The sequence below is a fragment of the Syzygium oleosum genome, unplaced genomic scaffold (genome assembly GCF_021117445.2).
Source record: "Syzygium oleosum isolate NSW1041296 unplaced genomic scaffold, Sole_v2.1 Sole_v2.01, whole genome shotgun sequence".
Classification (NCBI taxonomy): Eukaryota; Viridiplantae; Streptophyta; class Magnoliopsida; order Myrtales; family Myrtaceae; genus Syzygium; species Syzygium oleosum.
Genome location: NW_026607485.1, coordinates 36,695,272 through 36,767,360, shown reverse-complemented (window position 1 = coordinate 36,767,360; position 72,089 = coordinate 36,695,272). Strand labels below are relative to the sequence as shown.

At 39.4% G+C, this 72,089-nt stretch overlaps 3 protein-coding genes across 6 annotated transcripts in view; 2 read left to right on the top strand and 1 right to left on the bottom strand.

Annotated features, from left to right (window-relative positions):
* Positions 1-1,115, top strand: part of LOC115683084 (protein NO VEIN-like) — a 23,892-nt gene extending 22,777 nt beyond the window's left edge. For 3 of the 4 annotated variants that reach the window (XM_056319788.1, XM_056319793.1, XM_056319791.1), the window contains one exon: positions 1-1,115. This exon is cut by the window's left edge and continues 125 nt beyond it. In XM_056319788.1, the coding sequence (XP_056175763.1) occupies positions 1-943 (943 nt within the window). In that variant the 3' untranslated portion in view covers positions 944-1,115. The other variant, XM_056319795.1, reaches the window with a different exon arrangement.
* Positions 1,116-34,987: 33,872 nt separating this feature from the next.
* On the top strand, positions 34,988-64,339 carry LOC115683063 (protein NO VEIN-like). Its single transcript, XM_030607474.2, has 13 exons — positions 34,988-35,439; positions 37,051-37,406; positions 39,251-39,674; positions 42,363-42,467; positions 50,851-51,013; positions 52,737-54,490; positions 55,573-55,782; positions 56,141-58,399; positions 59,431-59,543; positions 60,648-61,050; positions 61,130-61,447; positions 62,212-62,469; positions 62,903-64,339. The coding sequence occupies exons 1-13, from the start codon at positions 35,041-35,043 to the stop codon at positions 63,968-63,970; spliced, it is 7,830 nt and encodes a 2,609-aa protein (XP_030463334.1). The 5' UTR covers positions 34,988-35,040; the 3' UTR covers positions 63,971-64,339.
* A 599-nt stretch (positions 64,340-64,938) lies between these two features.
* On the bottom strand, positions 64,939-66,871 carry LOC130140723 (uncharacterized). Its single transcript, XM_056320937.1, has 3 exons — positions 66,106-66,871; positions 65,505-65,621; positions 64,939-65,382 (listed from the first exon to the last, which is right to left on the bottom strand). Exons 1-3 carry the CDS (start codon positions 66,844-66,846, stop codon positions 65,215-65,217), a joined length of 1,026 nt encoding a protein of 341 aa, XP_056176912.1. The 5' UTR covers positions 66,847-66,871; the 3' UTR covers positions 64,939-65,214.
* Between the last annotated feature and the right edge of the window lie 5,218 nt (positions 66,872-72,089).

The following is a 72,089-nucleotide window of genomic DNA, read 5'->3' as shown; positions in this document are numbered from 1 at the left end:
GACAGAATCAGGTTATCGAGAGGAGCAGGTAGAGTCTTTCATCATGAATAACCAGAAGGTACCAATCCTACCGGGTGATGAACCCATGTGGGCCATTTCATCAGGATATTGGTGTGAGGATGATGGATTATTAGAGAACAGCAGCTTTTCAGCAAGAAGAAAAGTGCCAAAATCCTTTCAGGCCAAGAGAAGGGCAGGATTTACCTCAACTTGGCCTCCTTTAGACTGGAAAAGTGCACCAGGGTCAGCTTATTCTCCTTATTGCCAAGTTAAGACACGAGCAGTGACTGCAACCACAAGTACTTGCTCGCAAGTGATAAAGGAGGATGGTCATGAATTAACTAGAGAAAGTGGTGGCGGCCATGAGATGATTATTGATTTTACCACTGAAGATGTAGCAACAGTTTCTCCGATCGAACCTTCAGTTTCCGATAGAGCAACAGATGTCAGCAATTTGTATTCTTGCACAGATGTCTCAGCTCATCATACTGATATGACTCCAGTGTCTGATCTGCCTGACTTCAATCCACCTCAGTTGATTGGGAGAACAATGCTCAATATCGGCACGCCTGATCCAGAACAAGCAATGTTAGTGGGTAAACGAGGAGAACTCGTCGCTTTCAAACATCTTGCCAAGAAATTCAGTCGGAGTTCTGTCAAGTGGGTCAATGAAGATGGCGAAACTGGTCTACCCTATGACATCACCGTAGAGGATGGAGAAGGAATGCGATACGTAGAAGTCAAAGCAACTCAATCAGAGGAGAAAGATTGGTTCTCCCTGTCAGCAAATGAGTGGCAATTTGCAGATCAGAATGGTCGCAATTTCAGCATAGCACATGTCATTTTGGTAGGCCACAGCAGAAGCAAAATCAAAATATTTTCAAATCCAGTTGAACTCTGTCGCTCCGGGAAGTTGCAATTGGCCATCATGATGCCAAGCTAGCCTTTATGCCCTTAGTGGCTCGGCTTGTGTCGAGTCTCTCATGCCTTAATTAAGCGGTGTATGTAGTGACACCGAACAGCCACTTTTAATATCGGATATTAGATGCTCTAAGCAAACTTTACTTGATTTTCTTAAATTAGTATATCGTCATCTTTCTTTTTGTTTGCTTTCACTTAAGGTATGATTTGGTATGTATGTATGTACTTATGTATACACGTATGTAATTTTTGATTGGATGGTGGAATGGTTGGCTATAAATAAACACTAGTGTTGGCACGCGCGTTGTCTTACGTGCCAAGAAGAAGAAATCTTTTATTTTTATTTTTTATTTTTTTTGCAGAATTTAGTGATTATTTAATTGAAAGTGTAGTAGAGAGTAAGATATGTGAATCGCGTGGTTATGAGATGATGAGAACGTAATGGGTAATTTTAACTTTTCATGCAAGGGCAATTTTGAAAAATGAAAAATGAGATGGAAGGAAGTTATGGCCGTTAAAGCATTTTGTGAGTCTAAATAATACTAGACTCTAAGTTTGCATTCAAATAAGTTCTAAACATATTGTAAGGATACCAATTTAATCTTAAATTTTTTAATTTTATCAATTTAGTCCCAAATGTTTGCGCAAAATTCCAATAACTTCATTCCTGCCAATTTTCATAAAAAATCACCGATGATTTGCCACATACAACGGCCGGTGAAGACTGGACTACCACGTTAGCAATATTTGATAAAAATTAATCAAAGTGACTACATTTGAATTTCATGCAAATGTTTAAGATTGAATTTATAAAGTTGATTAGTTTAGGACCAAAGTGGCATCCGTACAATAGGTTTATGACTGATTGAGTAATTCTTCTGATAAGTCACATGAATTATGTATTGGTGTGAGTCTTCTGAACCAAAGTTCCATTTAATCATTTTTCTAGACATGTCTTCATTTAGGTGAATCGACTCTTTCTTCAAGTCCACTACAATAAATATAGGGAAAATTCCAAAAAAAGGCCCGAAGTAGAATCATTTTCTCAAATAAAGGTCTGAAGTAGACATTATCTCAAATAAGGGCCACAAGTGACTAAATCGTTGCAAATAAGAACTTGAAGTGGCTAGATCGTCTCAAATAAGGACCTTTGGCCGGCCAATGACTATTATGTGGCCGGAAAAGGGGTATTTTAGTCAAAAAAAATTATAAGTATATTTTTTTGATTTTTTTTAACTTTCCTTTTCTTTTCCTTTTCTTTTCCTTTTTTTCTTTTTTCTTTTTCCTTTTTTCTTCTTCCCTCCCTAGCCATCACTATGCCTGGCCGGCGACCTCCACCGGCCTCATGCGAGGGTCGCCCTCGTCGACGTCTAGCGAGAGCCACCCAGCCCGCGTCGGGCAAAGGTGGCTCTCGCCTAAGCTAGGAGGGCAAGGGCAACCCTCGCCCGCCCAGGCGAGGGCGGCCCCCGCCTGAGGCCAGCGGAGGGAAGAGAGGAAAAAAAAAGAAAAGGAAAAGAAAAAACAAAAAAAGGAAAAAAAATTCAAAAAAATAAAAGACGAAAATACCCTTTAACCGGTGAGGTCAAGTCCTTATTTGAAACTGATATAGCCATTTCAGGCCCTTATTTGAGACAAGATTCACTTAAGGCCTTTATTTAAGACAAGATTAACTTCAGGCCCTTATTTGAGAAAATGATGGCACTTCATGCCCTTATTTGAGACAAGGTCTACTTCGGGCCCTTATTTGATAAAATGACTCCACTTCGAGCCCCTTTTTGGAATTTTCCCATAAATATATATCATACAATCATCTTATTGATAGTCTATAATTCATTCAGAAGGCTATAAAATTCAGTAGTCATTTTTCCCCCAAAAAATTGAAATCCAAGTAATTTATATCAAAGATCGATAGTACATTTAAAAAGATCATGTTTAACATGTTTGACAAAATATGGGTTGTGCAGTATACAGTTTTGAGCTTTCCACGTAGATGTCCAAAACAACTTCATTATTACCATATGGAAAGCTTTCCTTTTCAAATTTGGTTTGGCGCAATTAAGGAAAAAATTGTCCAAAAAGTTCTAAACCTATTGTACAACCTTTTAATTGCGTCAATTGAGTCCCAAACATTTTTGCATTTTGTAAATTGAGTTCATCCTGCCAATTTTGGCTAGAAATTACTGACGTGGACGCCAGTTGTCCTACGTGGCATAATTGGCGTAAACGTGGACAATTATTAATTATATTATAATTTTTCCAATTTTTTATTAATTTTTAAAATTTTACTTTTTTTCTTTTATTCTCTTTTCCTTCTTTATTATTATTTTCCTTTCTCTTCTTTTTTTTTTCCCCTTTTCCCTCTGTTGGCCATCACTATCCATAGGCGAGGGTTTGCCCACGCCAGGCCAACGACCTCCTCCGGCCATCAACAAGGCTCGTCGATGGCCAATGGAGCGAAAAGGGGAAAAGAAAAAAGAAAAAAGAAAAAAAAAGAAGCGAAAAGAAAAGGAGGAAATAAGAAGAAAAGAAAAAAAGGAAAATAAAAAATTTGAAAAAATATCAAAATATTATAAAAAATTGTTCACGTGAGCGCCGCCCGTGCACGTAGGATAACCAACGTCAACGTCAGCAATTTCGAACCAAAATAGCCAAATGGACTCAATTGGCAAAACGTGAAAAGTTATATTACTCAACTGGCACAATTAAAATGTTAAGGATTGAATTGGCAAAAGTATAATAGATTTAGGATATTTTGGACAATTTTCCATGCAATTAAGCTTATAATCACCATGATCAATTTGCCAAGTATCCTAGTAAAATTTATGAACTTTCATCTACACAACATCAATAATAAGACATTAAAAATTGACAATTTGTGAAACTTAATGGAAAGGGCAATGATATCACAATTCGCAAGAACCTTAATTCTTACTCATTATTCAATCAGCTAAGTGAACTTATTTTCAATCAAATACCTTAACTAGTCGAAGTTTGGCTCAATGTGAGACTCCCACAGCAGTATAAGTTTGGATAATAGTAATCCTGCCCTCCGTTATAATGTTTACGGCACTGTTAATAATCTTTTCGCCCAGAAAACTTTAGGAATTCAAGTAAAAAAGAGCTGCAATTTCCTCTGTTCCTGATTAAAGGAAATTTCGTTCGACCAACTATTTAATTGGTTATTACAAACAGCGGACGTCAATCTCATTTATTTTTAGTTTGCATGTAGTTGATGTTCATACTTGCAACCTATCAATCAAAAACTTGGATGCCCAAACTGGCTGCAAGAACCAACGGTGGAGGAAAACATGGCATAAAATTATTTTATTTGCCCATTCATAATTATGTTTCTTGCTTGTCTTACTTATATGAAATATTTAATCACCTGAGATATTATTACTATTGAAAACAAAAGATTCCAAAGAAATTAGACTTGGCCATACAAGTGATTTAGCTTTAGCATGATAAGAACTTTCATTAGTGAGTTTCATAAGTGTTTTACTTGATGCGATGATGGTCAATAGATTATGGAGAAAATATTGGGCATTTGAGACATGCCATGTTGGATTTACTTGAAGGCACTCCTCGCTTGCCACGTGTACACTACCGGTCCACATCTGACTTGATCTCTCACCCTACGCTCCTCTGATCTGTTACCGTAGTCTCTCTCTCTGTCTTCTCTCAATTTCTTTTCTTCTACTTCCTCTCTTTATCCCTAGATCTGTCATTGGCAAGCAACATGCTCGATGCCCTTGCTTGGCTTCGGCGACTTTGACAAGTGGGCCTCTGTACACGGGGCAATCGATGAGTGAGTTCAAGTAGATCCAACATGGCATGTATGAAGTAATATATATTTTCCCGTAGGTTATGTAGATCTAATTTATCTCAATCTTTAAACGTATGAACTCATGGTTTGACATATATAATCAATAGTTGAGATGACATAGGTCCTACTTAAACTTACAGGCATGGCCCATTATCGTACAAGGCTCAGTCCAAAACCACAACGGAAATTGATTCGGCGTGGGTAGAGCTTGACTTAGCAAAATTCGACCCCGCGACGCTCAACCTACTTTTCTTCACTTGGTGAGAAATCAAGAGCTTCCTCGGCCAAGGGAGAAGTCATGGTGCATGTGTTCAACTAAGAAAAACGTGAAAGTCGTGGCAAGCATGCTGTAGAAGATCCAAAGAACGACGAGCAAGCGGTACGGTCAAACAAAGACTTCTGGGAAGTAATTTTGGGGCTCGATGCGGGGAGTTGTTTCCCGAGAAATAGATGGAAGTGGATCATTCACGAGGGGAGTTATTGCACGCTGAAGATGCGACACAAGCAGCAACTACGGGACCTACAAAGGGATGGAAATCAGTTGTCCCCTGTAATACATACATCTATTGTCCCCATCATGGGATCACGGTACCAATCTATACAGTCATAGACCACTTAATTAGGGATGAGTTCCGACCAAAAAAAAAATTAGGGATGAGCAAAACGATCGAGAGCCCTAAAGCCCGGATTTGCCAAATCGGACCAGCCTGAATTTCGGGCCCGAATAGGCCGGGCAGGATTTCGGGCTCCCTCTTTTTTGGGGCTGGTCCGGGCCATTTCGAGCCTAAGCATCTCAGGAAAAAGCAAGAACCTGCCCAAAATGTATATTTTTAAAGTATATTCGAAATGTAAAGTATGAAAGAATAAATTATAGAGTCATTTCCTTACCAAAAAAAAAAGAATAAATTATAGATATGCACAATTTACACTCGAAACAAAATGTGACGGTGGTGGGGCAAAAAGAGCTAGCATTCAAGTGGCGTCACCTCCTGCTTGGAGACAGCAAATGAGACTAATGTGGGAGTCCGCGAATTTGCGTCTACTATAGAGAGAGTTTTTGGTAATAGAACAGACTTGTGCGATCAAACACTCCCCCGAGAGTCTACCATTTCCTTTCATTGCATTTATAATTTCCATGCTTTTTATGTAATTCCCTTTCCAAGTAACTCAAATTGGATGTACTTCTCTTTCGGAGAATTATCAAAAAGATCTAAACTTATTACAGTTGTGCAAATTCAGTTCAAAACCTTTTTTTTAGCCAATTGAGTCATAAAACTTTTGTATTTGTACTAATTCAGTCAATCCGATCAATTCTGGCCAAAAATAGTAGATATGGACGCTAGCCATCCTACGTAGCGTGACCGACGCTGATATGAATAATTTTTATTTATATTTTTATATTTTTTTCGAATTTTTATATTTCTTTCCTTTTTTCACTTTCTCTATTTTTTTTCTTCCCTTATTCCTCTGGTCGGCGAGGAACTCGTAGACCCTTGCCTCTGGTCGATCGCCGAGGTCCGGTGACCAGCCCGAGGAAGAAGGGAAGAAAAAAGAAAGAAAAAGAAAGAAATAAAAAAAAGGAAAAATAAAAATTTGAAAAAGTATTAAAATATTATTAAGAATTATCCACGTCGACACCAGCCACACCACGTAGGACGGTCAAAGTCGATGTTAGCGATTTCCAGCCAAAATTGATTAGATAGACGAAATTGACATAAATGCAAAATGTTTAGGATTCAATTGGCAAAAAAAAATTATGACTGAATTGATACAATTACAATAAATTTAGGGTTTTTTGGTAATTTTCCCTCTCTTTCACTATAGTTTCCTTTCTTACACATTTACATTTCTTAGTACTTAAATTAACATAGATTTATCACTCCATCCAAGTCTCATTCGTGCACTTTGTGCTCAAATGTGGATTCGCGAAGTGATATGGATCGCTCTCCTGTTGCTTGAAGTTCGGTTCACCTCAGCGCATTTATGAGTTTCATCAATGGCTCCACATGATTTATAGACCATGCCATAACTTCACATACATGATAATCCTTTTGAAGGAAACTCTCCTCTTCTCATCTCATCGTTTTCATACTTATTGCATTAGCTAATCACCTCAAATTTTTCTTTGACCTTGTCAATGCGTGCCAAACTCGTGCGACAAAAAGAATGAAATGTGCTTTTTACATTTTCTTTCTTTGAAAGCCATTTTATTTGGAGTCGCCACTAATCTATTTTAAAATTATTGGTGACCATTCTTGGTCACTCGTCCGAGTTTGGTTTCGGAAGTCGGGTATGCACGGGGAAGGTGTTAGCACCCTGAAAACGCCCATTAATAATACGGTACTAAGAAAGTATTAAAACGATTACTCTTTCTATATGCATCACAGAAAATCCAACTTACAAGAGAATGATGAAAATGTTAGTTTGAGAACATTAAAGAATGAAAGAAAAATAACAAACGCCCTGCATTCAAAGATTTTTACAAATGGATCCACATGACTAGCTTTTAGTTCATACAGGGCAAAAGGACACTATAAGTGCCATAACTTTTTTTTGGATCACTTTGGTGTCAACTTTTTTGAAAAACGAACCCACCCATGGGTAGCTCAGTTGGTTAAGGCGTACTTGGGATTGTGTGGTTAGGCGCACTGGTCCCAGGTTCGATTCCCCAGCTGAGCACTTGTGATTTAAGTGGGGGGCCATGGTGGTGGATTGCTGTGCTAGTCTCCCCCGAGGAATAGTCGAGGTGCACGCAAGCTGGCCCGGACACCTTGGTTACCAAAAAAAAAAAAAATTTTTTGAAAAACGATCACTTTAGTGCCAATGCTGACATGGTCGCTGGAAATCTGACGTGGCTCTTTTTTTATTAATTTCTGATGCTGACATGGCTCGCCGGAAATCTGACATGGCTCGTCGGAAATCTGACGTGGCTCTTTTTTTGGCCGGAATTTTGGCCGGAATCACTAAAGTGATTTCTTTTCCTCCGACTTGACACCAAAGCGATCTCCGTACACAACTTATGACACTTATAGTGTCCTTTTGCCGTTCATACAGATTGAAGAAAGAAAGAAAAAAAGAGAAAAGAAGAGACCACTTGACTACAAGATTCCCCCACGTTCAAACGTAAAATGAAAAGGGCTTATAGATGAGAAAGTGCTCGTCATACTCTTGATGGCAATTATTGTATCTGGGTACACACAAAAGGTGGAAGAACATTGATCATATTTAAATTATGGATTTAACAGGAAAAGGGCTTATGTATCTGAATTCGACAATCAATTTTTAACCCTTCTAGATCAATTACCCGTTTTTCGCAATGTCAGAAAGTTCGTGATTTCATAATTTAGATTGCATATATCGTAACGCAAGCATCTCCGCGCAACACAATTTAGATCGAGCGAATGTTGGACAAGGGAGTAAACGTGGTCAAACTTCGGCCAAACATTCTGATACCCAAAAAGGCGATAACCAAAGGCCAAAATCATATCTAGAGTTCTCGAAATTGGACAAAACTTTCCAAATCTTTAAGTTATGTTAAATAATGTTTTTTTTAAATGATAAGCACTGAAATGGCACTCGAGTCGTAGACACAAGCATTATGCTCCAATATGAGTTGGAATCTCGGTGCCATCATTTCGCGACTTAACCTGAAAATATTGGGCTTGTTGGAAATCTCTTGATAGGAACGGTGAAAAAATCACACGAATCAAAGGTCATACAAAGGACATACAGGCTCGGAAAGAACGAGCCTAGAGATGAGGCGCCAAATCCGTATAAATACCCTTTCATTTATGCATTTTAGAGGGTGGTGAGTCGCTTCCTTGATTTCTTGCTCTTCCAGTTCTCACGTTTCTCTTGTTTTCGCGTGTTTTTCTGGCCGCATAGGCACCAAAACTCTTGCATTGTCAAAATGAGTCTGAACTCCCTCGTTTTCAAATTTCATACAAAAATGCATGAAGCTAGTATGTTGTAATGTCTGCTTAGAATCATAGTATCTAGAATATGTCCTTGTGCTGCTCGACTAAATGGTAAAAAAATGCATGTTTTTAGTTCATCCTAGTGTTGAAATGAAAACTCGAAAGCTTAGGAAATGTCATTACGCTGCCTGTTTGAATAGTCGAAAATGTATGTTCTTAGGTCCTCACAATGCCGAAATTAGATCTCGAGTTATATGACGTCGTTGTGCCGAAATATCTCTAGAAATTATAAATATCAGTAGGCCATCATAATGTCTATTTAGATCTAAAATTAGGTATGATACTGTCTATCACAGAAATACAATAGAATGCATGTTGTTATTGTTGTTGATATAAAATGTGTAGTCTGAAGGTGATATAATTAGGTGGGGAAAATTATCAAAAAAGTCCTAAATCTTTTGCAATTGTGCAAATTCAGTCCTAAACCTGTTTTTTTGGTCATTCAGTCCTAAACCTTTTACAATTGTGCCAATTCAGTCCATCCGGCCACTTTTGGCGGGCCGGCATCGACGTGGACGCCGGCCGGTGACGTGGCATTATTTTAATATTTTTTTCCTTTTTTTTCCTTCTTCCCCCTGGCCGGTCCGGCCAGGGGGAGGCTCGCCGGCGAGGTGACCTCGCCGGCCATGGCGAGGCCGACCTCGCCGGTCATGGGCGAGGTCGACCTAGCCCGGCCATGGTGAGGTCGAGCTCGCCGGCCATGGGCGACGGCAAGGCCTCGCCCAGATCGGGCGAGGTCGAGCTCACCGGCCATGGGCGAGGCCGAGCTCGCCCGGCGACGGCGAGGCCTCGCCGGCGAGCCTCCCCCTGGCCGGTCCGGCCAGGGGGAAGGAGGAAAAAAAAAAGGAAAAAAAATATTAAAATAATGCCACGTCAGCCCCGGCCGGCCAAAAGTGGCCGGATGGACTGAATTGGCACAATTGTAAAAGGTTTAGGACTGAAATGACAAAAAAAAAAAAGGTTTAGGACTGAATTGGCACAATTTCAAAAGGTTTATGACTTTTTTGGTAATTTTTCCTAAGTAGGTGAATATATCTCACATAGAGATGTTGCCTCTGTTACAACACAAACATAAAGAAAGTTAGATTCATGGTTAATCCACCTACTCCGGCTCACGCAAGAAGGCTAGAACAAAGGAAGCTAAAGTTTTTCCCATTAATACTCTTAACACACTAAAGTAAGCATCTTCTTATCAAATTGAATAAATTTGCCTTGTGAGATGAGAAAGCTAAATAGAGGGGGGCCATGCCAAGAAAAGAAGTTATATTACAATGCTATATTGCTTTTCAGACTTTCTTTGATTATCTTTCCTCAGTCAAGCTTAGAGGAATAAATTAAAGCATGACATTAGCACACCTCTTTATCTGTGAACTACTAGAGGTGGCAATATGGGTCAAAAACTCATTTATTAACTCATTTTTAGTGGATTCAGGTTGTATATGGGTCGCTTGAAATTTAAAAAACAGGTCAAAATGGGTTTGCAATATTAAAGCCCAAGTTTATATGGGTCGAATATGGATTGAATATGGGTTTTCAACCTATTTAAGTTATTAACTTGTAGCCTTGTAGGCTAAATAGCATAAGTGTCGTTTAAAAAAAATAGTTTTTATTTATCATATTTTAAAAATCGAATTTTTAATTTTTTAAAAAAAATTGAATTTTAATTACTTTTATTTTTAAATTTTCTTTTTTTTCCTTTTTTTTCTTTTTCTATTTCCTTCTTCTTTGGCTGGTCGCCAGCCATGACGACAACCGGCGACCAACCATAGGCAAGCTCAAGCTCGCCCAGATCGCGAGCTTGAGCTCACTAGAGGTTGGCAAGCTCAAGCTCATCCAGATCGGCGAACCAAGGCTCGTCCAGATCGCGAGCTCAAACTCGCCTGCGGCCGGCCGAAAAAGAAGGAAAAATAAAAATAAAAGAAAATTAATTAAAATTTTCATTTTTAAAAAAGAAAAAAAGAAAATAAAGATATATAAAATATTTAAAAATTATTTTTTAAATTATGAAATTTTTTCACTTATTTTATATGCCATTGAAGCATTTTAGCAATATAAATATTTTAAGAAACAATTTTTTTTCTAAATTGGATTTTATATTAAAGTCTTTTAGAATACGGGTCGGGTCGGGTCAAGTATAGATCGTTAAATTTGCACTACATGAATATGGAACAAAATGGGTTAAATGGATCAATATGGGTCAGATCATTTTCGACCCGATCCAAACCCGACCCGACCCACCCGTTTGACATTCCTAGAACTAACCCACAGTTCATGTACTGAAGCGATTGGGTTCAAGTGTAGGATAGGCTTGATAATGCAGTTGGAGATGAAAAAAATAGACATCGCAATTTGAACGCATGAACAGAGCCCCAAAGCATGTGACCACTTATTTCGTGATTTTGATTTGAAAAATTATTTTGAAATCAAATAAAGATTTTATTTTGACCTGGCCGAAAAGAAAATGATGCATTTCTACAAAAAAAAAAACGTCACTGTGTCCGAGTAAAATTAGTATCCCTGACCAAAAACAAAAGAGAGACAAAAAACGCAAGGACGATCCGCATTTTTAAGAGTAGCGCAAAGGCCATTGGTGTCGGTGTCGTTATCTCTCTCTCTCCTCTTACATTATTATGATGGGGGTGTTTATAAAGAGAAAAAGAAGATAAAATTTTGTTTGCATCGCGAAAAATAAATAATTTGAAAAATAGTTTTTTAAAATCGCTTGTATCACTTGAAATAACTAGTTGGTACAAAATATTTTCATTACCGATAACAATTTATATCTAAGCATTCTTGTGGACGATAAAAATATTTTTCGTTCATTCATTTTTGTAAGCGATACAAGCGATTATTTTTAGGAAAATATTTTTCAAATTATTCGTTTTTCACGAAACAAATGGAACTTAAATGAGTTGTAGGGATTGAATTCCAATGTAAAAATAGCCGAATGCATTACGAGATGATCGTTATGTATATAGAACTAGAAACAAACAAGGGTGTACATGAAAAAGAAGAAGAAAATTGCTTATTAATACACAAATCTCTCTGATGAATTGCGACGGATTCAATTATCTACATAATACTAGCTTAGCTAAGCCAATCTCTTTTCAGTATTTTTTTTTTATTCTCTCTCCATCTCTTTCCCTCCATCTAAAGCTCTGTTTGTTTCGTAGAAAATGAACGATTTAGGCAACATTTTTTAAAAACATGATCGAATTGTATCTCTTGAAATAATTAGTTAATGGAAAATTTTACATCATCGACAACAATTTTGTGTTTAAATATTTTCGTGCGCGATGTAAATATCTTTCGTTCATTCATTTTTATAAATGATACAAAGCGATCGTTTTAAAGAAATTTTTTTTTAAATTTATTTATTTTTTGAGAAATAAACAGAGAATGAATAAGAATTTATGGTTAATACCACGAAAAAACTCCAAACTGGTACACTTATGATAAATTTACTCCAAACTAATATTTTGATTACCAAAAACCCTAAACCGGTATATCCGTGACAAATTTACCCTCTGTTAGTTTTCGTTAAATTTTACTGTCAAATTTTTTAGTTGGATTACACGTGGCAGTTGACAGGTGTACCAGTTTGGGGTTTTACACTCCATTTGTCATAGGTGTAATAGTTTGTGGTTTTTCGTGGTATTAATTTAACGAAGGAAAATTTGTCATAAATGTAACAATTTGGGATTTTTTGTAGTCAAACAATTAATTTTGGGTAAATTTGTCATAAGTATACCAATTCTGAGTTTTTTGTGATCAAAAAATTAATTTAAGGTAAATTTATCATAAATATATCAGTTTGACATCTTTCGCGATATTAACCAAGAATTTATTACGAGTTTCTTCTCTCTTTATCTCCTAATCATCCGACTCAAGTGAGTTTTGGCGTCGCACCTAATGGCAAAGGCCGGAGATAGGAGGCCGCGCCTTGTGGTGCTAGCGCCTGGTCCTTACCAAGGTCACCTGAATCCAATGCTCCAGCTCGGAGCGGCTCGGCTCTTTTTCCGTTACAATAGCTCACACCGAGTTCCACTTCCCTAACCAATCTAACCACCCTCAGTTCGATTTTCTTCCCATAGCAGACGGCTTATCTGATGCCGGCACGACCTCTAAAGATTTATTTACTCCCATCTTGAAGCTCAATGTCAACGGCAAGACCTCGTTCCAGCAATCCTTGACGAGATTAAGAGAACGACCAGATCGCCAAGATGAGATTACCTGCATAATCTATGATCCACTCATGTATTTCGCAGAAGAAGTAGCTCGAGAGCTGAAAATCCCATGTTATGGAACGTTGCTTCTTCTGATGTTGAGTTATGTGTGTAGCTTTGGGCTCCTCACTAAGTAAAATCTGCCCATCACTCGAGTCATTTTCTTTCAGATATTGAGTTTAAGTAAAATCCCACGTTTGGGCTCGCCGCAGAAAGAGAGAGAGAGAGGAGACGACTACAATAAATTTCTTTATTTTCTTTAATTTTAACATTATTTGGTTGGCATTGGTTTGGTCTAGTTGAAAACCGATGAACATTAATTTCATAAGACATCATTAAGTTTGTTTGATATTCAGCAGTTTTCAACTAATTTGCAGTGCAAAAGAACATGGCTGATAATGTCAGAGTTTTGGTCACGAATATTCTTCGGATTCATTACATTTTAGTATTGTGATATTGAGGGATTCATTCGGATTTTTATTTTTATTTTTTTGGAGTAGGAAACTGAACTTGGAGAATCTTATTTACTTGATGAAGGTCCAATTGGGCATGCCCTGGGAGTTACGGAGATGATGGTAGAGCCATTTCTAAACGCACACATAGCGGGCATTGTAGCTTCGACTGACATTGATGTATCATGCCAAGACGTAGATTATGTGATTCTCATAGGAAAATTCACATCTTCAACAAATTATTCAATCATTTTAAATATGAAGAAGAACTTCAGCATCTACAGGAGGATGGTTGAATCGTTCGCTGAACATGCTGATCCATGGGCCACTGGTGGATCAGCAATTTATGCCACACCTTCCTCAGGAAAATATCACAAGTTTGATTGCTGGAGTGATAAATGTAAATATAGATGATATTCATAATTTGATTGCCTGGGAATTAATTCCTCAATACAGTATGTTGATATTAATACAGCATGTTGATAATACGCACAACACTGTTGCGCCCGATAATGAAGCTTTGCGAGGTTACAAGTCTGAGTTAATTATTGACCGAATTTTTTGGTATTAAAGAAATAAAAATATTTACTTGCCGAAGGATCATGGGATCATTTGCCGAGCTTATAAGAGACCGTGCATATGACTATCAGGGAATCGGAAGACACGATAGGCATCTTTTACCACATGGATTTGTACTTCTATATGTCATCACAGGTTCATGGAACCCCAGAGGTACCTTTTACCTCGATCTTGTTCAGGTTAATTATTCCGGCCTGTTTTTATTCGAAATCTTTTGTCTGCACTTTCTCAGGGTCGTTGGTCATGCGTTGGGATGTTTTCCACCAGTGTCTACAATGTGCCCGCGGACATTTTTGCTGCGTATCCTGCAACATGTCAACCGAGGGGACCATGGCCCGTTCACGAAGGAACAAATAACCTTATTTTCATTAGTATTGTTTTCTGAAAACTCATCTTGGCTTTACCTCGTCGGCTACTCAGCCGTGACTGTTTTCTTGTGTGTGGCCTTGATGCAGGTCTCATCTTTAGCGGAACTGGTGATCTCATGGATATCATCCTCCACAAGAGAGAGAGGTGAGCAAGAGATGGTGGGCGGTGGAAATGAGAGGTGGGGTTTCTATTTATAGACTTACTCTCATTTAATGATCCTAACAAGTGGCCCAATCGGTTTTCTTCAACACTTGTGCCAACGAGTCATCATGTAATCATGGCCAAAATCCTTTTGTAATCATGGCCATATCTTCTTCTTGCCTCCTAGGGTGATTTGCCTAAGATTTGGTCATCATTGGCTTTGGATTATGTCACTTATTTCTTGCCACCTAAGATGATAATTCACCATCTTCATTTATTGGTTAACATTCAGGGAACATTAGGTAAGCATGAGAGAGAAGGCGATGTAAGCGCCGACATCATCGGGCCAGAGTTTCTCGCGTTCATTCACGGTCGACTACACAATTCGGATCAAGGTTCGTGGCTGGGCTCACGATCGGGCATGGCCGAGCGTAGCCGGGCACGACCGGCGTGGTCGGGTCCATGGCCAGGCACCTTGCTCGGGCGGTAAAATCGAATGGATCGAGCAGCTGGATCGTGTGGGTCGGTCCGCGACCGATCCATGATTGGTCTGTGATCCATCGCAAATGATCCATCGCCGATTCGTGACTGATGCATGGTCAAGCATAACTGATCTGTGGCCAACCTTCGGTCGTCATACGGTCTCATGGGATCGATTGATCCGCGGCCGACGCATGGTTGCACAGGATCGATCCATGGTCGTCCGCGGCTGATGCATGACCAAGCAGAATCACTCGCGGCCGGTGCATGACCGCGCGGGATTGATCCATGACCGTTCCTTAATCAATCCATGATGGTACATGATCGTCCCACGGCCAATCCTCATGGCCGAGCGGCCGATCCATGGCTGAATAGCCATAGTCGACTTGTGTGATCAACAGATCGATTTGCTGTTGATCCCTCAGTTGCCCTTTCCAATCAAGTTGATCGGTCCATGACCGATCCTTGGATTGGTTCATGGCCGATCCCCACTATCGGCGCACCGTTCCCATAGCCATTTCTCATTATCGATATAATGGCAAGAACCGTGGATGTCACACCTTTCTTTCATATTTTCATTAGCCGGCACCAAGAAAATGTAGAGATGCAAAAATATGTACAAGAGCAGCTCCCCAGGACAGGAGGGCCTCCGCTAAATTTTGAAGAGCTATAATATTTACTCAACTAGAGCCTCTCCAGTCAGGAAAATGTTTCCCAGCACACCAAACTATAAATTTATAAAATTATGCCCCAAAAAATTCAACCCTGAGATATATTTTCCTGTTCCTCAACCTCCTTACTAACTGAAAAGATGGAGAAGACTAACATGCTGATAATTTTTCCTCCCTAGACAACCATACACATCTCAGCTTCAAGAAAAGTTTTCCACCATCAGTAGGAATAGTTATCTGATCCATCGTCATCCACAAAACTATATGACCGACCAGATTTCCAGGTTCTATGAATCTGCTTCTTTTTCTTGTCCTTGCGGCCGCCGTCCCCTCGTGAAGGGTCTCTACGTCTGGCTGTAATTTTATCTCATCCAACCCGTTATAAGATTTACCCCAACTTACTGGTATAAAGCTTATTTAATTTTGCTGTCATAGTATCCTTCCAAAAGATTTAGTACCGGAAAGGATTTACATAAAGTCACGCCTCTGAATAGAGTTTTGTCTTAATCAATTTCATCATAATAAAGTACAGGTGAAGGTACAGCTGTATGTGTTGCGGAAGCCGAGCAATCGAATAATAAATTTGACAGAACAAGAAAATAAATCGGACACCAGATTTACGTAGTTCGGTCGTAGTAACCTACGTTCACGGGGAGAGCAGCACGGAATTCCACTATAGATCACGCGATACAACGGAGATTACAACCACACTCGAGTCACTTAAACACTCTAAGTGTTTCCCAAGCCTCAATTACACCCGATAACTCACGTAGTGTTTAGCTCCACAATTCCTCACGAAATAATCTCTCAATCTCGCGGAGAAATTACATACAAATCTTAATACAAGATTTTTACTTGAACATTAACTCTTCTTGGATGTAATTGCACGAACAAAATCACGAACCCAACACCAAGCACCCATGATCAGAAGAGAAACGGCGCTTCAATAGGACTTATCTGTTCCAAGCCTCCCCTGACCATGAATATATAATATATATGTTCAACAAAAGAAGTCCACGTGGATTATGATCAGGAAACAAAATCCAGCCACACTTTTCTTTTCCTTTTATTTTATTTCTTCCTTCACTTGGGCACAATATCTTTTCCTTTCTTTCTTTGTTGACCGACTTCAACGTGGAAGCTCCAGGTTCGACTTTCCTGTTTCAGTGGGCAAAGACTCCGATGCACATTCCAAATTTAATTCGGAATTTGATTTCGTATATTTTCCTTTGTTAACTTTCGGACATCCGTAAAATATCCAACTCCAAAATATTCAAACTTCCATAAAATAATATTTAATCTCGGATCGGATTTCGTCTATCGGGCTCAAACTTGAGACATATTTTAACAATATTTACTTTGGCTCGACGTTTGAGTCAAGTCACAATCACTTTGATAGAATCCGAATTTCGCTACTACTCTCTCACAGCCCCAATGGGCTCAACCGCCACAGGCGTCTTTCAAGTCCAAGCCGCGCTTGAACTTTGCCATAATCGTGGACCTCATCAAGATACCAACTCCACATGCACCTTTAACCGTTCCACGAGGATTTTCCGACACAACCTCCTCAATCGCAGATAAAGCAAAACCATCGTTGCATCCATATTTGTTTAGAAATCGAATACGCACCTTGTCAATATCAGCAGTTATAGCAACTGTTGGCTCAATATGCTCCACCTCGCTATAAGCACCATCTGTGTCGATTACTCTGCTAGTACTCGCTACCTCAGGAGTTTCTGGTTGCAACTCCACCTCAAACTGAACACCGTTCAGATCTGTATAAACACTGCTATTAACACTCCTAGCCAGAAGTACTGGAGACTCGTCAAATGTAACTTCTCTGCTAATAACATGTGAATTTAATTCCGAGCACCACAACCGATAACTCCGCTCACCTTGTGCATAATCTAGGAACATGCATTTCATTGCCCTTCCATCGAGCTTACCATCACTAACTCGAACATAACATGGGCAACCAAATATTCTAATAATAGAATAATCAGCAACGTTACCTAACCACACTTATTCGGGAGTCTGACATCCAATCGCAGTCGATGGGGATCTATTTTTCAGGTAGCTCCCGTACTAAGCGCATCCGCTAGGAATCTCCTAGCCATACCAGCATTAGAGAGCATTTTATGGGCCGTCTCTAGTAATGTTATGCTCATCAACTCTACAACCTGTTGTGGTTCATTTGCATTAGTGCGGTGTTTTACTATGCCTTCTTTCATACAGAATTCATTTAACAGCTCCGAGCAAAACTCCATACTATTGTCAGTCCGCACATGCTTGATCGTCTTACCAGTCTCCTTTTCGATCAAAGCTCTTAACTTCATGATCCTGACAACAATATCAAATTTGTGCCTAAGCACAAACACCCACGTCTTCCTTGAGTAGTCATCAACAACTGTTAGCATAAATCTGGCACTCTTTCTCGAAGGAAATCGCGACAACCTGCGAACATCTAAGTGAATTAATTCTGCAATTTCCGTGGTTTCTCTAACAGTCTCACCGAACTGCACTTTCCGCCGTTGATCTAAATCACAGCACCTACATACATTCAGTTTATTAACCACATAACAAATTTCTTTCGCTTAGAACCTTCAGGCTTCCCTCTCTAATGTGCCCCAAACGCATATGCCACAATTCAGACATTCGAATCGATGCATCCGACGTATCCGCAGCGAATTCCATCACTGTCTCACCTTCAAGCTCATACAGGCCACTATGCTTGATTCCTTTCATTATCACCAAGGCACCTCGAACAACCTTCAAAATTTCACATTCTGAAGAATACCAACACCAAGCTGAATCCAGGGTACTCAAGAAAATCAAGTTTTTCTTCAACTCTAGAACATGCCTCACTCCAGTCAATGTCCTCACAACACCATCATGCATTCTGATTTTGACATCACCAATACCTACAACATCGCATTCAGCATTGTTCCCCAACTCCACTTTACTACTATCCGTGCACTGATAAGTAGTAAATCAGTTCTTGTTTGGTGTTGCATGAAAAGAACAACCAGAATCCGAGGGAAGAACGGCCTAAGTGCCAAAAGTTGTGTACGGAGCTCATTTTGGTGCCAAAAGTTCCATTTGGATCACTTTAGTGCCAAAAAATTTGAAAAACGATTTTTTAAGTGCCAACTCCTATCTAATTGGTCGGAAATCTGACGTGGTAATTTTTTATTAGTATTTGAAGCCGACGTGGCTCGCTGAAGAGTACAGTCAGCGTGCAAACAATAGTACAGTCAGCGTGCAAACAATAAAACAACGTCGTTTTATTCACGATACCTACACGGTGCTGTTTTTTTTAGCTTCTTCTCCCAAAATAAGAACCCTAATCCCCAAATTGAAAGATGGAGGGCGGAAGCTCAGCAGCGGCTCACATTCGGGATACCTAACCCGCGAAAATCAGAACCTTAAATCCCCAATTATCAGCTCGCGCTTGCAGATGGAGGGCGGAAGCTTCAGCAGCGGCTCACATTCAATTAAAAAAAGCGAATTAGATGGTGAGTGTTACTGTTTTTGTGGGTTACCGAGTCCGAGAAGAACATCTTGGACTCAGTTAAATCCCGGGAGAAGATTCCATGGATACGACAAGTATAGAGAAGGCTCAAAGTGCAACTATTTCAAATGGGTTAATGTCAAATTCTTCGATCGAGCCACAGAAGTGATCTTGCAGCTACTTGAAGGACGACATCAACCTCCACCTACATTAATGGACGAGTTAGATGATGTCGACTCAATGCAAGCTCAAATGAAGGGTTTAACTTCTTTAGTCGACCATTTGAAGAGGGAAGTTTCAAGGCTGAAAATTGAAAGAAACTTTTATCGAGCATTGATTGTGTTGTTGTTCTCTTGTGTAGTATATTCAAATTTGAAGTGAGCAATGAGAAGAAGTTTGTATGTCTACCATAATCGAAGATTTGGAATATTTACTTGTATTGGGTCATTTGTAAGTAAAGTGTGTTATTGGTTTGCTGCAAATTGTATGGAACAAAAGGTTTTGTTCCAATCTATGGTGGAAATGGAAGGTTGGAGTTGGAATTCATTGGTTATGAGCACTTCAAATTGTTTTTGCTTGGTTTTATATTGTATATATTGGTTTGCTTGGTTTTTGCATTAGATGTAATGGTTTGCTGCAACCATTACTGCAAACCATGAAGAAATTAAGGGGTGGTAACAATTCACGAGTGACTATTTCAGTGTCATAAGTTGTAAATAGTGATCGTTTCAGTGCCAAGTTTTTCTGAAAGCGATCATTTTAGTGTCAATCGCGATGAAAAAGTGATCACTTGTGTTGCACGAGTTTAAAAATAAGAACAAGTCAGTTTCAACTATGTTTCCATTGTCTTGCACCAGTCGTGGTGCATGTTGTTGCACCAGTTGAGTTGCTGGTGCATCTTGTTCTTGCACCAGCTCATACAAGTGTTGGTGCAAAAAGACGCACCAACACCCAGAGTTGCATCGAGAGCTGTGTTGGTGCAACAGGATGCACCAACAGCCACAATTGCACTAGTGCTGTGCTAGTGCATCTTGTTCTTACACCAGTACTTGTATTTACTAGTGCAGGAAGATGCAGCACCCACAACTTCAACCAGCACGTACATCCAGCACCCACAACTTCAACCAGCAACAATAATCAACCAACCACTTCCAAAAACAACATCAGCCTCATAACAAGGTGCAAGACAAGAAAATAACAAAAACATTGTTGCCATTGACATTGATTGGTTCTTTACAAAAATAAACATGTCCATAAAAAACATCAGTCCCCCAATCAATCAACGATCCCCTCCCACCTAATATGTCAGAGCGAACACATAAAAACAATGGCAACAATCCCCATCAGTGAAGATACCATGTCCAGCACCCTCCCATTAGTCAATATGCACAATACCTCCGGCTCCTTTTCCTTTTGCACTTTTGAATTGATTCATAATTCGGGCACTCTTTCGAACTTGACACTGGCATTTCTGTCACATTCTTCTTAGCATCAACATTTTTTTTTGTAGCACGTGTCATGTGTGGGGACCTCTCCATAGGAACATTGGTCTCATGATCAGTCGATTGAGATGGAACTAGTATTGGTTTTGTTGGTTGAGATGGAACTAGTGCAACTTTATTTGTTGGTGACTGTTTTGAAGCTGTACTCGCTGTCTTCTTCTTCTTCTTTGTGCTTTTCTTTGGCTGCGCCCTTGACTCTTGAGTTGGCCCACCTTGAGAGATAAGCACCTCAGAACTTCTTCCAGGCTACAAGAACATAATTATATTGTTAACCAAATGAATTGAAATACCATAAATTAAATACATGAGTCCTACAAATCTTACATTGAAAATAGTCATTCCAGTACGTTCATCCGTGTAAATCCCATAACCATATTGCCTTATTCTTTTTTCAAGAACTCATCCTGTTCGCTGTGGTGCATCACTTTGAACAACTTGTGGGGAAGTAATTTGTGCAACTTGTGGGGGAGCAACCTGTGGGGTTCCCTGTCCATGTGCAACTTATGCAGTTGGTCGTCTTCTCACCTGAGAAATAAATAACAAAATTAAACTCAGCCCATAAAAGACAAACACAACAATGTATAGCTTATTGGATATTTTTTCCTCGTTTGTTCAACAGTGGACTCAGTTATTGTTATTGCTGTCCTGCCTGTACTTGTCCCTGCACTTGGGCCTAGAATAGGGCCTTTTGTTGGCCATTCAATAGGCCCAACAGCAACCTCTTCAGTAGGTGTTGTTCCTAGCCCACGATCAGCTCTTGCAACAACTTCTTGTTCACGTTGCCTTTTCAACTGACAACCTTTCTTATTGTGCCCTTCATTGTGGCAATATGAGCATTTCATCTTCACCCTGATCTTACTCATCCTTTGACTTGATGCCTCTCCCTCCTGTATTCTTCGTTTTTTCTTTGGCCTTCCTATTTGCTTCTTTAGGGGCAAAGGTAGAGGGCCTTCACGATTTGTTGGCTCCCAAAATTCGCTACTTCGGATAGGCTGCATCATAAATTGGTACTAATTAAAGTATGAGCTTTTTTTGTACCAATCATGTAGGTAATCCTCTGGCCTTTCTTGCTTCATCAAAATGGCACAAATAGCATGGGGACAAGGAATTCCACTTAGTTCTCAGGCTCGGCATGAACACTTTCTTCTATCTAGGTTGACCACATACTTATCATTATTGTGAATGATCTCATATCCATTTTCTCCATTCCAAACTGGATGGCAGAACCTACTAGCAGCAACGTTCGCATCCAATTTCTTTACAATTCTAGGACCGCATTCTCTGCTCCACTTGGTAGCCTCATCTCTTTGCATGTGCAATATGGTCATGACCATAATGCGAATATCATCAAGCATGCTGATGATTGGCTTGCACCTGGCCTCTAAAATTCTGCCATTGAAAGTTTCACTGAGGTTGTTGTCAATTATATCACATTTAAATTCTTCGCTGAAGAAGGCCCGACACCAGTGCTTAGCTTCTGTCTGGAATAGTGCATGAAAGCCTTCCTTTGTCAGCTGCAACAACCCCTGTTTGGCTAATCTGAAGTCAGCCATGTTGGTACTCTTTGCTATTTGCTAAAACTGCTTCTGCAGCATATCTCGTTTGTAGTTCTTTGCCCAATTTGCATATATGTGCCGTGCGCACATTCTATGCTTAGCATATGGCATCAACTCAGCCAATGCAGGAACAAGTCCCTACAAAAATTCAAATCAACAAATACAAGTCAGAAAATACTCAAGTAATTAATATTAAAAGGGAATTAATTGACAATGGTATTACCTTCTGTTAGTCGCTCATGAATGCACATCCTCCCCCATCGTTTATGTCAAGGTCAACCATTAAATTCTTGAGAAACCAGGACCAAGTATCCTTGTTCTCAATCTTGACAACTGTCCAAGCTATCGGAAACATTTGATTGTTGGCATCTCTCCCTACAGCAGCCAACAACTCCTCTTTGCATAAACCCTTAAGGAAACATCCATCCAATCCTACAACTTTTCTACAACCAGCCAAAAAGCCCCGTTTGCATGCATCAAAACAAACATAAAATCTATCAAACCTAGGCCCACAATCAAGCAGTGGCCTCTCTACAACCTCAGCATATACCCTACTAGATAGGTTTTGAACCACGCATTCGCGGGCATAATCCCATACCTGCACATATTCTTCCTTGTACCGACCCATCAAAATTTGCATCACCCTCTGCTTAGCTCTCTTGCACTGATTCCTCGACACATTATTCACTAACTGCTTAAACTGAGGGCATTTGATCTCGGGCATTGCTTTGATTGTATTGAAAAAATGTTTCGACAACCACACACTTGTTACCCTTTTGTTATCAAAATGAATTGAACAAGTATGTTCCTCTGGAAGGACCTAATCTGGAATGACCCCTTCCTACTCACGGTAGCCGTCTGACTTCCAAGGACAATTGGGTTGTGAGCACTTAGCTCTCACAAATTCCTTCGTATTTCTAATGAATTCTACGCTCCTCTGTTCAACAATAGAACTCTCCACAATAGCTTCTTTTAATTGTTTTGCATCATCAAATTTCATGCCGACACACAAAATAGGTTTATCGACATTTAGATCATAGCAAGGGTACTTACTTTTCTTTCGACGAACAGGTTCTTCATTATCATTCTCCGAACCAGCAGTTTCATTGCCGCAACTTTATGTATCTTCACTTCCATTATCTTCAGCTGGAACTCCATCCAACTCAAGCCTTTCTCCTAAAGCTGAGAATTTTTTTCTGAAAAATTCCCTTTGGTTTTGTCTTGACTGTTGGAGTTCATCATCGTCTTCATCGCTTAGGAAATTGACAATTGGCAAAGCTTCATCTTCTGACACACTATATTGAGCAACTTCCCATTCTAATCCAACTAAGTCTTCATCAGCCACATCTTCAACTGAGACTTCACCCACATTTCTATCAAAATCTGTCTTCCTCTCCTCCCTCACTTGGCTCTCATGTTGCCCTCCATCTAACGTAGACTCATCCCCAACCTGATTACTCGCTTGAATATGATCATAATTTCCATCATCCTCATCAGCCTCATCATCACTATAATATTCAACATAGACCTTAGCTTCATCGCCGTGAAGATAATGGTAAATGATATCCTTAATACCATTATCGTCACTAAAAAATCTCAAACCATCCTTCAATTCCTTCCCAGGAACACAATAGTACAATTTTTGCACTTTGCATCGACAAAAATACACCAAATCCCTCACAAAATCAATATATGATGGCTTCCCAACATTGACGTAAATAGTACCTTCGTTTCCACCACAATATTCCCAGTCGTCAGCGGCAATAACAAACTCTCCACCATAGCAAACAATGACGCCTATATGATTCCTCTCCATTTCGATACTGCACCCAAAGAATAAAAATAAAAAGTCATTCATTATGACCACATAGCAGAATCACCAACAACTTTACATTTAATTGATTAAACAATTATCGAAAGAAACAAAGGAAGCCGATTTATTCAATTGATTAAACAACGTGAGGTCCCCAACACCCATTTTTCAATTCGACCCCATTCGGTCCCCACAGAAACACTAACTAACTAAATAAAGTCGGGTCCCCACCACTGTCCCCAGCACTCCAACCAGTTTTCCTCTGCGCTGAGCCCTCATTTTCCCCTCCACGCCCTATTTTTCAATTCAGTCACATTCGGTCCCCACAATTTTGCCCTCCCCACAAAAGTGATTAAACAAAAGTGATTAAACAAAAGTGAGGTCCCCACCATTTTTCCCTCCCCATAAAAGCAATCCAAGCTGAGCCCTCATTTTGCCCTCCGTGCCCTAATTGCCTGTCGGAACCCTAAATTCTCCACCCAATTGACCCACGGCAAGAACATGACAAACCTGAGTGAAGCGGTTGAGCGACGGTGGGCCAGCAAACAATGGCGCAGCTACGACGATGGCCGAGCGACGGCGGGTGAGCGACGGTGGGCGAGCGATGGAAGGCGATCGAGGGAGCTACGGCGAGCGAGGGAGTGACGTGAGAACTCAAGATCCAAGTCCTAATTTTAGTCCCCCTTCTTCTCGTTTTTTAAACGCAGTCCACGTAGGAAAATGAAGCGACATCGTTTCTTGTGGAGGATGGAAAACGACGTCGTTTATGCCATTCCACGTGGACTGCGATTTAAAATATTTGCCACGTCAACTTATTTTTCTTTAATATAAATGCCACGTATTAATTTAGCCAGAATCTCTCGCCGTTGGCACCAAAGTGATCATTTTTCCTCCGATTTGGCACTTAAGTGATCCAAATGGAACTTTTGGCACCAAAGTAAGCTCCGTACACAACTTTTGGCACTTCTGCTGTTCTTCCCCCACCAGAATCCATAATCCATCCGTCAAACGACGAATAATCAGTGACGGACAAAACAAAATCAGTATTATCCGAATTACCATCAGCTATAGCTACAACATCATCCGCAGGATCAGCTTTAATTCCCTTACCCTTGTCGTTTTTCAGCTTAAGGCAATCCCTTCTATGATGCCCCCTCTTGCCACAACTCCAACAGACGATACCACTAGTCCTAGACTGACTTCGTCTATTCATGTTTATACTACTTCTGCTAACATGTGTACTAGTTCTTCCTCTATTTTCACCTACTAAAGCAGCAGATACATGTTCACCAGATTCTCTTCTACGGATGTCCTCACTCAGAATTAAATCTCGAACACCATTAAACGTTAAACTTGTTGACCCAGAGGAATTACTTACAACAGTAACAGTAGTATTCCAACTATCAGGCAATGAGGATAATAGAATCAAAGCACGTACCTCATCTTCAAAGTCAATATCAACTGAACTCAATTTACTATCGATCACATTGAATTTATTAATATGATTAGCAACTGACGCACCTTCGCTCATCTTCAAGTTAAACAGACATCGCATCAAATAGACTTTGTTGATCGCAGAGGGCTTCTCATACATGTCCGACAGGGCTTTCATCAAACCCGCGGTGGTCTTCTCATTCACGATGTTGAACGCGACATTACGAGCCAACATCAGCCAAATAACACCCAAAGCTTGTCTATCCAGCAATTCCCAATCAACTTGCTTCATCGTCTCTGACTTCTTCCCAAACAAGGGCAAGTGCAATTTCATCTGATATAGATGATTCTCAATTTGCATATTCCAGAAACCAAAATCCTTCCCACCAAATCTGTCGATTTTCACTTTTCCTTCTTCTGTCGCCATCGATTCGCTTCAACTCAGCCAAGCCTAGCTCTGATAACAATTGTTGCGGAAGCCAAGCGATCGAACAATAAATTTGACAGAACAAGAAAATAAATCGGACATCAGATTTACGTGATTCGGTCGTAGTGACCTATGTCCACGGGGAGAGCAGCACAGAATTCCACTATAGATCAAGCGATACAACGGAGATTACAACCACACTCGAGTCACTCAAACACTCTAAATGTTTCTCGAGCCTCAATTACACCCGATAACTCACGTAGTGTTTAGCTCCATAATTCCTCACGAAATAATCTCTCAATCTCGCGGAGGAATTATACACAAATCTTAATACAAGATTTTCGCTTGAACGCTAACTCTTCTTGGATGTAATTGCACGAACAAAATCATGAACCCAATACTAAGCACCCAGCACCTATGGATGACTCACGGCACTCGGAAGAGAAACGGCGCTTCAATAGGGCTTCTCTGTTCCAAGCCTCCCCTGACCATGAATATATAATATATATGGTCAACAAAAGAAGTCCACGTGGATTATGATCAGGAAACAAAATCCAGCCACACTTTTCTTTTCCTTTTATTTGATTCTTCCTTCACTTGGGCACAATATCTTTTCCTTTCTTTCTTTGTTGACCGACTTCAACGTGGAAGCTCCAGGTTCAACTTTCCTGTTTCAGTGGGCAAAGGCTCCGATGCACATTCCAAATTTAATTCGGAATCTGATTTCGTATATTTTCCTTTGCTAACTTTCGGACATCCGTAAAATATCCAACTCCAAAATATTCAAACTCCTATAAATAATATTTAATCTCGGATCGAATTTCGTCTGTCGGGCTCAAATTCGAGACATATTTTAGCAGTATGCCCATGTATTGCAGGCAGACATGCATGTGCATCAAATGACATACTAGATGAAGAACCAATCTTAATATGCCGGCAGCAACAGAATAGTGAAGGAACTAATTATTTGGCTCCAATCCATCCATTACAAATCATCCAAGTGGATCACAAACCGGTCTACTGAGTCGAAGCCGGGTGATCATCAGTCAGAAAGACAGAAAAAGCACAAAACCAGAAGTCCAAGAAATACCTGCACAAGTTCCTATTCACAAGCAAATTATCTTACAGCCTTATCCGCAGTAAATCAAGTTTGTCTCAATCTTTGAGCATATGTTCTCACGGTTTGATCTATGACTGTTGACACCTATTTTAATTTGTCCAAAATTAATTGCACAAAATTTAGGAGGTCGGTCGCGACAATGACATTGGTCCTACTTAAAGTTACAAGCATGGCCTGTTATCATACGAGGCCCAGTCCAAAACGGCAAGGGAAATCGATTTGGTTTGGGTAGAGCTGACTTGGCAGAATTTGACCCCGCTAGCCGGGGTCGCGCTTGTGACGGTGGCGGGGCATCCAACAAGTTTGACGAGCGGCCGCTGGCGGCATGGCAATTGAGTGGCAGCGAGTAAGAGGCTGAGGAGGGTGGGACAGAGAGAGGGGAAAGAAGAGGGGAAAGGTTTCAACGATTGATTGAAGGGAGCCATTCGGAGTTTGGGTGAGTACAAATAAAGCATTAATGTGGCATCATCTACTGCTTGGAGACAGTAAATGAGACATCAAACCCTTCACCGAGAGTCTACCATTTCCTCTCGTTGCATTTTTTATTTCCATGCATTGACTTTTTATGTAATTCCCTTTCCATGTAACTCAAATTGGATGTACTTTTCTTTCACTAGGGTTTCCTTTCTAACGCATTTGCATTTCAGAGTACTTACATTAGCATAGATTTATCACTCCATCCAAGTCTCATTCGTGTACTTTGTGCTCCAGTGTGGAACCACAGAGTAATCTAAATCGCTCTCCAATTGCTTGAAGTTCAGTTCACCTCGGCGCATATCTGAGTTTCGTCAATAGGTCTACATAATTTATAGATCATGCCATAACTTCTCATACATGATAATCCTTTAGGCTGCGTTTGGTCGACCGGATAAAAGCCAGGATAGGACATGTTTTATCCTATCCTGTGTTTGGTGGTGGTCCAGGATAGGATAAGGTCGGATATAGACCGGATATAGCCCGGATAAAAAAATCCGGTGGGGGGTGGGATAAACCCGGATAGGATTTCTAATGCCTATTTTTCCAGAAACCCTACGCTCCACTCGCCGTCATCTTCATCCCCACACCTTGTGCGCTTTCACCAAAAAAATTTCTCGACTTTTTTTCCTTCATTGACTCCTCCGGACCCGTCAAATAGCAAAAAAAAAAAAAATTTATCCTATCCAACTTTAAATCCGTAGTCCACCAAACAATGGACAAGATATGAAGAAATCCCAGGATTTCTTATCCTATCCTATCCAGTCCTATCCTGTTTAGAAATCCGGACGACCAAACGCAGCTTTAGAAGGAAACTCTCCTCTTCTCATCACACCGTCTTTCTACTTATTGCATTAGCTAATCACCTCAAATTTCTCGTTATGCGTGCCCACCTCAGCCGACAAAAAGAATAAAATGCCCCTTTTGCATTTTCTTTCTTTGAAAGCAATTTTATTTGGTGTCGCCACCAATTTATTTTAAGATATGCTTGGCCACCGTTCTTGGTCACTAGTCTGAGTTCGGGTTCGGAAGTTGGTTATATGCACGGGAAAGGTGTTAGCACGCCGAAAAATGTCCATTAATAAAACGGTATGACCAACATATTAAAACGATTATTTTTTCTATAAGCATCGAAGAAAACCCAACTTACAAGAGAATAATGGAAATGTTAGCTTGAGAACATTAAAGAATAAAAAGAACAGCAAACACCCTGTATTCAATGATTTTTACAAGTGGATCCACATGACTAGCTTTTTAGTTCATACAGATTAAAGAAAGAAAGAGAAAAGAGAAAAGAAGACACCACGTCACTGCAAGATTCCCAACGTTCAAACGTAAAATGAAAAGGGCTTATAGGTGAGAAAGTGCTCATCGTACACTTGATGGCAATTATTGTATCCGGGTACACACAAAAGGTGGAAGAACATTGATCATATTTTACAAGAGAGGCCGTAAATTGGGATGGTAATTTACAACGCGACAATTCACAAGAGAGGAATAAATATATACTAGATGAGATATAGAAAGGAGGAAAAGAGTAAACAATGAAAGCATTTTTCATTCGTTCATTTTTGTAAGTAATAAAATCAATCATTTTTAAAAAAAAATATTTTTCAAATTATTTATTTTTCGCGAAACAAGCGTAGCTTAAAAGCGAGGTGACGATATAAACCCTAAATCCAAATCTTTGGTGTTGCGATAATGATTAGGTCCAAACTCACGTGAGAGATTATTTTTAAGGATTATTCAAAAGGGCTTAAGTTAATTTTCCAAATAAGTTATTCGGCAACTAGCTCAAATGCTTTGCCTTCTATCTACTTCTTTTCCATTTTTAACATTGGCTGTCTTTGCCTCAGCTCTCGTTCACGCGTGACTCGTCCTTTACTCTCTTGTCTCCTTTTGCTTGTTTGTTTGCTTCCCCTCCTCACATCAGAGCCCCCACTCTCCTTCTCTGTGCTTTTATAGAACTCTCCCTCTCCTCTTCCCCCAATGATCAGCCCCTCTCTCTCTTTATTTAAGAGCAAGCTTTCTAGCACTACTCTTTATAATAATAATAAAAGGAAAGTGGAAGAACGAAGGGGAAATTTTTTATAAAAGTAAGGACAAAAAAAAAAGGGCAAAAGAAGAGGTCAGGGATTGCGAGAATGTGTGATCCTCAAATGGATCAGTTGGGCGTGACTAAATCAACGGTCACGATCACAGGTCGCCACAGCTTCTCAAGGGATTGCACTAGCCGAAAATGGAACCCGGGTCTATACCCAGGCAGGGTACTATTCTACCACTGGACCACTAGTGCTTTGTTGAATGTCATCCGAAGGTAACGTTATTTCAATGAAAAAACGTCAACCTAGTATCATTCAACAACACTATTCCTAATAGGAAAAATGACACAAATAATCTCTAAACTTTGACCCAATATGTAATGTGATCCCTAAACTTTTAATTTATTTAATGTCGTCCTTGAACTTTCGGTATGTGTTCAATTTAATCCATGAACTATATGAAAATGTTCAATGTAGTCCTTGAACTTAAATCAATGAAAGGACTACAATGAATAATTTCATATAATTCAGGGACTACATTGTCCAGAAATCACATTAAACAAATTAAAAATTTAGGGTCCAAAGTGAACATTAAGCTAAAATTTCAGGGACTACATAGCACTTGTGCCAATTCAGTAATAAACCTTTCGACTTTGTCAATTGAGTTATAAACCATTTCACTTCTTATCAATTGAGTCCATCTGGCCAATTTTTTTACCAGAATTTGCAGACGTGGACGATGTCTATTTAACGTGGCACGACCGGTGCTTCTGTGGAATTTTTTAATAATTTTTTGAATTTGTATGATTTTTTTCTCTCTTTTTTTCCTTTTCTTTGTTTTTTTGGGGGTTTTAAAATATTATTAAAAATGTACATGTCAGCGTCGGCGGTGTCATATAAGCAATTTCCAATTGAAATTGACGGGATTGTTTCAATTAGCAAATTGTCAAAACTCAATTTGTTCTATTGAAAAGTTTAGGACTGAATTGGCGAAAATTCAATAGATTTAAGATTTTTTGGATAATTTTTCTCAATTATTTATTACAACAAATCTAAGGAGCATCATGAATATCTTGACTTCAACGTAGTCACTTCCTTAACTTCAGGAATATGAAAAGAACACTTACATTATTGGTACGCGGCACGGATCCGAAAGGACACATCGGGCTGATTTCCTTTTCGTTAATAGAAAATTAGAAATCAAATATTACTTCTCTACTTTATGAAGGAAACCCATCCCCCTCTTTCAACCTCCCGTTTGGCCAAAACATTCTAATTTTCTCCATTCTGGGCATCTATATAAAATATTATAACAAAGTCTCGTCTAAGTAACGTCACCAATTGGGTCACTTAGAATTATATATTCCGACAGTGGCCCTCTCCATGAAAGTAGCCGCCACCTAAATGCCTCCTCAGCAAAAAATTAATAATCTACTTAATTGCTATCTTGAATAGTGACTCTATTTTTTTTTCTCTCCTGTAAAATCCATAATGTAAATTGTCTATTGTCAATTAATATTTCACCCCCGTTTTCCTAAATCATTAAGTTCGACTAGGTTTGATTAAAGGTTGACTGGTGAGTTGCAAGGAACACAGTTTTAAACATTAAAATCTTTAACACTCATATTGCCACGTGAATTCGACAGTCAATTTTCAACCCTTCCGAACTGATTATCCGTTGTTCATAATGTCGGGAAGTTCGAGATTCCTTGATTTAGATTGCGTATTCCGCAACTCAAGCATCCCTTCACAACACAAATCGAGTCAAACGAATATTGGACACGGGAGTAAAGGTGGTCAAACTTCGATCAAACGTTCCGATACCCAAAAAACAAAGGTCCCAAAGCTCAAAACCATACCTGGAGTTCTTGAAATCATACAAAACTTTACAAACCTCTAAGTTATGGTAAATAATATTCTTTTTGAAAATGATAAGCACTGAAATGGCACTTGAGTCATAGACACGAGCCTTATGCTCCAATATGAGTTGGAATCTTGGTTCTGTAATTTAACTTGAAAATATTGGGCTTGTTGGAAATGTCTTGATAGGAGCGGTGCAAAAATCACGCGAATCAAATGTTAGACAGAGGACTTAGGATGCGCATGGCAACGATTATGTGCCTAGAAACTGATTCCGCTCAGAAATGATTTTTTTTTTATTCTGTGCCCGGGAATAATTTTTAAGCATTTGAAAAGCGTTTGGTAACTGTCCAAAATTTCTATTCTTAGAATAGAATAAGAATAGAAATGCGTTTGGTAACTACACAAAATTTCTTTTTATTAATAATATTTTGAATTTTTTAATATTTCTTTCTCTTTTTTTTCTTTCTTTCCCTTCCCTTCCTTGGCCATGGCCGATCGCCGACGTCAACGACCTGCCACAGGCCAGGGTCGGCGACGCCGACGACCGTCCACAGGCCAGGGTCGGCGAGGGCATCGCGGCCCTCGCCGCCACCCTCACCAGTCGCGACGGCGAGGTCAGCCTCACCTTGGCTGGGCGAGGCTTGACCTCACCCAGATCTAGCGAGGCTGACCTCGCCATTGCATCTCCCTCACCTAGGTCGCGATGGCGAGGTCGGCCTCGCCAAATCTGGGCGAGGTCGAGCCTTGCCCAGCCAAGGCGAGGCCCATCTCCCTCGCCTGGGTTGCGACGGCGAGGTCGGCCTCGCCATGGCTGGGCGAGGCCTCGCCGTCGTGGCCGTGAGCCGCCCTTGCCGGCCCTGGCCTGTGGTTGGTGGCCGGCGGCAGGCCAGGAAGAAGGAAGAAGAACAAACCAAGAAAGAAGAAGAAAACCAAGAAGAATCAGAAATGGAAAAATTGTTCCCAGAATCAAGAAACTACTTTTTTTTTGCTTCTTGATTCTGTTCCAAAACTGATTCTAGGAACAATCTTTTGCAAATTTGTGTTCGGGAACAAAAAATTAAACAAACGGATTTCTGTTCTCAAGCTGATTCTGAGAACAAAAGAACAGAAATTTTTACTGTTTGACAACTTGCCAAACTGGCCCTTAAGGCCCCGAAAAGAACAAGTCTAGAGACGAGGTGCTAAATCCATGTAATTACCCTTTCGTTTCTGCATTTTGGAGGGTGGAGAGTCTATTCCTTGATTTCGTGCTCTTCCAATTCTCACGTTTCTCTTGTTTTCGCGTGAGTTTTGGATGCATAGGCACCAAAACTCTTGCATTGTCAAAATAAGTATGAACTCCCTCATTTTCAAATTTCATACAGAAATGCACGATGCTAGTATGTCGTAACGTCTGTTTATAATCATAGTATCTAGAAAATGTCGTTGTGTTGCTCGACTAAATGGTCAAAAAATGCATGTTTTAGTTCATCCCGGTGTCGAAATGAAAACTCGAAAGCTTAGGAAATGTCTTTATGCTGCCTGTTTGAACAGCTGAAAATGTATGTTCTTAGGCCCTCGTAATGCCGAAATTAGATCTTGAGTTATATGACGTTGTTGTGTTGTCGAAATGTCACTAGAAATTATACATGTTAGTAGGCCATCATAATGACTGTTTAAATCTAAAATAAGACTATTACGATATTGGCTATCACAGAAATATGAGAGAATGCATGTTGTTATTGTTGCTGATATAAACAGTGTAGTATGGAGGTGATATAAGTTATTGAATATATCTCACATAAAGATGCTGCCTCTGTCACTACATAAACATAAAGAGAGTTAGATTCATGGTTAATCCACCTACTATGGGTCACGCGTGAAGGGTAGAACAAAGGAAGTTAAAGGCTTTCTTATCACAACTCTTTTACACAGCAAAGTAAGCATCTTCTTACCAAATTGAACAAATTTGCCTTTTCGACCAAAAAAAAAAAAGAATAAATTTGCCTTGTGAGATGGGAAAGCTAAATGAGGGGCCAGGCCAAGAAAAGAAGTTATCTCACAATGCCACGTTGCTTTTCACACTTCTTCGATTATCTTTCCTTGGTCAAGTTCAAAGGAATAAATTAAAGCGTGACACTAGAACACTTCTTTATCTGTGAACTAACCCGAGTTTATGTACTGAAGGGATTGGGTTCAAGTGTAGGATAGGCTTAATAATGCAGTTAGAGGTAAAAAAAAAACAGCCATCACAAATTCGAACACATGAATAGAACCCCAAAGCATGCAACCACTCATTTCATGATTTTGATTTGAAAAATGATTTTGAAATCAAATGAAGATTTCTTTTTGACCTGGCCAAAAAGAAAATGATGCATTTCTCGGACCTGAGTAGGTCCTTAAAAGGCTCAATAGGAAACGGGGAAATGAACTCCCCAGTATAGTGGAGGGATCTCCCCATAAGTTCTCTTCGTATTCTTTCTCTCCCAGGAAGAAAAAGATAGGGAGGGAACTGCGGGGCATTTTGGGTGGAGAAGCTAGACTCCACGTCAGCTTCAGCTAGTTACCGCTGGTTAGACAGTTATAGTAGCCTCCCACGCCTAAAGTGACAAGAGGGGAGCTTCGGCTCCTACTGGGTTGGTCTGTGCTTCGTACAGTGCTTTGTAACCGGCTTGCCGGCCTAGTACCCCCAGTTACACAGTGCATTTCTACATAAACATTACCATGTGCGAGTAAAGCCGCAAATTGAATGAACGACTCCTTACATAGTATAATTACATTTCACATCATTGTTATATTTTGCATCTAATTTGCTATGTTATGCTATATGTGATTATTGTCATATCATGTCATCGTTATATCCTGCATCTAATTTACCATGTCAATTTGCGTGCGATTATTGCTATGTCATGCTATCTCGTCATTATGTTTTGGATCTAATTTGCCATGTTATGCTGCATGCAGTTATTGCCATGTCATGTCATCTTGTCGTTATGTTTTGATTTGCCATGTTATGCCGCATATAATTATTACCATGCCATGCCATCATTATGTCATGCATCTGATTTGCCATGTCATGCTGCATGCATTGCCATGTCATGTCATTTCATCGTTATGCTTTGCATCCGATTGGCCATATCATACTGTATGTAATTATTTCCGCGTCTTGTTATCTTGTCGTTATACCTTATATCTGACTTGCCATATCATGTTGGATGTGATTATTGATATATTGTATCATTTCATTATTATGCATTGCATCCAATTTGTCACGTCAACTGTACGTGCTTAGTGCCATGTCATGTTATTTCATTGTTATGTCTTGCATCGGACGACTATTGGAAAATATTTTCCAAATCATCCATCCATTTTCCATTAAAGCTTCCGCTCACCCGATTTTCATCCATTTCCTAAAACATGGATAGCGGAAGGGGTTTAATTGAAAAAGGAAAAGGATTGAAGGGGGAAATAGAAAAGAATCCAAAAGCTTGGTGCTATTTTAGCAAATAGTACAAAGATTAGGCCAAACTTAACAAAGAAGCTACCCCCGCCTTTTCGGTTTCCTCTTCTCTTCTTTAAAATTGACCACTGTCCGTCGTCGACTATCCTTCACGTAGTCTCTCTCTCTCTCTCTCTGGCGCTTCACAGTGCTTCTCCGACTGCTTCCGGCGAAGAAGATGGACCGGCCACCGCCACTCCGCCCTCGCCCTCCCAGCCGCAGCGGCGGGCGCGGCGGCGGGCCCCCGCCTCCCCTGCAGCAACACCAGAATCCTTACCGTCCTCATGCCGGAGCCTGGGCTTCTCCGACTCTTCTCGTGAGACCACAAGAACATCATCACCATCATCCGCACCAGCATCAGCAACATTCCGGTCCGAGCAACGTAGAGCGGCTGGAGAGGATCGACCGGGCCGTCGCGAAGGCTCGGCGCGATCTCCTCGCCGCCGGAGAGAGCGTCTCGTCCTGGAAGGTCTCGCAGGCCGCGGTCTTGGCTCTGCAGGTCGATTCGTGGAGCTCCTTAGGGTTCAGCATGCAGCAAGTGCCCTCTCTTAAGAGCTTAATGGCTGTTGAAGGAAAGGTAAAGCTCATCTCATCGGTGTTGAAGTTTCGTCTCTCCTCTGTTTTTAGACTGCTTGAAACTGTGTGTCCACTGAGTAATGGCTTAGGAAAGATTCTCTCCCTCTCATGTGTTACTTAACGCTCAAGTAAGAGGCTAGAGAATTTGGCCTTTTATGGTTGAGTTGCATTTACTTGGATGATCTGTGAGTGCCTTCTCTCTCTGCAATCTGGATTGGCAGTTTTTTTTCCTGGGTTTTCCATTTTGGTAGAGGAAACGTAGGAAATGAAGATGCTTGGTAGGACTTAGGACAACGACTAAGGACTTTTAAGTCAACTGAAAATTTGACAGACTTCTTCGTCAAGGTCTTTCTTTAAGGTCGGGTTACCGTGATGGTTAGGTGAGGCCATGAACTCGTCGGTTCTTTTTCCTTTTGCTTTTCTTTTTGCCTTTTACCGATGTGCTTATGTTCTTATGGGATTCCATCATCAAATTCACGGAACGTAATGCCACTGGACTCCATCCACTGTTTATGAGTTGCTTACATTTGTGGGTCAATTTAGTGGACCCTCTGCAAAGACAAGTAAGAGATGAATTCAGAGTGGATTTCCCATAATCGTTTTATGTAATTGAGTGAGATACCCATTGGGTTAAGGAGTAAAATTTGTTTGTCTTCCCATTGCATTACCATTCTTCCCCAAGCAAGTTTTTTCCAAATAAGATATTCAAATAGTCTATGAGGACCTCGATTCATCATCATTCTTCTTCAAAAAGGTCTTAAGGGTAAGCTACATAACTCTTTCCTCTTCTTTTTTCGTGATTGCTTAACATATAGCTGCAACCTACTTGTGGTTTGTCAGAAAAGAATGTGGGATTTATGAAATAACCATGGAGAACTCATAGATAAGTGATTATCCCAATGCTAATAAAGTTTAAGAAGTTAACACCCAAATAGGTTAACTATTTGTTTCTATCTATTATGAGCCACATAGTTTAATCTATGTTTGGAAAGGTCTTTAGTCAATTGGATTTCTTCCATTAGCTAACAACTTCTGCTGTTCTTACTGGTGTACAGCTGCATAACAGAATATAAGGGTTGTGCAATGTAAGTAATATGAATGTCTACATTGTATTGCAACTCAGGCTCTTAGCAAATGAGAGAATGCGGAAAAAGAATCTGCTCAATTTTGCGGGGATTAGGAAAAGCAGCTGAGTAAAATGTTTGATCATTTGGGTACTGAGAAAGATGAGGGAGAGTCAGGACTTTTTCTTGTTGTGTAGATATTAACCATATCACTCTTCCAGTGGCTCGATCGATGCTGGATCCTGCATATTGGATGTTTAAGTTCTTATAAATGCTCGAAATGTTTATTTTTATTGTAAGAGAGGCCTGTTTTAGACTATCTGTAATATCTTTTCCATTTTCATTTCTTTCCCTTTTTGGTTAGAATCTGAAGTTGTTAGGGTGTTCTTTTTCCTAAAATTACGTGGTAGTAACAAGAAAGAGATAGTTGTTGCCAAAACATGTGTAAGGTTTGGAGATAGCTTTATATTGACTTTCTTCCATTTTTTTTTATTTTTTGGTCGAATACTTTCTTCCTTTTGACTAACTCTTTTCTTAATGTTTTACAGATAAATGCATTTATCCATTGCTTTGTGGAAACCCGGAAAATCACCTCATTGTATGACATGCAAAGAGCAATCTGCAAAAATGAGGGCATTGAACGATTTGAAGAGCTTGAATTGGGCCCTTTTTTGCGATATCCGCTTGTTATGTATTACTTTTCAGTGAACAGCGATGTGACTGAAGTGTTCGAGATAACTAGTGAGGAGATTGTGTATTACCTTGGTGAGTTCTTATTTAAACGCAAGAGTGGGAAACGCAAGAGTAGAAAACCCGTTGAGATTGGGGACCTTCTCAGTTTTATAGCAAAAGAGAAATCAGTCTCAGGAGCTGAAAAGCTTGGAGTACGAATTCGGAACTTGGGGTGCGTATTTTTTGTTTTTAATTTGTTTAACTAATAACAAAGTTATGTAGGATAGAGAAAAGAACTAGAAAAGCTGATTTTGTACGCAGACTTCACTGCTTGTCTTTGCCATTCTTGTCATTTGACTCTTTTTCTCATTGCTTCATCAACCACCATATAAGCTTAGAGAAGTAAGTATTTCCAACTTCTTGAGAATTGTTTTCTGTAGCTAAAGAATTTGACTCCTATTGGCTATTGCAAATGTTTCTCCCTATATCCTTTATGCTTGGTTGTCGATATATCTTTTCCATAGTTTATTTGGATTTTTGGACACTAAGATCAGTTGTTGCATTTTTCAAATTATCGAAGGACTAGAGAATCTAGCTTAACTAGAGGTAGTTTCAATGGCTTTGAATGTTTATTTCTACAACTTGATTTTACTGGTGTTTTCCAGATTCTAATTGCTTGCTTAACAAAGTTGACACTAGATTTTAGCTTTGAATTCTTCAGAGTAACGGCAGAAAGTAGTTTAATTCGATTATTTCATTGTTTAGCGCTGCTTGATAGCTACTTTTCATGATTAGCACATGCAAAGAAGCCTTTTCGAAGTGAAAATTTCCCCATTTCAGTTCACTACTTAAAAGTTGCCTTTATTATGCAGCACTCCTGATTTTGTGTGCTAAATTCTCATAGGATGAGCAGTTAAACTTGATGATTGCAAAAGGCACAGCTTCTTTATGCGATGTAGCTTCGTATAGTTGAACTTGTTTAGTTGAGGATTTTCTATTTGGCAAACATAATAACCTTTTATCCTTTAGTGAATTATAAGAAAATGGGATGAACAAGAAATGGATTTAAAAGAAATCCAGGGTCAAGTTGCGGTTTTGAGAATATAAAAACAACTCCACTTGCTGATCTGAGGCACTGAACTAATTGTAGAAACCAAATCTTTTGTGTTCATCAGACATGCAGATGAGTAGTCTGCCTTTGGAGTTCGAGTCAATCAATGCGTCCCAGTGAATGGTCTATGCATCTTTAAGTGTATCTCCTGTTTGTTAAAACAATACACAACTGATGCATGGAAAGCTTGGTGGGGCATGCTGGGTAGGGACCGTTGTACTTGCTTCAGACACATGGTGGCGCATGGTGGCCTGGAAAGAGATGGTTATGGGTTGGGGAACAATTCTCAATGCTGGGGCAGGGGTAGAGACAATGGATGTGATCTCTGCCTTACCCTTCTGATAAGAAACTACCTGTGTCATGCAATACTTTGAACGCTTTAACTGGCGGCTCTGGTAGGGTGTTTTAGGGGGGTTGCAAACATGCTAGTGGAGTATAGAGTGAGTGAGGACTGCAAAGAGAGACTTTAAGGTATAAGGAACCTGTCCACTTGCATCATCGGACTAATCATCATGTGAACATATGCTTCTGAATGGATATAGGTATATTCTGAGCTTTGAATTTCTAATATGACCACCTTAGCTTCACAGGTTATTCTAATCCAGAGTGGTTAGTCATTCTTGAACTCTCTCAATGTGTCAAAGCCATTTGGCATTGTCTTTCCTGTTGTCCAAAGATTGCTACCTAGAGGTGGCACATTAGGTTATGGCTCCTTGAAATATATCAGATTAGATGGTAAGTCAAAATGAGGGATCAACCAGAAATTGCTCGTTGTGCCATGATGATAATAAATTATAAAGAGAGTTCAATGCAGAATAAATATTCTTGATGGTGACGATTGTGAGCTTCCAATGCATTTAGGTGTATCATGTTCTGTAGACCTTGTTGTCTGCTGTATCAACTAAATTAAACTTGTGGTTTATGAGTGAAGGCTTCAGTAACTGTAGGTCTTTTCATTTTTGTAGGCTTCATATATCCTTTATCTTAGATGCAAAGAGATCGGAAGCAACATGCTCGAGGACATTTTTGAAGGAAGATTCTATTGGCAAGGACTTAAATTTCGTTTCTTCAAGTTCAGATGATGAAGATGGTGATGACTTAAATGAAGATAAAAAGCGCGATGATGATAGTTATCAAGACAAAAAATCAGGCCAAAACATGCTTGTTGATGCATTTGTAAGTTCGCAGATTATTGAGAGCGAAAATCTCACTTACGCAGAATGGCTTAAAAGAGACATGGAAGAGCGGGACAAGATTCTGATGGATAGAGCCAATTACACAAAAAAGGGTAGAAAAAAGAAAGGTGCTACACTGGTTCTGGAGACTAGTACTATGAGAATCTTCATGAAAAAATGGAAGGAAGCGTGTCGAGCATGTTCTCTTCCTGTGGTAAGTTCATGGTTTTCATTCCTTGACATGATTGATGCCATTAATTAACGAGCTTCCGTCTACAATCCATCCCTAGCTTTTTGGGTTTTGGCTATTGAGCATCTCTTGAAATGAACAATAGTAATATTCAAGTGCTTCCACTGTGAATTTTTTGGTTGAATTCGTACAATCACACTCCTCTTTACATTGACAATCCCTCAATTTGCTCGATTGTTCTCTATCATTCTCAACTGCCAATACCATTGGGTTACAAGTAGGGTCTTTTGTCTTTTTTATGTCTGTGGTCATAGTTGAAACGTTTTTACTTTTGGTTGCCTTATAGCTAGGTTGTAATATAGTTGTTAAGGCTAGAACATAATACTACTGTGATAGTTATTATTTTGCTTAGTTTGACAAAATAGTAGTAAAGGAATAGAGATGAAAGATCTAAGATGTCTTTACTCTATAGTTTATTTTTACTCTTTAAATTATGCATAGTATGTAATTATGTATCAACGAACTACATATAGTATTAGTTTGTTTATATATTTCATTTAATATCTTAATTATTTTGCAATATAATACCAGTAATATAGTTACATTACTTTATGTATAATTGTATGTAACTATATATGATTTGTTAGAGTTAAATTGAATAATTGATTATACGTTGTTAATACTACTATTATATAGGTATAATGTTTAAGTATTAGATCCTGCATGATTTCAGAGTAACTTAGCAAATCTTCTACAATCAGACATAAATTTAATTATGTAATTAACTATTATTTCTATTAATGAAGTTATGTGTATGACGTAACTTTATCAGTTATAGCAATGTTCTTGAATTGAGATTTAAATTGTGAATCATAAAGCTCATTTTCTGAATCATGAATCGAACCAAACCATGAATCATAAAATTCAATAAGTAACTTTAGAGTAACTTAAAAGGAAGGATATTTCACTGAAGGCTACCTATTAGTTGCCAAAATACAAGAAAAAAAATGCAATAAGAGATATAAACACATAATATTGAGGAAAAATCATGCGATTGTTTCAGATGAACCCAAATGATCGATGTAGGAAATTCAAATGTCGCATTTGTTTGTAAAATTGTGAGATGCAAACATTCACAACATGGAATGTGCGTAAAGCATAGTTGTTAAATCGATACATATTGTGAATTAAAATCTTAAATATATGATTCATGAGTCGAAGATCGAATCGAGTCATAAGATTCGATGAAGTACCTAAAATAAGTATTTTGTGTCATAGACATTTATGAATTGTACAAAAGAAATATAGTAAGATATAGAATTTTGAGTTAGAATTATGGAAAAAGAAATAATAATTATGAGAGCATGTGATGATCCCCATGTATAAAAAGTTATAATTAATTGTTACCTTGACATTCATTATAAAGGGCAAATTTATTTTTTCAATCATTCTATAACTATGAAAAGTCCATATATCATAAAATATGAATAAGTTACATCATTTTGATAGGTAAACATATAAAAAACTGAATCAACTGATATGTGTTGGATGGTAGCGTTGTAGTGAATCCCATATATTAGCTTATGATTCAGGTGATTAGCGATTTACCCAATAGAAACGCATCGCTAGGGCCTCTAATCATATCGAACCGTATGATGAATCAAGAACAAGATGATTCAAATAAGTACGGTTTAAAGAATAATGCCAAAACTTATGGGGCCCAGTAATCGCAATACATAGTCTGACTATGTCATATTGAATTGTGTCACATCTTGTGGAGTTGTATCGAACGTAAGTTTTGTTTGCCATTCCGATGCATCTTTGATTCATAACTATGAATTGAATTGTTTAGTATGTTAATCGAATTGAATCATACAATTCAAATTGTGAACCGTACAATTCTAGCAACACTGGTTATAAGATACTATATTTATATTCATATAACATGATAATAGCAATTATTTATTTCTTAATTTATTAATCATTAGTATAGTAGTAATCATATTTATATATACGAGATTCCTTAATTTAAATATCGGCATTAGAATTAGTATAATCATCATTAAAAATATGACTAATGATGTTATACTTAAGAGTAGCTGTGTAAGTAAAATTTTAATAATACACTACGAGTAAAGTGAGAGAAAACAGAGTTGGGCACTTATGGAATAACTGTTATGGCTTTATTGTAATAGTTTTGGCAGTTATAGGGCTGGTGCAACCACTATTACTGCAAGCAAACAAACTAATATGCACTAGACTTGTAATATAATAGACAACTGTGCCTGAATGCTTTGTATCTGATTAAGTCATATTAATGCATTTTGACTGCTTTGGCATTCATACTATAGGATACTTGGCACTTCAACTCCAAATATGTTCTTTCAGAATTTTAGAGGTTTATATGCATTTCTTTGGCCTGTCACCACCTGGATGCTGGATCTAGTCATAGGTTGATGTTATGTTTTATCCTCTTTCATATAATTAATATCAGCTATAGGAAACAGGAAGAGATTGATACACCGTCTCTCCTGCATTAGTAACTTCAAGCTTTCACCATCATGGCTCACTATACAAAATGCATGAACTACAGACATACAAAGAATTTTGTACTAGGTATATAATGTCAGAAAGCGTCTCAAGGCAGTAGATTGGGTGGTTAAATAGAATTCAGCATGCACAGCTTCTGAAACAAGTTCTACATCTTTTTAGGTCATCGAGGAAATGCTAAACAAGTACGTGCTTCACCAGAAAAAGCGACGCAAGATGGGCACCATGCTTCCAGCATATCCCTTGATTGGGTTGTTGAATGTCGCTGTGAGTTGACCATGATTTTCCTTATTTATCCTTTGGGCTGTATATCTTTTGCGTTTCAAAGTTCAGTTTCAAATTGACAGTAAAAGCGGATCTCACTTTCCCCTGAAAGGCATTACCTGTGAGATTTTATGGGATCACTGTCAACTATTTTAAAAGCTTAAGCTAATAATGAAGGCGTGGTTTAATATCTAAATATTCTACACTCCCCCTCACTCGTAGGCTAGTCTTTTGCTTAAGCCGAAAGCGAGGAAATATGTAAATAAGGAGACAAATAGGGCCTGGAAAGATTTGAACTCGGGACTATGTGGGACTACTGTCAACTATTCTAAAAGCTTAAATTGATAGATGAAGGTGTAAAATCTAAATATTCTAACATTACCTATTTTTTATTTTGCACCTTGACTTCTATGTGCTGCTTGTTTCTGCTTCTTAATTTGTTATTCTCCGCAAAGTTAAGTTTGTAGAGGAGCCAATGAAAGTAGGATATGAAGCTATGAGGGAAAGACGGTTGAGGGCAAAATCGGAGAGGGTGTATGTCTTGTCTAAACATCTAGATGTTTAGCTGCTTCCATCGTTTTTGTTAGCAGAATAATAATCTATTTTATTGATCAGAAAGTACGATATATATACACATCAAAATCCCAAAGACCATTATACCCTTTTTTTACCCTTTAACACTCCCCCTCAAGCTGGAGCATGGATATCAAGCATGCCCAGCTTGTTACAGATATACTCAATCCTACTTCCCCCTAGAGATTTGGTGAAAATATCAGCTAGTTGTTCACCGGTCCTAACATGACTAGTAGAAATAACTCTAGCTTGAAGTTTCTCACGGACAAAGTGGCAATCAACTTCGATATGCTTGGTACGCTCATGGAAAACTGGATTTGAGGCAATATGGACAGCTGCTCGATTATCACACCACAACTCCATTGGCGCAGGGTCTTCGAATCCAAGTTCAACTAATAATTGACGCATCCAAACTAGCTCACAGGTAGCTTGAGCCATAGCTCTGTATTCTGATTCTGTACTTGATCTAGCCACAACACTTTGCTTCTTACTCTTCCAAGATACTAGGTTTCCTCCTACAAAGGTACAATACCCTGACGTAGACCTCCTATCTATTAGAGATCCTGCCCAATCAGCATCTGAGAAGGCTTCCACCCTTCTGTGACCATGATCCTGATAAATGAGACCACGACCGGGAGCTTTCTTCAAGTATCTCAAAATTTTGATTACAGCAGCCCAATGTGAGGTACGGGGAGAAGACATAAACTGACTCACAACACTCACCGGAAAAGAAACATCAGGTCGAGTGATAGTCAGATAATTTAGCTTTCCAACAAGTCTTCGATACCTCTCCGGATCATCCAACAGCTCACCATCCTCTGCCGTCAATTTAGAGCCCACTTCCATTGGTGTATCCAGTGGTTTAGCACCTAGCATACCTGTCTCTGTAAGCAAATCCAGAACATATTTTCGTTGTGAGATATAAATACCTTTCTTCGCCCGTGCTACTTCGATACCCAGAAAATATCTAAGAAGACCCAAATCCTTTGTATGAAACTGCTGTTGCAAATACCTTTTCAACTCTTTAATCCCTGTAGAATCATCTCCAGTTATGACAATATCATCCACATAAACTACAAGGAATATCCGACCAGCTCCAAAAACTCGATAAAACATAGAATAATCTCCAGTACATCTACACAACCCAAACTGGAGTACCGCCTCAGTAAACTTCCCAAACCAGGCTCTGGGAGACTGTTTCAAGCCATATAAAGATTTGTTTAAGCGACAAACATGACCAGACTCCCCCTGAGCAACAAACCCTGGTGGTTGCTCTATATACACCTCTTCCTGTAAATCTCCATGAAGAAAGGCATTCTTTACATCGAGCTGAAACAGAGGCCAACAAGCAGAAGCAGCCAAAGAAAACAAAAGACGAACAGAGGTCATCTTAGCCACCGGAGAAAAAGTATCACCATAATCAACCCCATAAACCTGTGCATACCCTTTAGCAACCAGTCTAGCTTTGAGACGAGCAAGAGAACCATCAGGGTTAACCTTAACAGTATATACCCACTTACATCCAATGGCTGTTTTCCCTGCAGGCAAAGGAACAAGATCCCAAGTCTGATTTTGGTCCAGTGCCTGTAATTCCTCTTCCATAGCTGCCCTCCAGCCTGGACTAGATAATGCTTCAGCAACAGTTTTAGGAATAGGATGATTATCAATGGTCATTAGACTAGCTCGACAAGAGGCAGATAAACCAGAATAGGAGACAAACTGGGCAATAGGGTGTTTGGTACAACTACGAACTCCTTTGCGATGAGCAATAGGAATATCGAGATCAATATGTGACTGACTTACCTCAGGTTGAGAAGACGAAGTAGATGAGATAGGCTGAGGTACATCTGCAGGGGGCTCCACATGCTGACGAGGACGTCTACTATAAACATACTGGACAGGTGGAGGAATAACTGGAGAGTCCGAAGTGGGTGTTGATTCCATAATAACATATTTTAAGGAATCATCATCCACTGTAGGAGTCTCCATCGAATTATCAAAATAGACAGTAGACTCGAAAAAGGAAACATCTGCAGTGGTGAAGTACTTATGCAAAGAAGGACAATAACAACGGTAACCTTTCTGTGTACGAGAATACCCAACAAAAATGCATTTAAGAGATCGAGGATCAAGTTTGGAAAGTCCTGGACGATGGTCACGAATATAACAAACACAACCAAATATACGAGGTGGCAAATGAAACAAAGGGTCAGAAGGAAAAAGAAGAGAGTGAGGAGTGGCACCCTTAAGAACAGAGGACGACATGCGATTGATAAGATAACATGCTGTCATAACAGCATCAGCCCAAAAGGATTTATCTACCTTCATTTCAAACATCAAACAACGAGTAATTTCTAACAAGTGACAGTTCTTCCTTTCGGCTACACCGTTTTGTTGTGGTGTATCCGAACAAGAAGATTGATGAAGAATGCCCCGTTGGGACATGAATTCAGAGAATGTTCTAGAAAAATACTCCTTGGCATTATCACTTCGAAGAATGCAGACAGAAGCAGAAAATTGAGTATGTACTTCATTAACAAACGCACAAAAAATAGAGAATAATTCAGAACGACTTTTCATTAGATATAGCCAAGTGGCTCTTGAATAGTCATCTACAAAAGTCACGAAGTACTTGAAACTCAACTTTGAAGAAGTAGGACATGGACCCCAAACATCAGAATGAACTAAAGAAAACGGCCGAGAAGCCTGTTTATTGACTCTTGGACTATAACTAATACGATGCAATTTTCCAAACTGACACGACTCACACTCAAAACTAGATAAAGAATGAAACCGAGAATCAAGTTTCTTCAAACTTGCTAAAGAGGGATGTCCCAAGCGACAGTGAACTTGATGTGGAGAAACTGCTGAACAAGCGACACTGGTAGCATTATCAAACACATATAGTCCCCCTGACATATGTCCTTTACCAATCGTCTTCTTCGTCTTCAAATCCTGAAAAACACAGGAATCAGGATAGAAGGTTATAGAACAGTTATATTCTTTGGTAAGATGACCAACAGACATAAGGTTAAATGGAAAATTTGGGAGGTACATGACAGAGGATAAAGATATGGAGGATGTCAGTGGTACTGTGCCTATCCCTTTTACTGTGGACAGAGAGCCATCAGCTAATGTAACACTAGACGAAGACTCGTGAAAGACAGAAAAGATACCTGAAGATCCAGTCATATGATCGGTAGCACCTGAACCAATGACCTAGGGGCGAGAGGTAGATGAAAGACATGCTGTTGCATTACCTGTCTGAGCAAAAGTAGCTGTGGAAGAGGAAACTGGCTGAGAAATCTGGAACTGATTGTACCTAGCAAGTTCCTCTTCTAACATTCTAATCAGTGCTCCTCCTTCAGAAGACTGCGAAGAAACACCCAACTCTACTGCATTGGCTACATTAGCAACAGCCGAATGAGGGGGCTTTCCATGAAGCTTATAGCAAAAACGCTGAATATGTCCGTGCATACCACAATAATGACATGTTCGTGCAAGTCCGGTATTACTCCCTTTGTCACTAGAGATGCTACCGTATGACTGTGATTGGCCTCTATTGAACCCACGGCCACTACCACCACTATTAAAGCCACGACCACCACGACCTTGACCACCACGACCTTGACCACCACCTCGATTTCCTTGGACTGCCAAGGCAGAACTATCACCTGTGGGGGATATATCCTTAGATGACTCATGTGAAACCCTTAAGACCCGAGAAAAGGTCTCCGTTAGTGAAGGCACAGTATTTCCTCCAAGAATTTGTGAACGAACTGCATCGAACTCTGGTCCAAGTGCTCCCAAAAATCCCATAACAGCCAATTGTTCTCGTTGCTCCTGCATCGTCTTAACATCAGAGGTAATTGGCAAAAGATGATTAAACTCCTCATACATTTGTTTAAAATCAGCAAAAAATTGAGTAAGAGACCGATTCTTTCTGTCAGCTCTAAAGAAATCTTGGGAGACTTCATAGATCCTTGAGAGATTATTTTCCCTAGAATAAAGGACATTCAAGTAATCCCACAAATCCTTAACAGTAGTGGCATGTGTAACTAAGGCAGCCACATGAGATTCCATAGAATTCCACATTTGTCCAAGAATTCTGGCATCCATGGTATCCCATTTAGTATCAGCAGCAGTTCGTGCACCTGTCAAATGGTGATTTTGCTCTCTTCCGGTCAATACTATCACCACAATTCTCTTCCAATGCTGAAAGTTGGTGACCCCAGCTAATTTTTCCTCAGTCAAACGATTAGAAGATGTAGATATGACTTCAGTCAATACTCCTTTGTTCTTATCTGCCATAATCAAACACTCACACTAAACCAGGAACAAAGCTCCACAACCTATCACAACACTGATCACCAACCAAATCAAAAAACGTTCAACCTCACGTAAATCAGAAAACCAACACCAGTCGAATCAAACCATACACTTCAAAATGATCGACCAAATCCGAACCAATCAACACATCAGTAGTTATACGCAACAGTACTCAGCCCCCCCTCTCAATCTACATGTATAGCACCACACGTAATCAGCCAATTAGCCAAACCAACATCACATCCAATCATTCAAATCAACATACACAGCAATAATCTCCCTTCCCTCAAGCATATCAGCAACCAAGTCAAACTTTAGAACACATTCACCTTTTTTTTTTTTCGATTCCACTTCAATCAGCAGCCATCAGAAGGGGCCGCTCCTCATCTAGTGACGTCAGAAGACATCGAAGTGGGTCGCCTGGCTTGGAAACCTTCGATCGACGCCTGGAGGACTTAAATCGGCGCCAGAAATGGGGTCGCCGGGCTTGGACGACCTCAGATCTGGCTTGTCGGAGCTTCGGCGGCCCTGGACGACCTTAGATCTGGCTCGTCGGAGCTTCGGCGGGACGCCGGGATGAGGTCGCCGGTCTTGGGTTCTACGGTGGATGAGGTCGCCGGCCTTGGGTTCTACGGTGGTTGGTGGTGGACGACGGTAATTTTAGGGTTTAGGCTCTAATACCATGTTAGCAGAATAATAATCTATTTTATTGATCAGAAAGTACGATATATATACACATCAAAATCCCAAAGACCATTATACCCTTTTTTTACCCTTTAACAGTTTTGAACCAAGAACGTACTCTAACTGCTCCAAAAATTTTAATCTTCTTAATAAACAAGTGGTAGCAAGTTGATCTACCTTAAGGACCCTTCTCATTGAGCAAACTTGTGGTATGATTATAGAATCTTCCTCTGACATAAAGGAATAGCAAGTTGTTCTTGTTTTGGAGAAACTTAATTAATCTGTGTTCCTTGGAGTTGCTGATAGAGAAATGTTTAAACTTGATACCTTTAGTTAACTATTTATCAAAGGCTTCTTCTTTTGTGTTATATAATGATTTTTTCTTTTTTTTGTAAATCCTGGTACATTCAAGTATTCAGGTATGTCAGTTACAAGTGCAACAGGAACACATAAAAGAGGGGATAAGTACAGCGCAAGTGCCATAACTTTTGTATGGAGGACACTTAAGTGCCATAACTTTTTTTTGGCTCACTTGAGTGCCATAACTTTCAAAAAAATGGTCACCTAAGTGCCACTTACGAGCTGATCGTGAGGGCCCGAAACCGCGGCTTTTTCGGCCGAACGGTGACCTTCCCGGCGAGGCGAGCACCACCAGCTCTAAGAGGGGGCGTCGGCGAATCATTCCATGGCCTCCGTTCGTCTCGAAATTTCCGTTTTAGCCTCCGTTGACGAAGGTAAAAATGCTTCGTAGTCACATTTATCGAGCCGATTTGTGTGACTATGAAGCATTTTTACCTTCGTCAACGGAGGCTAAAACGGAAATTTCGAGACGAACGGAGGCCATGGAATGATTCGCCGACGCCCCCTCTTCAATCTAGTGGTGCTCGCCTCGCCGGGAAGGTCACCGTTTGGCTTGAAAAGCCGCAGTTTTGGGCCCTCACGACCAACCCCTCTGACAAGCTGGTCGTGAAGGCCCGAAACCGCAGCTTTTCCGGTCGTGTGTGACTACGAAGCATTTTTACCTTCGTCAACGGAGGCTAAAACGGAAATTTCGAGACGAACGGAGGCCATGGAATCATTCACCGACGCCCCCTCTTCAAGCTGGTGGTGCTCGCCTCGCCGGGAAGGTCACCGTTCGACCGGAAAAGCCGCGGTTTCGGACTCTCACGATCAGCTCGTAAGTGGCACTTAGGTGATCATTTTTTTGAAAGTTATGGCACTCAAGTGAGCCAAAAAAAAGTTATGGCACTTAAGTATCTTCCGTACAAAAGTTATAGCACTTGCGCTGTACTTACCCCCATAAAAGAGGGATTAAGAAAACAGAAGAAAAGAGAACCATGATAGCTCTCTCTGATCCTTATTAATGGTAGCTTTTAGCTTAGAGAACTGCAGTTCTTGTTCCTCAAAGATTTGATATTCTGCCTTATGCATAAAGGAGGAGACCTCCGCATCTCTTTTCCTCTTTCTTTCCTTGGCCCCACTTCCAGCACTTGTGGAACCTTTTGACAGATTGTGGCATAACCCGAGAAATTTTAGACAATGATATGAAGTTGGATCCAATGTCTGTTGCTTCTTGACAATGAAGCAGAAGATGATCCACAGCTTTTCCCGCAAAAGTAACATCGACATGCTTTATCAGTTTGAGCCTTTGAGGTAGTCTCACATTATAACCTGTTAGTATATCGTATGAGTATGGCTTCCAGATTTCGCTGAAACAAAAACAAGGTTTTTGGAGGGAGCTTTGACGTCAATATAGCTTTCGTGGGAAAGAAATATTACTCTTATTTGTCAAACAATAAATCTGTACAATCCAATCCCCCATTTAGCAAATTTACTTTACAAATCAAATAGGATGGCAGCAGATCTTCTTATCTTCTGCAATAGCTAATAATTGTGGATAATTTCACAAAGTGAATTATTGTGAAAACATAAATCAGCCCAGATTTTCACCTCTGTAATTAGTACCAAATTTGAAGCCAGATGAAGTTAGAAAATTGTTGCAGCTCTTACAGTCTTGTTCCATGTGAGTTAAGGATTACAGAAATGCGTAGTAGTAATCCCAGACCCTGATTCCATGAACTTGTCCTAATAGAGCTTGAGTGAAAATTCTAAAACTTTTCCACCGAAAATTATTTCCTAAATTTCTCAAACATGCATTCCCTCTGTAACATTCCTCCTCACCACCTTCCTTTCTAAGGAGAAGGGTTCCAAATAGCATCCCACTGGACCTGGTAAAAGTTATGAGCTCTAATAGTTACCCCGCCTTTCAATAAGAAAATCTGTTGGTGGCTTCATTTCTTCTATTTGGTATAGACATTACAGTGTATAAATGAACGTGCAGTGGAGAGCATCATCAATGGAGATAAACAGGTTTGATTTGGCTTAAAACACGAAGTGGCCTTTCTTTTTCAAAATTTGAATTAGAAAATATCATAAAGTTAAGTGCATGCCGCAAGATTTAGAAAAGCAAAAAGTAAAAGTAAATTCAAACACGCCTAATTTAAAGTCTTGTGGTGAAGCAAGAGAGTATTTTTCAGATCGTCTGAACTTCTGAATTTGTGACGAATGGCAGGAGTACTCCTTCAGTGGCTTTATTACATTGCAGTATCTAAAACATATGTGGAAGGGCTATTTTTTTAGCAAACTTCTAGTTTAAAACTTTGTTGATCTTTTTTATTGGTTGGACAACATTTTATTTATTTATTTATTTTATACCATATCATGAGTTTGTAGGAGTCAGCTTTCATGGCTGCTCTCATGATTGTATTACCAGCGGGTTACTTATTTTTCCTGATTGCAGGTAACTTGTATCAAATGTGGAATGTTGGAGGATGAATATGATGCTATTGGCAAACAAATGTTGAATGGAATCAATCTGCCAACCCCCCTGCCTGTAAGCAAAGATACACAACCAAGTTTAGAGAATGCATCCGACAAGGCCAGGCACAGTGAAGATACAAAAAGTATCTTCTTGAAGCCTGCATTCCTGAGTCATTTATCCATTATTGGTTCTTATTTGCATAATTGTGGACGATACAGTTAAACAGTTGTCTGAAAGCCTATTTTTTTGTACTGTTCCCTCTTTTCTTTGTTCTTGCATCAATCTAACTTTTGTTTTTACTATACCCTGCACACGAGTACATTAGATCTTGCTCTAGGGTAGTGTTATAGAGACTAGCAAGCATAATTGGCTTTGGCATGAACATACGATGCCTTATTAATTTCACATGGAGCAATATGCAACTTGCAACTTTTTATCATTGATCTTGTATAAATCGCAAGGTTATGTAACGGAATAGAAGTAACAACCATTTAAAATAGAGGAGATGAGTGGCTTTAAAAATTGAAATAGTGGGTTGCTTGAAATACTTCTAGTTACCAATATCTTATTTTATTTGGGGTATTCGAGGAACTTTACATTTCAAGGTTTTACCTGTAAAATTGAAAACAAGGGTTGCTTGAAGTACTTTTGGTGGAATCAATATTCTGGCTTCATTAGGTGTATCTTACTTGGTCACTTCATCTGATAGCCAATGATGTGTGTAATTGATTTAGTTTATATGTGTAAGCTTTGCTAACTAGAATGGCATCCATTAATCTCGTTTCTTAAAATATACATCTGATAAACATAATGTGCCCATTACTTTCATCTATAAGGACAAAACAATATCTTAACTTGGTAACAACGCACATGCCAAAGTTTTAAATCCCAGGGATCCCTCCTATTTTTATTTTTCTTTCTTTCCTATTTATATATCATTAAATTCCTGTCATCCATTCTTTGTTTGACATTGTTACATTTGCATGCTGTGTTTTTTGTGATACGCAACAGGGAGGGCTAAGGATATGCCCGATATAAAATATAGATGAGTTTTGCTGATTGCTTAAGCTTTTGGAAAGAACAATCATTTAATATCATTTTGCAAATTTGACAGGATATTGTAGGTGTAGATATATGGATGGCCTGGATTTGAAGTACTTGTTTGATTAAATGAGTGGTTCAGATAAAATTTAGACAATTGGAGGCTTTTTTTTGTTTGGTCAATTTTTGGAGACTTTATGTAATGACCAAATATGTATTTAAAAGTAAATGATGCGGAAAGACATCGCTTCATGTTTGTAAGAACTTCATTTCAGGAAAATTTTTACCATTGATGGTGGCTGTGTGATCAATATGGAATAAATGTTTGAGTTAGAGTGTGTGCATGATTATGGAAGAAAGTTGGACAGACGACGTGCATGAGTTGACTGGAAGCTATGGAGTTGACTATAAATTAGAACGAAGTTGTAGGACTGAATTTATAGAGGTTTATCTTGTATAGACATTTGGCTGAAATTTTACTCATCTTTACATCTTTAATTGGGCTACCTTGCCCTGGTAGCTTTGAATATCATGGGCTATCTGCCATATATTAAGGCACTGACTTTTCAACTTTGGTTTGAGATATGTTCATGTACAGTTGACCCCATGAGCTTTTCAAGGGCAACAGACTGATTGATCTTTCGGAAATGTGCTCGATTGAAAATCTACCCAGGCGGCTTGTATGCTGCTGCGGCTTGTTTATTGTTCACCCTTATTATCCATATTTTTTTTGCTGAGATGTAACACACTTGTGCAGTTGCTGATGCTGAGGTGTGTTCTCATAGACGAGTTGTGACATCATCTGCTTTTTTATCAATTGATAGGTGTCACTGTTGAAGACATTGCCAGAGAAATTGGTGCTTATTTTCAGCTTGATCAGGAAAAAACGAGCAACAACAAATCAGTTCTGGAGATGAGAGTTAATTTGTTGAGAAAGCTTGTTGACTGTGACTCTTGGCTGGCAAAGCAATTTTTTGTTCATGAATTTGAGTCACTTGGTCATGGAGAGTTTTTTAGTTTCTTGACAGAACACATATCTCTTATGCCTACTGGGCTGAAACGGTTATTGAATGGTGACATATATGAGAAGTCCCACTTTGAGGTTTGCATGCTGCAGCATCAGTTGATGGTACTAATATCACAAGCATTGAATAGCTTGTGGGACAGTGAAGTAGTGACCAAACAGATGATTTCGACATTGCTTTTGAAGCAATTTCCTAATCTCAGTTTCAAAATGGAAGTTGGTTCAGTGGAGGATTATCTAAATATTGTTGGGGAGTATAGAGGTATCGCAATGTCAAAGTGTGTCCTTTTCTCTCAGACACTGATGGGTGCCCATGGTCAAGCTATGCCGGCACTTGATGATGATTATGCGGTTGAACTTGAAACCATTGGTAGAGGAACTGATGTCTCACAGAAAATAGGAAAATTGGAATCAGTCTCATCTCAGGATGCAATTGAAGTCTTACTAAGGGCGCCAATGCTGTCAGATTTAAGTTGTTGGTCACATTGGGACATTAAGTTTGCTCCATGTCTTGGCCCTCTTATAGGATGGTTGTTGAATGAAGTTAATAGAACAGACTTGTTGTGTTTACTGACAAAAGATGGTAATCTGATCCGGATTGATAGTTCAGCTAGCGTGGATTCATTTCTGCAATCTGTCCTTCAACTATCACCTTTTGAAACAGCGGTTCAGTTGCTCTCTTTGTTCTCAATTCTTGGGGGACAAAAACATGCTCCTCTGTCTCTTTTAAAATGCCATGCACGTCGTGCATTTGAAGTCATTTTGAATGATCGTCTGGAACATAAGGAAGTGACCAATAGTTGGAATTTTCAGATGAAAGAAAAAGCAGCTGGTATGTCAAAGCTGTTGGATGAAGTTTGTGCTAGTAGATCATTCACGAATTCCACTGGCACATTTAATGAAATGCTTGTTGCTTCAAGATATTTTCTTGAATGCCTCGGTTATTTTCCTTCAGAGTTTCGTACTTTTGCTGCTGATGTGTTACTATCTGGTTTGCAATCTGTCATTAAACACGTACCTTCAATTATATTGTCAGAATGTAAACTTCTGGAGGAACGAGTCATGCTTCATGAAGTGGGACTCTGTCTTGGTGTTGTAGAGTGGATTGAGGACTACCATGTTTTCTGCTCCTCTACTGTTGGTGAGATGTGTAAGCCCTGTGAAGCTCCATCATTCAAAGCTGACACTTCTAAGTCAAGCACAGGCTTACTGTCTGCTATTTACAATCCACAAAAATCATCTCCTGCAGAAGAAGACAAGATTGTGCTCTCTCTTGTTTCTAAGGGTCAGAGTAACATATGTAATGAAATTTGTCACAGTTCTGATAGTCCAGAAGTCTGCATAGATAAGAGTCTGGCACAAAATGAATCTGTTGAATACAAGGATGCTTACTTAATCATTGAATCTATCAGGCGAGAAGAATTTGGTCTTGATCCTAGTCTTTCTAGTACAGAAAGTAGCTTGTTGAAAAAGCAACATGCCCGTCTGGGGAGAGCACTTCATTGTCTTTCACAGGAGTTATACTCTCAGGATTCTCATTTTCTTCTTGAATTAGTAAGTTCACTGTTGTTTTTCATTGATCTTTGTTTTTCCTCTCCAGTAGCTGTCATCATTTAGCAAAATAGTACTGTGAGTTGACAATATATATTTACCCCATTGGATGCCCACTTATGCTTTTGCTTTAGTTGTTTGTTGATTCATGGTCAGTGATTATTTTTTGCGGTCATGTTGTTCATCCGTTCTTGTCAAGTTCCTTGGGTATTAATATGTGCCAAAACATGCAAGCCCAAACAAGGAAAACTGAGTTAAATGCCCGTCAATATTTCTCCAATAGCCTAAGCTGAATGTCTACACTTGGTTTGCTGAAGTGTCAAGCTAAATTAAGGAAGAAATGCCATTTCTGCCTAGTGACTACTAACTACCTTAGTGGAGCAATTAATGACATCATTTTGGCAATTGATTATTCACACAAACAAACAAAAACCTAGTCATATGCATAGGAGAAAGGCCTTCCTTTATCCATGGTGTGATATGTTAAAAGAATATTGTTTTTCTTTACTATGCAATGAAGTCAAATTACACTTATAGTATGTATAACAGCAACTTGATGGACTTTATTGTAGTTTCAGCAGTCAACACAAGCCAAAAATATTAAGGAAACTAATGACTACGATTAGGTGTGGCAAACTTTTCAAGTTTGTACTGAGGAACATGACATCTAGTTCAATTATGTGAAGAAAATATGAACATGAATGATTACAGCTTATGCTCCAAATTTCCATTTCTGCTCTTCAGGAAATCCTGTGATTTTCAATTTGATAAATCCGAATTCGGAAAATTTTGGAGACTGTAACTCTAAAAACCTGACAAAGCTTCCTTTGATTCCCCTGATTAGATGTCTTAAACTATTCTCTTTTATCTGCATTCCTCTGAACTTTTTGTTTTTGTGTTAGTTATCTTATATTATGATTGAGAGTCCACTTAACTTAACCAATATTTTCTCCCATATTTATTTTATCTATTTATGGAAGTTAGATAAAAGTTTATAGACAGGGATTTATGTTTTAAACTAGAAAAACAAAGCTGATTAAATTTCAATGCTCTAATGGGACTGGTTGTCCTTACTGTTGCTGCAGGTTCAAAATGCTGATGATAATACATATTTAGAAAATGTTGAGCCAGCTCTTGTATTCGTTCTTCAGGAGACAGGCATCATTATCCTGAATAATGAACGGGGCTTTTCTGCTCAAGACATTAGAGCATTATGTGATGTAGGCAATTCTACAAAAAAAGGAAGTGCTGGATATATAGGGAAGAAAGGCATTGGATTCAAATCAGTATTCCGTGTAAGTAAAGATGGCCTGATAAAATGCCATCATATCCTTCTCTTTTGGCAGACCCCGAACCTCTTTCATTTCAGGTCCGCAAAATGAGTTCGGGATTCAATATCTCCGTAACATGGATTTGAAGAAAATTTACAGAAAGGCAGCAATGAGATTGCACTATCATACGAATGTAGTCTAATTTCGTCTAATTGCTTAAGCTTTTGGGTTAGAATTTTTAATATGGTATAGCGCCAAGTCTAAATTCTTCATGCCCCTATTCCCCTAAATAGTATGCAAATATAGCTATCAATTGTCATTGCAAATTACTCCTATTGCATTCTGAAAGAGCTTCACCAAAAAAAGTTAAATTCTTCTGCAGGTTACTGATGCACCAGAGATTCATTCCAATGGGTTCCATGTAAAGTTTGACATAAGTGAGGGACAAATTGGTTTTGTTTTGCCAACTGTTATACCCCCTCTTGATCATAATGTGCTAAGCAAGTTGACATCCGCTAATTCTGTTCAGTTTGATACTGGCTGCTGGAAAACTTGCATTGTTCTTCCCTTCAAATCAGATTTGTTAGAAGGAACTGGAAGGAATAATGTCATATCCATGTTTTCAGATATTCATCCAGCCTTGCTACTGTTTCTTCATCGTCTGCGGTGTATTGCATTCAGAAATATGCACAATGATTCACTAATTGTCATGAGAAAGGAAACTTCTGGTAATGGCATCATTAGGGTTTCATATGGTACGGAGGAAATGAATTGGTTTGTTGCATGCAAGAAGTTACATGGGAATATTGGTCGTTGCAATATCCAAACAACAGAGATCGCCTTGGCATTTGGACTTAAAGAATCAACAGCTGGAAATTATATCCCGTGTCTTGATATGCAACCTGTTTTTGCATTTCTTCCTCTAAGAACTTATGGTCTGAAATTTATACTGCAAGGTGATTTTGTTCTTCCCTCATCTAGAGAAGAAGTTGATGGGAATAACCCTTGGAACCAATGGTTGTTGTCGGAGTTTCCTGATTTGTTTGTGAATGCGGAGGGATCTTTCTGTTCTCTTCCTTGTTTCAGGGACAACCTAGGAAAAGCTGTGACAGCTTACATGAGCTATGTTCCATTGGTCAGTGAAGTCCATGGATTTTTTTCGACTCTTCCCCGAATGATCATCTCTCAGTTACGCCACTCAAACTGTCTACTTCTGGAAGGAGATGATGCCACGTGGGTGCCCCCTTGCAAGGTTGTCCGAGGTTGGAATGAAGAGGCTCGAGTTCTTTTACCTGATCATTTGCTTCAAGAGCATCTTGGCCTGGGATTTCTAAAGAAAGACATAAGTCTATCTGATCCTTTGGCAAGGACATTGGGGGTCGAGGAGTATGGCCCAAAACTTCTACTTCAGATTATATCATCTTTATGCAAGAAAAAGGATAGCCTTCCATCAATGGGTTTGTCTTGGTTGTCTGTGTGGCTGAATGCAATTTATGAAATGTATGTGCATTCAGTGCAAGCATCACGAGACCTTGGAATGGGCACAGATATTGTAGAAACCCTCCGTAAGCTTCCTTTTATTCCTCTCTCTGATGGTACATTCAGCTCGGTTGATGAAGGTACGATCTGGCTGCACTTTGATGTATCTGGGAATGATGGTGAGCATGGAATGGATGCTTTCCCAATGTTATATGCAAAACTTCGCATTGTAAACCCTGCCTTCGTAACTGCATTGGATGCTGATATCTATCATGTAGACATGTCTTCAAAGGACAACATCATCAGGATGCTCCATATTGCGGGTGTGCAACGTCTATCTACACATGAAATAATGAAGATGCACATCTTGCCTTCTATATGTGATGACAAAAGTGCAAGTTGGAACAAGAATCTGATGACAGAATTTCTCTGCTTTGTGTTTATCCATCTACAATCTAGCTGCCCTAGTTGCCATGTTGAAAGAGATTTTCTGATATCAGAGTTGAGAAACAGAGGTTTCATTCTAACAAATCAGGGCAACAAAAGGCCGATTGAGGTACCGATCCATTATGGTAAAGGATTTGGAAGCTCTTTTGACCTCTGTAAATTGTTCAACAACATTCAAATGGAATGGCATGAGGTAGACACCATCTACTTGAAGCATTCTTCAACTAAATCTGTCGTCAATGGAAAGAAAAAGTGGAAGAGATTTCTTGAAGAAATAGGCATCACAGAGTTTGTGCAAGTAGTTAAAGTTGATCGGAGAATGGTTGATATGCCGGATACATGGTTTGGGAAGGCAGGAGTGGAAAGAGACCATGTCTCCTCAGGATCTGTAGCTGAAGATTGGGAATCCACTGAGTTGGATTATTTATTGTCCTTGCTGTCAGCAAGTGGAAATCGTGGTGGTTGTAAATTTCTCTTAGAGGTTTTCGATAAATTGTGGGATGATTGCTTTAGCAACAAAATCATAGGTTACTTTAACGATAAGTACAATGGGAATAGGACACCCTTTAAATCTTCATTCCTAAACAGCATCTGTGGTGTTCCATGGTTTGTTTCATGCATGGATGACAAACTTCACTATCCTAAGGACTTATTCTATGACTGTGATGCTGTGCACTCTATTTTGGGTTCTTTTGCTCCCTATGCTGTTCCAAAGGTTAGTTCCAGTATGGATTTGTTTTTGCTGATTGCTTTTGGTGCATCGAGAATGTCCAGTGTTAGACTCAGGTCTGAGCATTTGGCCATTGACTTCTTTCTTGCTCATGTTCTCATTGTCTAATTTCAGGAGCTCACACTCTTGATAGAGGGATACAATATGCAAATAATTTTGTCGATACCGAGATTAGTTTTAGGCCTACTAGAATCTACTTTATCTGTTTAATTTGGGTAATTGATTGTCTATTAAATCTTATGCACCTTCTCTGCATGTCCTTTTCCTTGGTCCTTTTGGGAATAATTGAAATGATCATGTAAATACCATTAAAGGTTTTTGGGCAGGAGCATTTGACTGGCTGGTCTTTGGGTAGGAATGTAAATGTAGACATCTTATGATTGGAAAACTTTACAAACTAATGGCACCTACTAGATTAAAGTAAACCCTGAAAAAGAAAACGAGAATGCACAAGAGGGAATAAGAGAAAAGAAGCAGTCAGTTCTAATATATCTCAATAGTGGTGGGATTACCTTGTGATTCAGGAACAGGATGAGGACTCATAATTTAGTTATTTTACGCATTTTATCAATGCAGAATTTTTGTCCTCCATGGTCAAAACTTAAGTGTGGATAGAACCTTGGAAATAGTGCTAGAGTCCATAAAAATAAATAAAAGTGCACTGAATTATGATTTTACCGTATTGTGGATATCAGCATTCAGGGGCCATCCTTGGCTCCATAATAGACTTAGTAACCTGCAGTAACTGCAAACATAACTCAGTCTAGGAAAGAAATAAAGTAAGGATTTTTTTGCTATGACCTGCAGCAATTGCTTGACTTGATATCAATGTTAATGCAGTGCGACTTTTTAATGTAATGCCGCCACTTGATGTTGGCACTTTGACTTAACAATTATAAATTATAATGCTCTGTTTTTTGCTCTGTGTCTTGATGTTATGCAAAATGACTGTCTACTAGAAATAAACCTGTCTGTTGAGGACTTTGGTCAATAACCATGAAAGGATTGTTCAACAGGCGAGAAGTGTGGCTCTTTTACATGATATTGGGTTTAAGACCAGAGTTACCGTTGAAGATGTTGTGGAAATACTGAGAGTCTGGAGAAGATCAGAGACCTCTTCTAAGTTTAGGTACTAAATCACATTTAAGGAAATTCTTTTTCTTTTTTTCTTATTGTTTGATAAGCAGTGAACGTGCTTAAAAGTAAAAAGGTAATTCAAGTATACAGGATGTTTGCAAAAATATAAAGCAGGAACAACACAGGAAATTCTCTCTTTACCTGCTATTGAAAATGTCATTTACAGCATAAACATTTGCTGTTCTCTGCTTTTGTTACTGGCCTGAGGTCTAAACTCGTCATTTCATTTCGTGCAATCCCAAATATCTTTCTTTGTTTAATTCATTTATTCACTATCTATGCTATACCGACTCTTCAGTTTTGGAAATGAAAATGTCAACTGATTTTGGCCAGCAAGTTATGGTAGCTGTTAACCGTATCATTCAGAGGGTTTTTTTTCCTGGCGTGGAGAAATGGAAACTATAATACGTCAAGATTGGCCCATACTGATTCTTGTATTGTTGCTTTTAATTTCATTAGTTTGGTATTTAATAAGATGGGTAATGGAACTTTCTTAGATAACACTATTTATTAAGTTGTACCTTTTCTGCTCTTTCTTTAACTCTCTTGAGGTCATTGCAAGGCTTTGATGAGGTTGTTATCTTCCCTTCCATCCAATCGTTTCGTGAACGTGCTTCTGATTCATTTATTTAAAATGTAAAACTACATCCTCTTTATTGGACTAGTATAATATATATTTTTTGCTCCAAATTAGGAAAAGCATAGCATGTTATAGGTATAAAAGAACTATCCTCCCAGTTACCAAAGAAAATGTTGCTTTTTTTTAAAACTGTTAAAAAATCAATCTAAAAGTTTAAGCTGTCCTCAAGTATGTATCTTAACAAAAGCAGTAATAACTTTACTTGCTAGTTTTTCTAGCTGACTCTTGGAACTTTAACAAGGTTTCATCTCTCCTGCTGTTATGATTGCTTGCAAGGTGCCATCTTTTGGCTCTATGAAGATATCTTGATAAATTGTCCTCCAATCTTTTGCCTGATTATTTAGCATGCTGGACTAGCCCCGTGTATGGTTCATTTGAAGAAGGCTTTCTTTCCTTGTTTCTACTGTTAAATTGCCATTCCACGAGATAGTTGACTTTTTCTTCTTCTCATGCCAGTGTTGCACAAATGTCAAAAGTATACACTTTCCTATGGAAAGAAGTTGATACTTCAAAAAAGAATATTGTTGAAGATCTCATCTCTGAGCCATTTATATTCTTTCCTTCTTTATGTGCCTCTGGGGCCAAGGAAGTTGTGTTGGGCTCATTTTTGTTGCCAAAAGAAGTTTGTTGGAACGATTCAATTGAGTTCTTGAACGAAATGGAAGAAAATGATTCCGAGTCTGGTGCAGTTGGAGCAAAGCATAGCCTGTTGAGCAGGACATTGTGCAATATATATCCAGGCTTGCGGGATTTTTTTGTCAATATATGTGGGGTTGACGAGATTCCTTCTTTCCAAGATCATTTTCAGAATCTGCTCCATCTATCAACTACCGTTTTGCCTTCACAAGCAGCAAAATATGTATGTACTACTACAAGTTGTTTATTTATAGTTCATTGAGGTGTCACTAAGTAGCCCATTTTTTGGCTTTATGCATCAGGTTTTCAAGGTTTTCTTGAAGTTGGTAGATGAACTGAAATGTGGAAAGGTTAGTTCTGAAGATACTTTACAAGTTAGTGGATATCTTAAAAAATCAGAATATACCGTGCTTCCCACATTTCGTAATAGATGGGTTTCTCTGCACCCTTCCTTTGGACTTGTGTGCTGGTGTGATGATGAGAAGCTAATGAAAGAATTCGGGATTTTGGATAAAATTGAACTTCTGCATTTTGGGGAGCTCGTTGATGATGAAAAGGAGATGATTTATGTCAAATTGCCTCTTCTCATGCATACTCTGGGGATTCCTGCATTTTCTGAGGTAATTTGCTCACTCACAACTCTATTTCGCAATGTATTATGGAAGGTTGTGTCTAGATTCGGGTAGGAACTAGGGAAGTATAGTTTTGAGGTCCACTTATATCCATTTTGCATTCACACAGTACTAATAATGCAATGTACTTGCCTGAGGGATTTTATCATGACATGTATGTTTTTGACAAGGATCGCTTTTTAGATGTAGCTTACCTAGCTTTGCTGGAATAATTTGAACCTTGGGTACAATAGGATCTTGTTTACGAGTAACCCCATAGCACTTTTTAACCGCACCTAATAAAAAAAAAAAACAAAGAAAGAAAGATCTTCATTTTCAATGCAATGGTTGTGCATAGCACGAGGACAACGGTGCTTTGGAAATGACGAAGTTTCTTTATTTGAATGTTTAACTAGTGGTCTTGGGGCACTCATTAACAAAATAATATAGAATAATCTACAGTGGAATATCCATGTGATGAGCAATGTCATGGACCCAATAATCTACAGTGAAGTGCTTAAAATGTTAAAGAATGTTTCTCAGCTATTTTTTTTCCTACACAATATAAATGCTTTTTTTTTTAAATGCGCTTTATTTACTAAATAGCTTTAGTGAAAAAGAACATATTTCTTGAATTGGTTGAACTTGTATTATTTCTTTACTAGCAATTCCATCACAAACACATAATTGGAATCACATGCTCGGGGACCACGAGACTGTCATGCAAACTACTCATCATCATATTTACTTTCTCACACTTAGCATTTATGCAGGTTGTAACTCGTGAAGCCATATATTACGGTCCAATGGATTCTAGCTCCAAGGCTTCTTTTGTAAACTGGGTTCTTCCTTATGCTCAGCGTTATATTTACTATGAACATCCCGACACATATGCCAAACTGAAACAGTCTGGATTTTATAATCTGAGTCATTTGCGTGTTTTCGTTGTGGAGAGATTATACTATAAGAATATCATAAGGGATTTGAACATTGCTTCTTTAAAGCGATTGGAGACCACATCGGTTCTTGAGGTATGTCCTAGGAATTCAGGAACGTTTTGGAAATTTTTTTGTTTCTTTTTTTAACCAAAGAACATGTAAAGCAACCTACAAGCATGGTACGGATGGCAGACATTTGGATTTCTTACCTTTAATTTCGTTATATGTATGTCTCTTGCACAGAATGAGAACATCACTTTGTGACACCTTGAGACTTCCAAATTGAAAGCTGATCCAACGCCAAAGCTTGTTGGGCTCATCTGATTCTCAACATGTTTAATCTGTTACATACTTGCAACTTGCATCATTCTGATGCTGGTGATGTTATTGTCTAGATCATTTCTATGGTTCATTGTGAACCCAATAGGGGGAATGTTCTTTAATCAAGCAGTATAGGACCAAATTCTTATGACGTAGAAGCATGAACTTCCCTCTTAAGTATTAAACTAACTCCTGATTTTGACAGGGCAATACTTTATACGTCACTCCAGAGTCTGATTCCCATGCCTTGTTCATGGAGATTTCTCGTCTATTCTTTGATGGTACTCCGAACATTCACTTGGCAAATTTTCTTCACATGATCACGACAATGGCAGAGTCAGGTTCTCAAGAGGAGCAGGTAGAGTCTTTCATCGTGAAAAGCCAGAAGGTGCCAAACCTACCGGGTGATGAACCCGTGTGGGCCATTTCCTCAGGATCTTTGTGTGAGGATGATGGATCACTAGAGAACAGCAGCTTTTCAGCAACAAGAGAAGTGCCAAAATTCTTTAAGGCCAAGAGAAGGGCAGGAGTTACCTCGACTTGGCCTCCTTCGGACTGGAAAAGTGCACCAGGGTCAGCTTCTTCTCCTTATAGCCAAGTTGAAACACAGGCAGTAACTGAAACTGCTAGTACTTGCTCGCAAGTGAAACAGGAGGATAGTCATGAATTAATTGGAGAAAGTGGTGGTGGCTATGAGGTGATTGTTGATTTTACCACTGAGGATGTAGCGGCAGTTTCTCCAATCGAACTTGCAGTTTCTGATAGAGCAACTGATTTCAGCAATTTGGATTCTTGTGCAGATGTCTCAGCTAATCAAATTGACACGACTCCAGTGTCTGATCTACCTGACTTGGATCCACCTCAGTTGATTGGGAAAACAATTCTCAATATCGGCATGCCTGATCCAGAACAAGCAATGTTAGTGGGAAAACTAGGAGAACGTGTTGCTTTTAAACATCTTGCCAAGAAATTCAGTCGGAGTTCTGTTAAGTGGGTCAATGAAGATAGTGAAACTGGTCTACCCTATGACATCACCATAGAGGATGGAGAAGGACTTCAATACGTAGAAGTCAAAACAACTCAATCAGAGGAGAAAGATTGGTTCTCCCTGTCAACGAATGAGTGGCAATTTGCAGATCAGAAAGGTCGAAATTTCAGCATAGCACATGTCATTTTGCTAGGCCATGGCAGAAACAAAATCAAAATATTTTCAAATCCAGCTGAACTCTGTCGCTCTGGGAAGTTGCAATTGGCCATTGTGATGCCCAGCTAGCCAATATGCACTTAGTGGCTCTGCTTGTGTCAAGCCTCCATTCCTTGATTAGGCAGTGTATGTAGTGACACCGAACAACCGGTAGAGCCGATGAGTATCTTACTTAGATACAGAGAAGTTTGGTTTTAATCTTTCATGGTTGGTGATGGAAGGAGATGCAAGTGACGTGAAGAGGTCATTCTTCTGTGACTTCTGAAGATGGTTAAGCTTTGTACAACTAGCCTTTAGAATGAGCTGCACAGTCTCTTAAGCATGATTGCGCAACTTGTGCCATGTAGTTATTTAGATGGACTTATATTAATCATCACATTTTTTGTTAATCTCTTTAGTTGTGGTTTTCGATAGTTAATGGCAGTCTTAATTTCCTAATTCATTTCGTTCTTGTACACATCTTTTGATTAGGTGAGAGGAAAGAGGAGGGAAAGCATTCAGAGCAAAGGGTATGAAAGAAAATTGAGGGGAGGAAAGTAAAATAATGAGTTTCACCAGCAGGAAACAATCTCTCCAAATTGGGGGAAGAGAAAATCAGTAACCTTTCGTTTCTAACCTTGATGGTAAGGTTCTCATCATTATTTGTGGGATAATTGTCTAATTATCTCGATTCACATTTCAGTTTCGTATTTACCTTCTTTCACTCATGTCCTTGCCCATCTAAATAAAGTGATGGTGTGCAATTTTTGTTGTAGAACAAAATGCGCCATTGGCAGTTGACCTGATGCATAGTATGGTATAGTAAAGTTCATTCATATAGTCATTATCAAAAGGGATGATAACCAATACAAAATACAAACATGACAGATTCTCATTCCTAGACACTATACCTTCAAAACAATGTATGATAGGGCGATCCCCGCATAGTTTTGCGAGTTAAAGCCTCATCCTTACGTAAGAGAGAGAGAGAGAGAGAGAGAGAGAGAGAGAGAGAGAGAGAGAGAGAGAGCTCCCAGTGACAAGGATGACTAAAAGAATTACAAGAGCTAAACGATGTGATTGAAATCAATGATGTCAGAAACAGAATAATCACATCCATTAGTAAGACTCTGAAGACACTTGACAGCAGGCAGATCCCCCATTCATAACCAAACTTGACTAGCAATAGAGGAAGACATCCCTGTCTAAGATTGCCAAAGACCCCATTGTGTCACCGTTAGAATCTAATGCATATGTGATTCTGTGGAAGCGACAAAGAACAGCAATAGATGTAATGAAGGACTGTCTTTTTGACCGACACACAAAAGAAGGGCTCACAAGAGCTTATAGTAACACTTCTTCCCAGAGAGCACTATCTGGTACCCCTTCCCACAGGGACAATTGAAATCAAGGGACAAGCAATCGCCAATGACTCCCACGCTCACGGCTTCTTGATTGTCCTCCTCCTCCTCGGCTTCTTCGCACTTTTCCTGACGCACAATCTGCAATTCGAAACAAATTAGAATGACCAATTTTTCTTCGAATCTTATTACATTGAATGATCATTGCTGCAGTAATTATTATGCGTAACCATAGTTCTACTTGAAATCCATGCGCATCGGACCTCTGCTGTATCAATGTTGCCTTGTTCATTTGGTCCATCCTCCTCGCCGGCTTCCCGCATCACATGATCCCACCACTTGCCCATCTCCTTAAGGCAACGCTTCATCCTCTTCAGTCTCTACATTGGTCAAAAAGAGAACCCAGATCAAAGAAAATGGCTTCCAAATCACCAAATCAGAGCCTGTGAGAAATCACAAACCCCTTCAAATGCTGTCACTTGATTTTTTTTTTTTAATTTGATTTTGGTTCGCTCAAGACCCAGATGACTAAAACTAGTATAATTTGCTCTATGTCCCCACTTGCACAACCAGAAAAAATGTCTAAAGACTATCATTTACCAGATGAACACAAAGACCAATCTTGCAAAATAAGCTTGAGATCATATACATGAAAAAAGTGTGATTTACGATTGACATGCATATAAACTATACCAAGAAAAGAATTACTGACTATTTCCATAGTCAGAGGGCATTAAAGAACCAGAGCATAATCAACCAGGAGTCAGTCGAATCGTGGAACGCGTATGATCATACCAAAATAAAGAAAAGCATTTTTCACCCATCAAACCAGAAAAAAACATCAAGAGAGTTAGAGAAGCCAACCCTGGAGTCCGGCCTCTCCTCGGCACTGCCTTGGCTGCCACTGGAGCTGGACCCTCTGAAGAACGAATTGATGGACCCCGGGGTCTGGTATGGGGTCGGGTCAGACACAGTCCTCTGCAGTGGCGGCTTGGGTGGAAGCGAAGACGAAGAGCTTCCTCTCGCCGGGGAAGGAGTCGTCACTGCCGCTGGATTAACTCCGAAAACTAGCTTCTCCGGCGATGCAAAGCCTGCGTTGCCAACCCCAGAACCTCCACGATTCTTGCCACTAGGAGCCCCAGAGACCTCATCGACGTTCTCCATCGCGACCGGGGCGGTGTGCCGGAGACCGGAGGCAGGGGACGGGAGGGTGATCTTGTTGAAGCCCTGGACGGTGTAGTCGACATCCTCCTGGTCGAGGAGGGAGCAGCAGGGCCTCTTCCTAGTCTTCATATCAAACGGTTCTGCGGCTGGCAGTGATGGTAGAGGAGGAGGAGGAGGATAGAAGGGGACGGGGAGTCTCCTCCGCTTCACGGGGTTGCCGGCGGCGGCATTGGCGGCGGCGGGGCAGTGGCAGCTGAGCACGCTGAGGCGGGGCAAGAGGGACTCGGGGCACGCCTCGTCGTGTTCTTCTTCTTCTTGAAGTGGGGGTTGTTCATCCTCCGGCGGTTCTTGATGAGCGAGGGAGCTCATTGTTGCGTTTCCGGTGTATGCAGATGGAAAAGGCTGGGAAGGTAGAGAAAGAGAGCGAAACAGAGGTTTCATAAGGGAAATGCTGTTGCTCGTTTTCTTTCTTTGGCGCCGCATAATTCTTGGCGGTTAGAGGTAGTTATTTTATACTCTTGTTCCTTTAATAATAAAATATATATATATATATATATTTTTTTTTTCCAAGCACACAAAGTATAAAGTAGGTAATTTATAATCTTTTGTAAATTTAGGCTTCGTTCAGGGAAAATAAACTAGTCAATAAAAACATTTTCTATTAATGTAGAAAACACATTCAAAAGTGAGGAAAATATTTTCCGTTTTTCCATATTTTCTTCCACCTCACTTTCTTTCACCAAACACATTTTACTTTCATTTTTTTCTTTTTTCGTTTTTAAAAAACTATTTTTTAATTATTTTTTCTTTTTATTTTTCCTTTTCTTCTTCCTCAACTAGTCACCGGCCACGGCGACACCCGGCGATCAGCCACAGGCGAGGCCAAGCCTCTCTAGATCCGACGTTGCGAGCCCAAGCCTCGCCGTATATGGCGTTGCTCGAGCCTCGCCAGTCTCAATCGAGGCCGAGCAACGCCGGATCTAGAGAGGCTCGGCCTCGCTCGAGGCCGGCGAGGCTCAAGCTCACTAGGCTTGGGCGAGCAAGGCCAAGCCTCGCGTGTGGCCGGTTGCCGTGGCCGATGACCGGCAGAGGAAGAAAGAAAAGAAATATTAACAATTATAAAAAAAAATTCAAAAATAAAAAATAATTAAAAATTCGATTTTTTTTAAAATAAGGTAAAAAATATTAAAAGGAGTGCAATGAGAATTTTCCATACCAAACGACGGAAAATATTTTTCAGTTCATTTTCCGATCTCAGCCGAACACCGGAACCTAAGTCTTGACTTTTTAATGAATTCTCGTGAATAGTTATCTTTTGAATTATAGGAAGTACAACAATAGGTAAATTAAAGTTAGGTGACGCTAAGTTAGGTGACGCTATTCCGTCCTTAAATAGCTTAATGCACACATTTTTCATTGAAATGATGAAAGTTAAAACGAATTCCTTCTTCGAAACTGTTGTTTTTTTTTTTTTAGAGGGCAAACACAAACACGTTTCTCATCATTCCTCTTTACTCAAAAAGATCCAACTTGTGCTGAAATTTACGATAGAAAGAAAAATCGAATTTGCCAAAAGTTTCATGGCGACAACTTCTAAACCCCACTTGAAAAGCACACTTTGTAAGTTCTCGAAACTCTTCAAAGTACATGTACGGAGTATATATTCACATATACCGCAATAAAATAAACCGACTAGATGATATGCAATAATATATTTGGCATTACGACCTTTACTCCAACGATGCGGTCCATAGATTTTTGTTCCTACGGTGTTTCGGGGTCTCGAGGGAGTGTCGTCACAAGAAGGAAATCATTGCTAGTACCAAAATCAAAAGGTTGTATTTCCCTCCAGTCTCTTATGGGATCTTACTCATAAACAATTAAAAGTGAGCTCAGGACCCCATTGATCAGAGCCCTGATTAGGAAGGAACTCAAAATGGTCAGGAAATTTGGTTCAACGGACTTGTTGATCATTGTCTAATGCCATTTTAATATGACAGACTAACGTAAATCGTGCTCCAGACTTTGCCCTTTCGAATGCCATTGGGAAAATGACACAAACAGTCCCTGAACTTTGACTCAATGTCCTAAAAGTTCATGGACCATATTGAATTAATGTAGTCTCTGAACTTGAATTAATGGAAGGATTACGTTGAACATTTTAGTATAGTTCGGGGATTAAATTGAACGTGTACCAAAACTTTAAGGATGACATTGAGCAAATTAAAAGTTCAGGGAACACATTGTACATTGGATTAAAGTTCTTGGACTATACTGAACAAATTAAAAATTTAAATATCAAATTGCACATTCAGTCAAAGTTCAAGGACTGTTTGTGTCATTATCCCAATGCCATTTTAATCCACAACCCGATCGAACATTAGAAAACTTTTTGTATCATATGTGTTGGATCATAATCAATCAAAGCTGAATTTGATGAATAGGCCGTTGAAAAACCGAACTAGAGAGCCGCCGACAACTGTCACCTCGCGCTTGCGTGGTGGTGGTGCCAGGGGGTAGTCGGAGGGGAGGTTGAGGGAGAGCGCGGAGTTGGGTGGGGGGGAGTTGGCCTTGGCCTTGAAGGCGCGGAGGCTGCGGGCAGCCTCCTCCGGGGTGTCGAAGTTGTCAAGCCAGACCCGTGTCTTCTTCCGGGGGGTCGCATGTCTCCGCCGCATAGCGGCCCCACAGCCTCCTGCGAAAGCCCCCATAATGGCCCTCCCGAGGCACCGACGGCGGCGACGGCGACATGAATGAGGAGGAGGCGGTGGTGGAGGAAGAAGAACTACGGGGAGAGAGAGTGTGGGGGCGCATAAAACCGGAAAGGACGGTGGGGCCCACTTGCAGTCCGCACCTGCAATCGCCGAGCAATCCGCTTAGTTTGGTTACCCAAAAGCATCATCAAAAGAAGCACAAGATCCATTTGTTTGCCATTTCCACAACTTCGTTTTTCCTAGTGGTCTAGTAACTTATACCCGAGCCGCCCCCCCGCCCGACCGCACGGCCCGCCACGGTGCCGAGCGCGAGGTATAGTTGGGCGGGCCGCTTCTTTGCCGGGTCGTGTCCACTCGACCTGAATGCACCGGGTCGATTTCCTTCTCGTGTTCGGTTTATTGCTTATTGTCTAATTATGATAGACGTTTACTGGCAATTTAAGTCTGGCATGAACTTGAATTGTTCCCATGGCAACTGTTTTGACAATCGAATTTTCTATCTTGTGGTAGGAATCTACTCCTTTTCGAAGTTCTTCAATCGTCTCTTGCTTGTTTTAGTGTTTGCCTGTCTGGTATCGTCCTCTCTAGATGTATTTGTCGTGTATGAAATTGTTTCAGAAGTCAAATAAGTTCCCTCCATGTTTCGAGTTTTCGATGCGAGCCGTTATCTTTTCGATTAGATATAGATTTCCTATGTCTTTTGAATTTTGGAGGTTAATTTGACACACTTTTAGCAAGTTTAAAGAGGTTAATTTTTTTTAAAAAAGAAAAGATAATTGAGTATATGTCATCGATCCCACATTGTTTATGTTGGGGCTACTCCGCCGACGAATATGTCTCATGCAATCTTAAATAATATGATAGGTTTTAAAGTTGTACGAGTGTAAGTGAGGTGCGACTGGAGTAATAGATTTCACCTTTTATATTTGGTGTTTTGCTCTTTGAATTTAACAAGTACATCACTCGGCAGTAACACATGCTATAATTAATCTATCAAAAGTGAGATGCATACACACGCGATGGTAAGTAGGATGAGATTCATGACATGCGGCAATGACGATTGCTTGATTACATGACGCCGTCATCGCCTTTTTCGATGTGTTAGCAAAAATACAAGTTGTGAAGAAAGGGCAAATATAAACTTCTAATTACAAGTATGTTATGAGAAAAGAGACTTAAATAACAGGGCATACAAATTTCTAATTGGATCAAACTATCATCAAAGTTTGATGTATAGATTATAAACACCTAGATTGTAATACCCGCAATTCATTTCAATGGTAACTTTAATCTCTTTCTAATAATTCCTTTCTTGGCAATTAGTATGATAATTGATGATGGTTACCTTTTTCGATATAAAACAATAAAGATGATTGGATCTATTCATAGATTATGCAAATTCATGTATCAAAGAGTATAAAAAAGAAGAAGAAAATTATGTGAAAATATTACTTTATAAGTAGTAATAGCATGTAAAAAATGAGTTTGTGTTGAGAAGGGAAATAATAAAAGAATTAAAAAGGTGGGGTTCATGAGAAGAAGCCCACGCGCACCCTTTTTCTACTCTATCTAATCTTTTTCGAAAAGATAAGTGCACTGCAAGTCGTAAAACTTGTCATAGAAATATAATTGAGTTTAAAAACTTGCAAAATGTACAATCAATTCACAAAACATGTCAAATTTATGTAATCAAGTCCTTCCGTTAACTCTGTCCAACTTAACTAACAGAAAATGCTGACATGGTCAAAATATGAAACATAAGGCTAAAACGATGTCATTTTGGTCAAAATGTGATTTTTAATACAAACTTTATTTGAATTAAATTTAAAAATAAGCTAAATTTTAAAAAAAAATAAGAGAGAGATAGAGAGGTGAGAAACGAGCGCCACCATCGATGGGAGGAGCTAGCAAGGGTGGGGGATGGCCAATGAGGGTCGCTGGGCCTCGGCCAATGGCAACCCTCAGCTAGATCTAGGCAAGGGCCGACGACTCTCGCTTATGGTTGGCGAGGGTCGTCGGCCACTGGCCAAGGCTCAGCGACCTCCGTCGGTCATTCCCCACCCTTGCCGGGCCTTCTCATCGATTTAAATTCAATATAGCCCTTGCTACCTAGTTTCTCACTCCCTTTTTTTTTTTTTTTTCCTATTTAGCATATTTTTTATTTAATTTAAATGAAATCCGTATTAAAAATCGGATTTAGACCAAAACAGCATCAATTTAGCCATGTCATTGCCACGTAAAATAGAAAAAATAAAAATAAAAAAGTCAAATTAACATTTTCCGTTAGCCAAGTTGTGTATCTCTCTTTCGACCCAAAAAAAGTTGTGTATCTCTCGTTAGTTTTTGAATTTGTCAGGCGACACGCAAACAGAAGCTACTCCACGTAGTTTCGAAACTATTTGCGCATCTCTCGTAAATTTTAGCAATCGAGAGATGGATCGATGAAGATTATACGATAGTGAGCAGAAGAAAGAGGAGAGAAAAGAGCTCGAGAATTATATTTATCTTTTCGGGGCATTTCAGTCAATTCAATTAAAGGCAACAATAAGAAAGGGTGGAATCGCTCGGCGTGCTCGATACCGAATGCTCACGATGGCCCTTCCAACCCACGCTCAAGTTCCCTCACCCTCGAGTCCCGCTCGACCAAGCCATTAGTCGAAACCATGCTGGTTTTTTCTTTTCCTAAACATGTCGAGATATATAATATTCCTCGAATTAAAGAAAAAAAATGCGAAAAAGAATTGCTAGTGAATATACTCGTGGATATTTCGCGTATAATCGAAAAATAAAATCCGATCACATGAATCGCAAGATTTAGAAAAAGTAAAAAAAAAAAAGGAAAAATGACACAAATAGTTCTTGAACTTTTGTCCAATGTGCAATGTGGTCCCTAGACTTTTAATTTGTTCAATGTAATTCCTGAACTATATGATATAAATTAAAAGTTTAGGGACCACAATGAACATTAGGCTA

Excerpts from the sequence above, each read along its gene's own strand:
- LOC115683063 (XM_030607474.2), top strand. The coding sequence starts at position 35,041 with ATGGACCGGCCACCGCCACTCCGCCCTCGCCCTCCCAGCCGCAGCGGC. Across the intron at positions 51,014-52,736 it reads GCACAGTGAAGATACAAAAA|GTGTCACTGTTGAAGACATT; the intron begins GTATCTTCTTGA and ends ATCAATTGATAG. Across the intron at positions 62,470-62,902 it reads AGACCACATCGGTTCTTGAG|GGCAATACTTTATACGTCAC; the intron begins GTATGTCCTAGG and ends TGATTTTGACAG.
- LOC130140723 (XM_056320937.1), bottom strand. The coding sequence starts at position 66,846 with ATGAAACCTCTGTTTCGCTCTCTTTCTCTACCTTCCCAGCCTTTTCCA. Across the intron at positions 65,622-66,105 it reads AGGAGAGGCCGGACTCCAGG|AGACTGAAGAGGATGAAGCG; the intron begins GTTGGCTTCTCT and ends TGACCAATGTAG. Across the intron at positions 65,383-65,504 it reads GCAACATTGATACAGCAGAG|ATTGTGCGTCAGGAAAAGTG; the intron begins GTCCGATGCGCA and ends TTCGAATTGCAG.